Here is a 72,089-nt window from a genome sequence, read left to right as displayed (position 1 = left end):
TCTAAATGCTACTCAGTCAATGTTATAAGACTCTTCCTAATATACCGGTGGTATTCAAGCAAAACAGAAAGACAGGGCAAGACACATAGTAATTCTATGGAGTTTGCTTCAGCTTCCTGAAAGGAGTAGAGAACAAAACTCCAGGTTATGAGTTTAGAGCCAAGGCTATACAAGCTTCTTTAGTTTCCTGGCATTTGGGAAAGTAGAAGAGACTATTTCCACTTTAAGGAAATTCACACAAGGAATTTTAGATCACTCTAGAAAAAAAGGTAGCACTAGTGGTAAAGAACCCACATGCCAATGCAGGAGACTTAAGAAACAGGTTCAATCCCAGGGTTGGGAAGATCCCCTGGAAGAGGGCCTGGCAATCCACTCCAGAATTCTTGCCTGGAGAATCCCATGGACAGAGAAGCATGGCAGTCTACAGTCCATTGGGTTTCAAAGAGATGGGCACAACTGAAGTGACTTCATACACACTAGAAAAAAATTGTAAACTGGTTAAAGTTTGACTTTGATACTTCTGAATTTCTCTTTCTTCTTCATCTTCCCTTGTCTCCTGTCTCCTTTTCTTTACCAGTAGGTATAAGTTGTATCCTGACATTTTTGTATTTCTAATAAAACCCTAGATGATTTCACTGTTACTTGCCATAAACCATATTTTGGGTACAAGATTAGATGTAATATATATATATATATATATATATATATATATATATATATATATATGAAGCAAGATAAGGTCAATACGAGGATATGTGTATTTTCAAGTGCCCAGAAGAGCATCCTCTTAACAAGGACTGAGGAATGACTAATTTTTGAAGAGAGCAGACATAAGATGAAGCTTGGCATTAAAGAACATGAGTTTATATGCAGACTTTGACATTAGCTATCTGAGGAACCTTGGACTAGTCATTAACTTTTCTGTTGCCTTATTTTCCTATCTGTAAAATTATAATAATACCTATTTCTCCTGGTGGTTGTGAAATTCAAAATGCATAATGTTTGCTAAAAGTTCAAGGTGAGAATCAGTTACTACTACAGTTGAATTTAGCAGTCCTTTGCAAGAGATAATTTTAGGCAGAAGGGTTTTCCCTGCCGCTGCTGCTGCTGCTAAGTCACTTCAGTCGTGTCTGACTCTGTGCAACCCCATAGACGGCAGCCCACCAGGCTCCCCCGTCCCTGGGATTCTCCAGGCAAGAACATTGGAGTGGGTTGCCATTTCCTTCTCCAATGCATGAAAGTGAAAAGTGAGAATGAAGTTGCTCAGTTGTGTCTTACTCTTAGAGACCCCATGGACTGTAGCCTACCAGGCTCCTCCGTCCATGGGATTTTCCAGGCAAGAGTACTGGAGTGGGTTGCCATTGCCTTCTCCAAGGGTTTTCCCAGGCCCCATCAAATCATATCAGCAGGTTATGTGCTTATTCTGCTACAATATCAGACCATCCTAATCAAGTATATGAATGCCTAGTCCTTCAATCGTGTCTGACTCTGTTACCCCATGGATTTGGGTACACCAGTCTCCTCTATCCACGGGATTCTCTAGGCAAGAATACTAGAGTTGGTAGCCATTCCTTCTCAAGAGGATCTTCCTGACCCAGGGATCAAACTCGAGTATCCTACATTTCAGGCAGATTCTTTACTGACTGAGCCACCAGGGAGGCCCTGTAGTCCTAATCAAGTATATAAGAATGTATAAAAACAAACATCACAATTAGAACTCATTGGTTTAAGAAGGTGACTTTGTTTTAATCAATCAGCCAGTAGTTATGAAGTAATTTGATACATGTTTTTATCTTGTACATATGCTCCCTGAGTTGTCTCAGGTCCCATAGCTTTAGCAAAACTAAGACAAATAGCTGAGCAAAATTCTCATCTGTTTATTGCTTCACTGTATCTGAGTATGTATTATGATTTTTCTAGAGGCAAGTTAGAGATCAAGGTTTCAAAAGAAAGAGCACTGTGCTTGTGTAACTGAACACAGGTTCAGCCACTTGCAGTTTGACAGCCAATACATCAAGGGGTCAGTTCAGTTCAGTCACTCAGTCGTGTCTGACTCTTTGCAAACCCATGGACTGTAGCACACCAGGCCTTTCTGTCCATTACCAACTCCGGGAGTTTACTCAAACTCATGTCCGTTGAGTTGGTGATGCCATCCAACCATCTCATCCTCTGTCATCCCCATCTCCCCCTGCCTTCAATTTTTCCCAGCATCAGGGTCTTTTCAATTGAGCCAGCATCAGGTTACCAAAGTATTGGAGTTTCAGCTTCAGTATCACTCCTTCCAATGAATATTCAGGACTGATTTCCTTTAAGATGAACTGGTTGGATCTCCTTGCAGTCCAAGGGACTCTCAATAGTCTTCTCCAACAGCACAGTTTGAAAGCATCAGTTCTTTAGCCCTCAGCTTTCTTTAAGGTCCAACTCTCACATCCATACATCACTACTGGGAAAAACCACAGCTTTGATTAGATGGACCTTCATTTGCAAAGTAATGTCTCTGCTTTTTAATAAGCTAGCTCAGTTCAGTTCAGTTCATTTCAGTCGTTCAGTCGTGTCCGACTCTTTCCAACCCTGTGAATCTCAGCACGCCAGGCCTCCCTGTCTATCACCAACTGCCGGACTTTACCCAAACTCACGTCCATTGAGTCAATGATGCCATCCAGCCATCTCATCCTCTGTCACCCCCTTCTCCTCCTGCCCCCAATCCCTCCCAGGATCAAGGTCTTTTCCAATGAGTCAACTCTTCGCATGAGGTGGCCAAAGTATTAGAGTTTCAGCTTCAGTATCAATCCTTCCAATGAACACCCAGGACTGGTCTCCTTTAGGATGGACTAGGTTGGTCATAACTTTTCTTCCAAGGAGCAAGGATCTTTTAATTTCATGGCTGCAGTCACCATCTGCAGTGATTTAAATGCTGGCAAAAAGGAAAGTATCTGTACTTAGAAAAGCTGGCAATCTGGGCAGAAAGTGGACATATGTCTAGAGACCATTTATGAAAATTCTGCTCAGCCCTGACAATTTTCTAAAGGGAAAACTATCTCAAATTAATTATTAAGGCAGGAGGTCAAATTCTTCCTCATTTTTCCATTGCATGCAGACTACTGACTTCTCCTGATTTTCACTGGGACTCTGTCTTCAATGGTCTGTCTGAAATTTAATATGCTCTTGCCCCCATGTCCATCTGTGTCCATGAGGTCCACCTGAAAATTTACTAAGGGAAAACTAGAAGTTGAGAGTCAGTCATTCTTTAACTACTTCATTCTTCATATTTACTTCTTCATTTCCAGGAAAGAAATCAACAGGTTAGGTAGGGCATTATGTACATTTCAGTTTAGTTCAGTCACTCAGTCGTATCCGACTCTTTGCGACCCCATGAATTGCAGCACGCCAGGCCTCCCTGTCCATCACCAACTCCCGGAGTTCACTCAGACTCACGTCCATCGAGTCCATGATGCTATCCAGCCATCTCATCCTCGGTCGTCCCCTCCTCCTGCCCCCAATCCCTCCCAGCATCAGAGTCTTTTCCAATGAGTCAACTCTTCACATGAGGTGGCCAAAGTACTGGAGCTTCAGCTTTAGCATCATTCCTTCCAGAGAATGCCCAGGACTGATATCCTTTAGAATGGTGGATCTCCTTGCAGTCCAAGGGACTCTCAAGAGCCTTCTCCAACACCACAGTTCAAAAGCATCAGTTCTTCGGTGCTCAGCTTTCTTCACAGTCCAAATCTCACATCCATATATGACCACTGGAGAAACCATAGCCTTGACTAGATGGACCTTTGTTGGCAAAGTAATGTCTCTGTTTTTGAATATGCTATCTAGGTTGGTCATAACTTTCCTTCCAAGGAGAAGACGCCTGTTAATTTCATGGCTGCAATCATCATCTGCAGTGATTTTGGAGCCCCCAAAATAAAGTCTGACACTGTTTCCACTGTTTCCCCATCTATTTCCCATGAAGTGATGGGACCAAATGCCATGATCTTCATTTTCTGAATGTTGAGCTTAAAGCCAACTTTTTCACTCTCCTCTTTCACTTCCATCAAGAGGCTTTTTAGTTCCTCTTTACTTTCTGCCATCATGGTAGTGTCATGTGCATATCTGAAGTTATTGATATTTCTCCCGGCAATCTTGATTCCAGCTTGCGCTTCTTCCAGCCCTGCGTTTCACATGATGTACTCTGCATATAAGTTAAATAAGCAGGGTGACAATATATAGCCTTGACGTACCCCTTTTCCTATTTGGAACCAGTCGGTTGTGTCATGTCCAGTTCTAACTGTTGCTTCCTGACCTGCATACAGGTTTCTCAAGAGGCATGTCAGGTGGTCTGGTATTCCCATCTCTTTCAGAATTTTCCACTGTTTATTGTGATCCACACTCAAAGGCTTTGGCATGGTCAATAAAGCAGAAATAGATGTTTTTTTCTGGAACTCTCTTGCTTTTTCCATGATCCAGGGGATGTTTGCAATTTGATCTTTAATTCCTCTGCCTTTTCTAAAACCAGTTTGAACATCAGGTAGTTCACGGTTCATGTATTGCTAAAGCCTGGCTTGGAGAATTTTGAACATTACTTTACTAGTGTGTGAGATGAGTGCAATTGTGTGGTAGTTTGAGCATTCTTTGGCATTGCCTTTCTTGGGGATTGGAATGAAAACTGACCTTTTCCAGTCCTGTGGTCACTGATGAGTTTTCCAAATTTGCTGGCGTATTGAGTGCAGCACTTTCACAGCATCATCATTCAGGATTTGAAATAGCGCAACTGGAATTCCATCACCTCCACTAGCTTTGTTTGTGATGATGCTTCCTAAGGCCCACTTGATTTCACATTCCAGAATGTCTGGCTCTAGGTGAGTGATCACACCATCGTGATTATCTTGGTTGTGAAGATCTTTTTTGTACAGTTCTTCTGTGTATTCTTGCCACCTCTTCATAATATCTTCTGCTTCTGTTAGGTCCATACCATTTCTGTCCTGTATCGAGCCCATCTTTCATGAAATGTTCACTTGGTATCTCTGATTTTCTTGAAGATATCTCTAGTCTTCCCCATTCTGTTGTTTTCCTCTATTTCTTTGCATCGATCATTGAGGAAGGCTTTCTTATCTCTTCTTGCTATTTTTGGAACTCTGCATTCAGGTGTTTATACCTTTCCTTTCCTCCTTTGCTTTTCTCTTCTCTTCTTTTCATAGCTATTTGTAAGGCCTCTGCAGACAGTCATTTTGCTTTTTTGCATTTCTTTTCCATAGCGATGGTCTTAATCCCTGTCTCCTGTACAATGTCACAAACCTCTATCCATAGTTCATCAGGTACTCTATCTATCAGATTTGTTCCTTAAATCTATTTCTCACTTCCACTGATTTAGCAAAGTAGAAATCCGGAGCTAGATTAACTGTTGCCTAGTGATCTCATCTTTATGTCTGAAGAAAACCATGAACAAACAGAAAAGGGAAGAAGTGTGACTTATTCTTGGTATATAAAACACCCAACTCATTTTGATTGTAAGGAACTCATTGTATTCTTTGCATGATTTCCTAATAAAAGGAAAGGGGAAGCAACTTTGTCCCAGAGTAATTAGAACAAAATGGATGCCACACCTGATTCGCAACCTAGAAAAATACAAGAACTATATTAAAATGTCCTGGATGCTTTGCAGAGAGCTTAGCTACTTTGTGTTAAGATCTGCCACTGCATATGACCATTAGTCACCTAAGTTTTTAAGAAACAAGAATATTCCTAGGATGTGATATTCATCACCATGCAAGAACAAATCCAGAAATTCACAGCTGAGGAAAGAGGATTGGTAAGCAGTATGAGTGGTATTCAATCCAGAAATCAAGTTGGATAATAAGTAGCATGAAAAAAAAAAAAAATGTCCAGTACCAGAAGTTCATTAGACAAGAGAAATTGAAATTTTCCAAGTAAAGAACTGACAGAGCCAAATCAAGGATCAGTGCCTAGGAAAGTAGATGAGGTGACAGGAGATGGTAAGATGGAAGCATTTGCTAAGCTATCTGGCAGTTCTGCTTAACTTCTTCCTTTCAGCTCTGGTCTGTTTCCATGACGCTTCACGCTAGCCTACTGCTTTGGGTACTGGACATCTTATAGCACCATGGAACACCTGAATAATAGTCATCACCTTACCAGAGGTCCAAGTACTCAAGGCCCTGTATATTTTGGCCATTTAAATGATAAATTATTGAAAAAACAGAACCTTATTTCTTTTCTATGCTTCAGTTCTATATCCCAAACAAAAGTACAATAAATTAAAATTGGATGAAAATTATGATAAAGCCTCGTCTAATGAATTTGGGATGAGAAGGAATTATACTAATTTGGGTACTTGGTTGTACCCATCATGTTAGGCTTTCCTGAATCTGTGTAAAAACACAGGTCCTTTCTGCAACATAAATAGGGATATTATTGTTACTCATTCCTTTACCACAAAGAGCAAATAATTTGACTGACTATGGCTATATTTCAAGGCTGGACTATTGGGCAGCTGAAGTACTGGGATTTAAACAGAATTCACTCCATGTCAGAAAACAATGCATTCTTTTCTGCAGTAGAAACTCCCAATTTCTTGCTTCAGCTTGATCAGAGAATTTGTCAACTGCAAACTCCTAGCTAAAAATGAGTTCTTTTCTCTTGCCAATCTGGATTATGATAAATATCTCCCCTACCCATGTGTCCTATTAGTCTGCCTACTGACAGGAGGGGACTCAGCAAGTTAGTAATGTGGGATATCCCTTTGTGATATTTGGTGATATTTGGCACAACCTAATTTGATCTCTAGTCATCTTTATTAATCCTTCCCCTCTAGATTTGGGCTCTCTTGGATTTAAATGACATCTTTAAGCTGAGAAACAAAGAATTAGTCATTGTTTCCCAGCAATGTGCAAATTGGCACTTAACTGAGAATTAATGGTGTGCTAACTGCTCACTGCAGCCGTTCCCACTGCAAATTGCACTGGGACTGCTTGCACTTTTGACTTTGACATGCTTTTTATAGGGGTACATGAGTAATTTGATCTGCAAAAGGAAGAGAAGATTCCACCTCCTGAAGGAAAAGTACTAATTAGTAACAAAATCAAACTGCCTTTCTCCAGCAGGGTCTCCTTTTGCTATATTAGACTTAATGCAAACCCCTGCCATGCTGAGTTTCTACATAGGATTGTCCAATACAGTCTGTTTAATTTTAATTTCCTTCAGCAGAGTTGATATTCAATTAGCCACACCAATGAAGGGATGCATTAGTACTCATAATAATCTCTTAATTTTGTATAGTGCTTTAGAGTTTACAAAGAACTTTTACATCTGCTTTTTATAGACATAATTGTATTTAGCAACAATTATTAGCCCCATTTTACAGCCAGAGGAATTTAAGTCCAAGATATTAAAGCTATGTCCAAAGCCGCATAGTAAGAAGTGGAAGAGACAGAGAATCCAGATTCCATCATTTTTTAAAAAAAAAAATTTTATTGGAGTGTAGTTTATTTACAATGTTGTTAGTTTCAGGTGTACAAGCAAAGTGAATCAGTCATACATATACATATGTGATATGCGTGTATGCTCAGTCACTCAGTCATAGCTGACTCTTTGCAACCCCATGGATAGCAGTCTGCCAGGTTCCTCTGTCTATGGGATTATCCTGTCAAGAATACTGCAATGGGTTGCCATTCCCTTCTCCAGAGGATCTTCCCAACCCAGGGACTGAACCCAGGTCTCCCGCATTGTAGACAGATTCTTTACCATCTGAGCCACGAGGGAAGCCCACATCCTTTTTAAAACATGCCCATATTGTTCATTTATTTATTCATTTTTTAAGTACAAAAATTTGCAAGACAATGCTGTGTAAATAATACCTGTTAAATGTCCTTACAGAAAAGAAACAGCAACATTAGGATTCTCAGAATCTTCTTACCATGTATACATTGCATGTAAATATGAATGTTAGACAAAAACCCAGTCTTTGAGGATTAGGAATTGTATCTGATTCATCATTGTATCTTTCCACAGTCCCTAACATAGTACAGGACCTAACACAGAGTAGGCAGGACATAAATACTTGCTGGGAAAAAAGTGAATGTCTCTACCCTATCTCATTAGATTCTCTGTCCTTTCATTTCTTTATTTTTCCTTATAGTACTTACTACTACTGTTAATATATGCTTTCATGTGTGTTTATTCTGTCTCCTCCGCTGGAATGTAATCTCCATGAGGATGGGGATTTTTGTCAGTTTCATCCACTGATATTATTTCAAGCATGGAAAACAGTGCCTGGATTTTACTAAATAGATGGCATAAAACTGAATGATATAATTTGAAAGCAGGTTTGGTTGGCCAGAAAAGTCTAAGATTTAACTTTCCATTTTTTGCTTCCCTGGTTTTGAAAGCCATAAGCTGAGTTTGGAAAGTTCATTCATTTCCCTGTCTAAAGAGAGAAGTGATCTCACTCACTGAAGCAAAATCTTATTTGAGAGTTTCTTCCGAAGTACGTTAGGATAGTTTAGAGAAGAAAATAATGTATATATAGATCTATAGACCTGTCTCTCTTTCCAATGACTTCCAATGACCTCCTGTTTTAGGTGGACCACTGACTGCAGGGGAAATCAGGATAATTGTCTTCATGTCCCAGAAATGACTCCCTGTAGATTTAGAACAGCCTTGGAGAGCAAATGTGCAAACAGTCAAGTGAATCAGAGAACTTTAGTGCCCTCATCACAAAGCCTGGGACCTTGGACCGTTTTCTGATCTGTGACAAATATATCCTCCCCAGGATACTTTGTTAACTGGAATTGAGAGATTGAGAATAAGGGGAAAAGAGTCCTCAGCCTCCTGCTGTGAAGATGTGAGATCTCCAGCTGTACCAGTCCTCATTAGCACCCAGTGGGGGGGGGGAGGGTCGGGAATGGGGGGACCATACAACAAGTATGTGGAATACTTTGGCTCAGAGCCCTGTCTAAGAAGTCCCCTGAGATTGTCTTTAATAAACCTCCTGGGAGGGACTGGAAAAGTTAATTAGGATGCATAAAGGTAGTTTGACTGCTTAAAATCAGAAGGCATTGGAGAGTATTAAATATGTTTCAAATCCATTTGTTTCACCAAGGGGGGTGGATTTCTTGTTCATGGGGCTTTACCATAAAAAGCATAGTTAATATTACAGCAGGTAATTGTTAAGAGAATTTGAGACATCGAGAGCATTGTTTTTTCACATGACAGTGGCATGTAGCTTCTAGATTTGTGCTGTCCCTTTTGACAGCTACTAACCACATATGACTATTGGACACCTGAATGTAGCTAGTGGGACTGAGGAATTCTTAATATTATTCAATGCAATCTAATTTAAATCTAAAATTGGATATTTTATTTAGTTACTGGAAAAGCTTTAGAGTATATTCAGAACAACAGTACTATGTAAATCTACTTCTTCAATTGTAGAGTTTAACTATAAAAGTTAATCAAATGTTACTTCTGATGAAAATTTAATGTCTAAATTCAAATGTGATGTAAGTATAAAATACACACTAGATTTCAGAAAATTTTACAAAAATGCAAAGTGTCTCACTAATAATCATTTACATTGATTAAAATTGAAACACTATTCTGAATATATTATATCAAACACATTTTATTATTCAATGTAAATTCATCTGACTTTGCTTTACTTTTTGAAATGTGACTACTTTTAAAATGTTAAATTATATATGTGGCTCACATATTTTCATTCAGTATTTTTCTAGGAATAGTGATGTTATAGACTGAATTATGTCTTCCCACCCCATCCCCACCCTTCATGTGTTGAAGTTCTAAACCTAATACCTGATAATGTGACTATGTTTGGAGATAAAGTTTTTAAAGAGGTAATTTAGGTGAAATGAAGTCATTGAGGGGGCCTTAATCTGAAGATGTCTTTTCAAAGAAGAAATTAGGCCACAGACACACAGAGAAAAGATCATGTAGAAACTCGTAGAGAAAATGACCTTATAAAAGCCAAGAAGAGAGGACTTCAGAAGAAACCAACTCTACCAACACCTTGAATTGGACTTCTGGCCTTCAGAACTAAAAGGAAATAAATTTCTTTTTAAGTCAGCCACTCCGTAGTAATGTGTAGAGCAGCCCTAGTAAGCTAACACAGGAACTAACATTGAGCTTGCAACAGGAGAAAATACCAGAGCAGTAGATGCAAACTTCATGCTACTTGTTCATTGTCATTCTCTCCCACTACACTATAAGCTCTGGGAAGGAAAAAAACTGCTTCTTTCTTAAGCATTCTGTATTGAAAACACCTGCCACAGTTCCTGTTACAGTGTTGCTGTTCAGTCACTAAGCCGTGTCCGACTCTTTGTGACCCCACGGACTGCAGTGCTCCAGGCTTTACTGCCCTTCACCATCTCCTGGAATTTGCTCAAATTCATGTCCATTGAGTCTGTGATGATATCCAACCATTTCATCCTTTGTCACCACCTTCACAGAATAAATGTTCAGTGAACATTTGTTGATTGAAAAAGTGATTATCTAACTCATTCAGTCAATATAAAGAGCTGATTTGGGTGACTAACCAAAAAATGTCATTTATTTCTCATTAGCATGGGTTTATAATCTGATTTTTTTTTCAGTTAAATTGCTACCATTTGTTTAAACAGGATCAATTCAAATATGTGTCTTAACAATTAGTATTGGCCTTCTTAAATATGAATTCACCAGTTGTTAATACCCAGGAAAGCACTCTCTGAGACTGTAGACCCATAGCTAGGCAATAGTTTCATTTTTTTAAAGGGATGTAAAAGCAGTTGTAACATTCTTTGTTTTCTCACTAATATTTCACAAGATACTCACAATTTGACTAACTTAATTAAGTGAAAGCCTTAGAGCTTGAAGGGCCATTTATAATCCAGTTATCTCTCCAATGGGATAACCTACTTCAAAATCTGTTGGGTACTCAGTTTTGATGGATGTTTTCCTCCGTCTAATTTCCTCACCTTTGTGATTAAGACATCTTATCCAGTTCCCATTACACTTGCTCAAGGACTGCCATTAGAAAGCCCCTCTTTTCTAGAGCCTATCCTTACCTCATGGAATTGGCTCTGCCTGTTCAGGTAGAAGTACTGAACCATGACTTCTCCTTGTCTGCCACTAGCCGTAGTGGGAAGCCAGCCTAGATTCCGAAAAGCCCAGAATCTGCAATAACCATGGCTGTAGCTCTATCAATTAAAGAGTGTCATAGATACCTGTCTGGTATGGATTTATGGGTTTTTCTACCTAAGTCCACTATGATCATGTTTATTTTATTTCATCAGTAGGTAGGCATTGAGCATATAATGTCCCCGGCTCTGAGAACATAAAGTGAAAGGGAAAGTCACTCAGTCATGTCCAACTCTTTGTGACCCCATTGATTATACAGTCCATGGATTTCTCCAGCCCAGAATACTGGAGTAGATAGCCTTTCCCTCCTCCAGGGGATCTTCCCAACTCAGGGATCAAACCCAGGTCTCCCACATTGCAGGTGGATTCTTTACCAGCTGAGCCACAAGGGAATTCCATGAATATTGTAGTGGTAGCCTATCCTTTCTCCAGAGGATCTTCCTGACCCAGGAATCAAACCAGGGTCTTCTGCATTGCTGGCAGATTCTCTACTAACTGAGCTATTTGGAAAACCCATAAGAGAGTCAAACAATTGTTTATACTATATGGATGGATGCTAGGGGTAGGTGTGGAGGCAAGAAGTGGTAAGTTGGATGTGGGCTCAATAGTTCTCTATAAATGTATAATCTGAAACTGGGAAAACATATGAAACATAATTGTGTGTGTGTGTGTGTGTGTGTGTGTGTGTGTGTATGCATAATGGGTTTGAGAGAGAAATGACTATAATGAAAAAGTACATAGGAGTATATAACCAAGGAGCGTTACCTAACCTTGACTGTCAGGCAATTCTGACTTGAGATCTAAAGATTATTCAAGTTAATTGTGGTGAAAGGAAACAGCGGGACCATAGAAAGCATGATGGGCAGAAGTTCAGTGATGGAAAATATATGGGGAATTTGAGCGATATGAAATAAAGATGAAGTGGTTACCAGGGTACAGATTTTTATAGCTGGTTATCAATTGGCGGTTTGGGTCTTTCTCTTAAGACAGCATTTTTATAAGGGCTGTTACAGTTTTATTTGTATTTTAGAGATGAACATTTTGGCTTCTGGATAAAAAAATTAATACAGAGGGGCTGAGAACACATGAAGATACTCAAGTCACAAAGCTATTTTAGTAGTCCAGGTGAGAGGCAACAAGGACTAAGGGACTGAAAGTAAAGACAAAGTTGGGTGGATTTGAGAGTTTTTATTTCTGATACTTTAATGTGCATGTGAATCACCTGGGAATTCTGCCAAAATATAGATCTTGATTTAGTAGGTATACCACGTAGCCTGCCAATAGACCTAGAATTCACTATTCTAGCAAGCTTCACACAAAAGCAACTTCTGGTCCTCAATATACACTTGGAGTAGCCAGGTGTTCGTCTAGAATCCACTGGACTTGGTAATATTGTAAAAGTATAGAGCGTAAGGATTTAGGGAAATGTTGAGTTTAAAGGGCCTTCAGGACTTCTAAGAGGAGACACTAGTTAGGTACTAATTAGGAGACTGAATAAACAGGTCTATACAGAGGGGAATTCTCAGCTGGAGATATAAATTTTTGCATCATCTGAATACAGTGATAACTAAAGATGTGCTTGTGGGTGTCATCATCTAGTAAAAAATTAAAAAGTAAACAGTGAAGAGGGCCTAAAGCCAAGCCTTAAGAAAAACAACACATGGAGGTAAAAAGGAAGGAAAAGCAGATGAAAACCAGAAGAGTCCTGTGTTATGAAGACCAAGAGGGTATTTTAAGGATAGAGAGAATGAGAGTTGATTATTCCTAGCAAATCACATAAGATTAAAATCAAGTTGCTCTTTTTGTTTTCAGCTCGGCTGCTTATTGGGATTATAGATGAGTGTCAACTTTTTTACCCACTTTCCCTCTGCCTTCTTTCCTCAGACTAAAAACTCCATTTACATACACTTTTTTTTCCCCCGCATCCCCCAGCTTCAGGCAGGTTAACTCAGTGACCTTGGAAGCCAGGTGTTGAAAATTGGAAAACTATAAGAAGGAAAGGACATGGAACTCTAAATCACTGCTTGGAGAAGGGCCAGTAAGAAATATCAGTTTTAGATTTTACAAGGAGAAATAAATTTATGTCATGTTTGAGTTATTAATATACATTAGTGTTTGTTTCTTACAACAGCTAACATTATAGTAACAGGTACATGGAACAATGCATGCATTCCTCAGTTACCAGATTATAACTCAAAATATATATTTGTCTATAAAATATATATTTGTTGTAGAAACACAAGACATGGCTTAATCAAGATTTTGTTTTGCATTGTTTTGTTTTTGTAACAGTCTTGTTAAGAACCTAGTTCATGTTTTTAAGCCCCTTTAATATTTTATTAGTTATGCATTCTAAGTTTTAAACAACTAGTTTAGAATGAACTTTTGGAACCACACCCATTTCTAAGATGGGAGTTGCTTACGTAGCAAAGGATTTACTGCTGAATGATCAACTTGATATGCTTGTCATAACTACTAACCTATACAGACATGGGCCATTTATTCCAGACAGCATAATGTCTGAATTGGATTGAAGAAATTGGATCAATAGATCTTAACCATCGACCTGCAAATGGTCACTCTGTACAGTTGTGGAAAATCAACCAGTACAGTTGTCTGAAAAAATAACATTGACAACAAAATTACTTTATCAGTCATCTTTGTCTTTGGTGGAAAATGGTATGGCTTTAATTTTGAAAGGGATATGGTCACTAAGCTTATGATGACATGGCAAAAATTTGAGAGATATGTTATATAATAAAACTGTTTGAATGTGAAAGTTCAACTAAATGCACTTTTTTTAATTTTTTTACTAAAAGGAAAATAATATAGATAAGTTTGTTTAAGCAGTAATAATAATGATGTCTGGAATGATTGTAGCAATGGGAATTGGGAATATTTTGTTTCCACGTTAAATATGATGTGAGACAGTCTTATTTTAAGGTTGAATTAAATTAGTTATAGATGTATATTACAAACCCTGGTAAAACAACTAAATTTTTAAAATATGTATAATTTGTATGCTAGAGAGGAAGTAAAATAGAATGATATCAAGTACTCAAAAGCAGAGAAAGTAGGGACAAAAAAGGGAACAAGAAATAAAAACAGAGAAGGACGTGTGCACATCTGCCAGAGTACCACAATTGCAACTAGCTTTTGAACAACCACCAACAGGAAGACAGTGGAACCCACAAAAAAGATATCTCACATCCAAGGACAAAGGAGAAGCCACAATGAAATGGTAGGTGGGGCACAATTCCTATAAAATCAAATTCTATACCCACCAGGTGGGCAACCCACAAAGTGGAGAACAATAATACCAAAGGAGTTCTCATACTGTTGTGAAAGTTTAAAGCCCCACATCAGACTCGCCAGCCTGGGGACCCAGCCAAGGGACTGGGAATTCCCAGGGAATCAGACTCTGAAGACCAGCAAGATTTGATTACAGAATTTCCATAGGACTAAGAGAAACAAACTCTTGGAGGACACAAACAAAATTTTGTGTGCACCAGGACACAGGGAAAAGGAGAAGCGACCCCACAGGAGACTGAGCAAGACCTATCTGTGAATGTTTGGGGGTCTCCTGCAGAGGCATGGGTTAGCAGTAGCTTGCCGTGGGGATGGGATACTGGTGGCAACACTCCTGGGAGAGACATCTTGGCACAAGTCCTGTTTGAGGTCACCAAATCACTACTATATAAGTTTATAGACTCCAGGACAGGGTCCTCTTAGGTCAAACAACTAATAAGGAGGGAGCACAGCCCCACCCATCAGCAGACAATTGGATTAAAGTTTTAATGAGCCCTGCCCACCAGAGCAACAGAGAAGGCAGTGGTACCCCACTCCAGTATTCTTGCCTGGAAAATCCCATGGATGGAAGAGTCTGGTGGGCTGCAGTCCATGGGGTCGCTAAGAGTAGGACAAGATTGAGCTACTTCACTTTCACTTTCCACTTTCACGCATTGGAGAAGGAAATGACAACCCACTCCAGTATTCTTGCCTGGAGAATCCCAGGGATGGAGGAGCCTGGTGTGCTTCCATCTATGGGGTCACACAGAGTCAGACACGACTGAAACAACTTAGCAGCAGCAGCAGCAGCCCAGCAGAGCAAAACTCAGTTTTCCACACAGCTAGTCCCCTCCTATCAGGCATCTTGCACAAGTCTCTTATCCTCATCCACCAGAGGGCATACAGAAAAAATACGAAGTACAGTCCCATTAGCTTCCAGAACTAATAACACAATCACAGAAAGTTACCCAAAATGAAAAGAAATAAGATTATGTCCTAGATTCAGGAACAAGATCAACCTCAAGAAAAACAACTAAATGAAGTGGGCTAGGCAACATCCAAGAAAAAAATTTTCAGAATGATGATTGTGAAGATGATTCATGGTCTCGGGAAAATACTGGAGGTAAACATTAAGAAGATGAAAGAAATGTTTACCAAGGACTTAGAAGAACTAAAGAACAAACAGAGATAAACAATATACTAGAAGGAATCAATAGCAGAATAACTGAGACAGAAGAACAGATAATTAATCTGGAATACAGAATGGTGGAAATCAAGCTTCAAAGAATTGCAGCATATAGAAAACAGAATATAGAAAAAAGAATGAAAAATAAAATATAGACAGCATAAAGGACATCTGGGACAACATTAAACCCACAAATATTTGCAGAAGCACACCAACTGCGACAGACCATGCAGAAGCTTGGGTAAGAAGAGCTACACCTCACCCAAGGTCAGGAGTGACAAGCGAGAGCACCAGGCTGCAACCGCGCAAGAGCGGCGGAGAGGAACTACCCCACGTCCGAGGTCAGTGGTGGTGGCCAAGGCGAGCTACCCCATATCAAAGGAGCCATAGCTGCATGGATGCAGGAGGGCCAAAAGGAGCTACTCCACATTCAAGGTCAGGAGGGGCGACCTTGTTCAAGGTAAGGAGCAGCACCTGTGCTTTGCTGGAGCAGCTGTGAAGAGATACCTCACGTCCAAGGTAAGAGAAACTCAAAGAAGATGGTAGGTGTTGCGAGAGGGCATCAGAGGGCATACACACTAAAACCAAGATCACAGAAAACTAGCCAGTCTGATCACATGGACCACAGCCTTGTCTAACTCAGTGAAACTAAGCCATGCCATGTGGGGCCACCCAAGATGGACGGGTCATGGTGGAGAGGTCTGACAGAATGTGGTCCACTGGAGAAGGGAATGGCAAACCACTTCAGTATTCTTGCCTTGAGAACCCCATGAACAGTATGAAAAGGCAAAATAATAGGATACTGAAAAAGGAACTCCCCAGGTCGGTAAGTGCCCAAAGCTACTGGAGATCAGTGGAGAAATAACTCCAGAAAGAATGAAGGGATGGAGCCAAAGCAAAAACAATACCCAGTTGTGGATGTGACTGGTAATAGAAGCAAGGTCCAATGCTGTAAAGAGCAATATTTCTAGGGTACCTGGAATGTTAGGTCCATGAGTCAAGATAAATTTGAAGAGGTCAAACAGGAGATGGCAAGAGTGAATGTTGACATTCTAGGAATCAGTGAACTAAGATGGACTGGAATGGATAAATTTAACTCAGATGACCATTATATCTACTACTGTGGGCAGGAATTCCTTACAAGAAATGGAGTAGCCATCATGGTCAACAAAAGAGCCTGAAATGCAGTACTTGGATGCAATCTCAAAAATGACAGAATGATCTCTTTTCGTTTCCAAAGCAAACCATTCAATATCATGGTAATCCAAGCCTTTGCCCCAACCAGTAACGCTGAAGAAGCTGAAGTTGAACGGTTCAATGAAGACCTACAAGATCTTTCACAACTAACACCCAAAAAAGATGTCCTTTTCATTATAGCGGACTAGAATGCAAAAGTAGAAAGTCAAGAAATACCTGGAGTAAGAGGCAAATTTGGCCTTGGAGTACAGAATGAAGCAGGGAAAAGGTTAATAGAGTTTTGCCAAGATAACACACTGATAATAGCAAACACCCTCTTCCAACAACACAAGAGAAGACTCTACACATGGACATCACCAGATGATCAACATCAAAATCAGATTGATTATATTCTTTACAGCCAAAGATGGAAAAGCTCTATACAGTCAGCAAAAACAAGACGGGGAGCTGACTGCAGCTCAGATCATGAACTCCTTATTGACATATTTAGACTTAAATTGAAGAAAGTAGGGAAAACCACTAGACCATTCAGGTATGACGTAAATCAAATCCCTTGTGACTATACAGTGAAAGTGAGAAATAGATATAAGTGACTAGATCTGAGAGACACAGTGCCTGATGAACTGTGGACAGAAGTTCGTGACATTGTACAGGAGACAGGGATCAAGATCATTCCCATAGGAAAAAAATGCAAAAAAGCAAAATAGCTGTCTGAGGAGGCCTTAAAAATAGCTGTGAAAGAAAGATAAGCAAAAAATAAAGGAGAAAAGTAAAGACATAAGCATCTCAATGAAAGCTCCAATGAATAGCAAGGAGAGATAAGAAAGCCTTCCTCAGCGATTAATGCAAAGAAATAGAGGAAAACAACAGAATGGGAAAGACTAGAGATATCTTTAAGAAAATTAGAGATACCAAGGGAATATTTCATACAAAGATGGGCTCGATAAAGGACAGAAATGGTATGGACCTAACAGAAGCTTAAGATATTAAAAAGAGGTGGCAAGAATGAACAGAACTGTACAATCTGAGTTTCACTACCCAGATAATCACGATGGTGTGATCACTCACCTAGAGCTAGACATCCCGGAATGTGGAGTCAAGTGGGCATTAGAAAGCATCACTACAAACAAAGCTAGTGGAGGTGATGGATTTCCAGTGGAGCTATTTCAAATCCTGAAAGATGATGCTGTGAAAGTGCTGCACTCAATGTGTCAGCAAATTTGGAAAACTCAGCAGTGGCCACAGGACTGGAAAAGGTCAGTTTTCATTCCAATCCCAAAGAAAGGCAATGCCAAAGAATGCTCAAACTACCACACAATCACACTCATCTCACATGCTAGTAAAGTAATGTTCAAAATTCTCCAAGCCAGGCTTCAGCAATATGTGAACCGTGAACTTCCAGATTTTCAAGCTAGTTTTAGAAGAGGCAGAGGAACCAGAGATCAAATTGCCAACATTTGCTGGATCATGGAAAAAGCAAGAGAGTTCCAGAAAAAGATTGATTTCTGCTTTCTTGACTATGCCAAAGCCTTTGACTGTGTGGATCACAATACACTGTGGAAAATTCTGAAAGAGATGGGAATACCAGGCCACCTGACCTGCCTCTTGAGAAATCTGTATGCAGGTCAGGAAGCAACAGTTAGAACTGGACACAGAACAACAGACTGGATCCAAATAGGAAAAGGAGTACGTCAAGGCTATATATTGTCACCCTGCTTATTTAACTTCTATGCAAAGTACATCATGAGAAACGCTGGGCTGGAGGAAATACAAGCTGGAATCAAGATTGCTGGGAGAAATATCAATAACCTCAAATATGCAGATGACACCACCCTTATGGCAGAAAGTGAAGAGGAATTAAAGAGCCTCTTGATGAAAGTGAAAGAGGAGAGTGAAAAAGTTGGCTTAAAGCTCAATATTCAGAAAACGAAGATCATGGCATCTGGTCCCATCACTTCATGGCAAATAGATGGGGAAACAGTGTCAGACTTTATTTTGGGGGGCTCCAAAATCACTGCAGATTGTGACTGCAGCCATGAAATTAAAACATGCTTACTCATTGGGAGGAAAGTTATGACCAACCTAGATAGCATATTCAAAAGCAGAGACATTACTTTGCCCACAAAGGTCTGTCTAGTAAAGGCTATGGTTTTGCCAGTGGTCGTGTATGGATGTAAGATGGACTGTGAAGAAAGCTGAGCACTGAAGAATTGATGCTTTTGAACTTTGGTGTTGGAGAAGATTCTTGAGAGTCCTTTGGACTGCAAGGAGATCCAACCAGTCTATTCTAAAGGATATCAGTCTTGGGTGTTCATTGGAAGGACTGGTGCTGAGGCTGAAACTCTGATACTTTGACCACCTCATGCAAAGAGTTGACTCATTGGACAAGACCCTGATGCTGGGAGGGATTGGGGGCAGGAGGAGAAGGGGACAACAGAGAATGAGATGGCTGGATGGCATCATCAACTTGATGGACATGAATCTGAGTGAACTCCGGGATTTGGTGATGGACAGGAAGGCCTGGCATACTGTGATTCATGGGGTCGCAAATACTTGGACACGACTGAGCGACTGAACTGAACTGAAGAGTACTTTATGAGATTTCCCAGGCGGTGGGAGACTTTAAGATATGTAGGTGTGATCCCTGGGTCTGGAGAAGGGCATGGCAACCCACCCTGGTATTCTTGCCTGGAGAATTCCATGGACAGAGGAGCTAGGAGGCTACTCTCCATAGCATCACAAAACATCGGACATAACTGAAGCAACTTAGCATGCCATGGTATGGCACAAGAGTTCTTTGTATAAGTTTCTATTCCTCTTATGGTATACAACTTGTAAATTTTTCTTGCCTTCTAGTGATTATCTTGGCACAACACAAAACATAGCACCAAAATATGTATCTTTGATAAAATCCAACCTATGTATTTTTTATTTTGCTACTTATGCTTTTAGTGTCATATCCAAGAAATGGCTGTCAAATTCAATGTTATATAGCTTTTCCCTTATGTTATCTTCTATGTGTTTCATAGTTTTAACTGTTATATTTAGTTTTGTATTCATTTTGAGTTAATTTTTTTTTTAATGTGGTGCAAGGTAAGGGTCCAACTCCATTCATTTGCATACGGATATCTAGGTTTTCTGAGCACAATTGTTGAAAAGACCGTCCCATTAAATGACACCCTTACCAATAATCATTTGACCATCAGTGTGAGGGTTTATGGGCTCTCTGCTTTATTCCATTTGTCTATATGCCTGTCTTTTTGCTAACATCACACTGTTTTGATAACTGTATATTTGTCCTTAAGTTAATCAGAAAAATACTTCCTCTAACTTTCTCTTTTCTTTTAAGATTGCTTTGACTATTTGGGGGTCCCTTGATGTTCTATATGAATCTTAGGATGAATTTTCCTATTCCCACAAAAAAATGTTGGGATTTTGACAATGATTTCATTGAGTCTATAGATTGCTTAGGCTAGTCTTTACATCTTAACATTATTAAATATCATAAGCATGGTATGTCTTTCCATTTATTTGTGTCAGTTTCTTTCAGCAGTGATTTGGAGTCTTCAGCATGACTTTCACTTTGTTGTAAAGTTTATTCTAAATATTTTATTGTTTTTGATGCTATTGTAAATGAGATTGCTCTAATTTTTTTATTATTCCATTTTATTGTATAGAAATGTAACTGATTTTTGTATATTAAATTTTATCCTGCAATTTGCTGAATTTATCTATTAGTTTTAAATCAACTGACTTCTGAAAAAAGTACAAAGGTAACTCAATACATGAAGGATAGTCTCTTCAACAATATTGCTGGAAAAACTGGATGCCCAGTATCTCCAGAGATTTGAGCAATGGAAAGTTAAATACATGAAGCATAGAGGATATTCTAGGGCTGTGAAACCATTTGTTTGATAGTTTAATGGTAGACATGGGACTCTGCATTTGTTACAACTCACAGAATTTTCCACATGAAAGGTAAACTTTGATTGTGCAATAATTTGGGGGGAAGTTAGGAAAGGAATGCTGAATGTGTTTCTTTAATTTTTTAATAAACGATGAAACAACCTCATGGAATGGAATAGGTGAAAAATGTGTTGATCTAACTAATTTTGAACATAAGTGCAGTCTGTTACAATCAAGACAAAAGTAACTGCATAGACGCTCTATACTCTAGTAAGGATTAAGGATTTTGCATGGGAAATGGTCATAACCAAGAGGAATCCAATGACTACTAAATGTAATATGGCATCCTGGATGAGACAGTATATCAAAAAAGGACATGAGATAAAAACCAAAGATATTTAAATAAAGTATGATCTTTAATTAAGAATAATGTACCAAGATTGGCTTATTAGATGTAACAAATGTATCGTACTATATAAGAAATAATAGGTGAAATTGGATATTGAGTATATGGAAACTTTCTGGACTATCTTAGCAAATTTTTCTGTAAATATAAAACTATTTGAAAATAAAAAGTTAGAGAGAGAGACAGATTGCTGTGGTATCTGAGTTCAAGGATAAGTGTGATAAATCTCCCCTTGTGTCTTTTTTTTATTCCTCCTGGTCCTGTTTCCATTCATTGCTATCCTGTTCTGTGACAATAGCAAGGAATCAAGGTGGAAGGCAGGAGATTAGAGAATGAGACTGCAGAATTTAATTGTTTGCCTATTTTCCTGCAGGGCTGTGTTCAGTAGACAAAACTTCCATATAACTCTCTCTCTAACAGAGTTCTCTCATGCCCTTCGTGTCTTTCTCTATTGACTCTTCACTTTTAAGTGGTAATAACTCCCTCTTGTCACTGACCCCAGGGTACTGCACCATCCCTTGTTGGTTTTCCTAAGCCTTGACCACCTCTTTGTAAAGAATCCCTTTAATATATTTCCTCCAGTGACCTAGCTTGTGTGTGCCATCTAATACCTGCTGAAACCTGGCAAATAAACCTTTGATTTCCTGACTCAAGCAACAGTGTCATGAAAAGATAGTCCATGAACAACACGTTTAACTTCTATAAGTCTATTTTTATCCTCTAAAAACCTGGAGTAATTTCTATCTCAAAAATTCTGATGTATTTCCAATGAAATAATATAAAAGGTCATAAGATAAATTGCCATACATTTTCATATCACTTTTTATCATGGCTTTCCTATACTGCAGGGGGTTACTAGTATTGTGCAATCTTTTTAGAAGGACACACAATATTAGCGATCTTCACAGAGCATTTCCAGGGAGTGTGGGTGGACTATGGGTGGACTGAAGCTAAAGTAGTGGAGGAATGGAAGCTTTGTCCAACATTGCTCCATACAATGGGGTAAGAGCACCAACATCTGTCAGAGAATTTCACTTCCACTAAAGAAGAAATTGGTTACTAAGTTCAAGCAGAGAATAGACCAAGGTCAGAATTTGGCTGCCAGTTTTGTTTTTGAAGTCAGAAGACCACATTAGAATAGAAGATTGATTTATATCTGTATAACATATTGTAATTTATAAATACCTTATCTTTTTCTCACTTGTTTTACTCAAAAACAATGTGAAGTTCATAGTTTGAAACCAAGCAGGATGCTGTGGGACTCCTGGGCACAAAAGCCATTCTGTGTTTCTCATTTCTTGATTATAGGAGATAGGCTTTGTTCAACCTCCATGACCTCTGAGTTCCAAGGAACAGGTTCAACAGTTGTTAATTAGGGAAGGGAGGGGATTCAGGGACCATGGAGGAACAGTCAAGAAAAAATACTGCAGCCTTGAAACAGGGTCCTGGTTCTCCCTCAAGGGATATATTACATAACAATGTCATTGAGCAGACACTGAAAGCCCCATCAGGTGGAAGAAGTTAATTGCATGCTGCCCATAGCACGCATGTAGACCCTACACCATTGGAACTAGAAGATTGATGATGCTGACTCCTACTTACATTACCAATCAGAAGAATATCCAAAAGCTGATCACATTCTCCTCTTTGAACCATAACTACAAAACTCCTCACTACCCCCACCATGTTGGGACACACCATTTTGAGGACATTTGCCTTCTGTGGTCCCCTTTGCCTTGTAAAGCAATAAAGCTATTCTTTTCTATTCATCTGAAACTCTGTCTCTGATATTTAATTCTATTTGGGGATACAAAGACCAGATTTGGCTTCATTTTCTTTTTTTATCTTATTTTACTATTATTATTATTGCTTCATTTTCAAACTTATTTATAAATGAGAAAGAGTTTAGAGAGATCCTGTGACCTGGCTAAGGGCACCCTCTTATGAGTGAGCAAGCCAGCACTTTACAGTGAAGCTGTCACAACTGTGTTTTAAAAAAGCCATGTGAGGTGTGCAAGGGAAATGGGAGGGCAGGAACAAGTGCTGGGTAGCCCAGAATGGTCGTGCCAGAGAGTGGATGGGATCAGGTATCTCTGAGCACAATCAGATTGAATACTGAATGGAGCAAAGAAGGTACAATGAAATTTTGATTCTCTTATGCTGGCCCCTCTGCTTTGTAAAGAGCTTAGGGCTAAAGCAGATCTAGGACTCTTAGGGGTTCTGACAAATGAAGAAATTAGGATTTTGATCTTCATACTTCAGTTTGGAAATACCATTTCTAATAGAAGGCTTAATGCAACCTGGGACCATAAATACCCAATAGGAACATTTCAGCAGCCTCTCCTGTCCAAAGTGTCAAGTGTTCTTTAACATCCAGGTGCCCTCATTTGCCTTCTCAGCAAATAAAGTTTCTCACTATTGGACTTCTGAAATACCAAGCTCTTCGGTATATCATTTTTCCATTTGCAGTAACTTGAGACAGACAACTTTTTGTCACACCCAGAGGGTTTCTTTTTACTTCAATTATATAATAGGTTTCCTGGTGTTTTTGTCCCCAAATGTAGGTTAAAAGTGCTTGCTAAAATTAACTTCTGCTATTCTGTACTCATGGGGCTTTCTGGGGAAGGGCTGTCCACTTAAAATAGCTTCTAAGGGAACTATTCAGGACACTTGTAACTTTAGGTTTTATTAAATGACACAAGCTGCTGATGGTGGTTTTCCTTGACATGTAACTGAATCTCATTTGATCAGGAAAAACAAAGTTCCCTGTGTTTCTGGTGAAATAATGGGATTCTGTGGCCATCCTATATTGCCATTTTAGCAGTCTAGTTTGGGGAGGGTACAGTACAGTGTGGGGAGACTGAAAATGAATGAGTATGACAGCTCAGTGGAGGTAGTTCAACTCAGGCTAAAGGGCACTCAGGGGCTTTGACCTCTCTCCTGCTGGTCAGCTGAATATCTTGGAAAAGGCTGAAAGAAAGCACAAATCATAGAACTGCCTTGCCCTATGATAAGAATCAGACATGTACATTGTGCAAGTTTACAGTGATACAGTGTTATACACACAGAGATGAAAGGTTACTTTCACATAGTCACAGGACTAGTCTCTACAGTCTACAAACAAATTGTTTTCTCATGGGATATTCACATATACGTGAATATACATACTATGTGAATACGCATGTTTTAAAAAAGATAATTCATGCATGTATCCTATATATATCTATATATGTAATACACAGCCACCACTTATCTCCTTGGAGGTAGCTATTGTTGGGTGGCAACCTAATCGCAATGGTAATTGCCTTCGAGGTGCCATGCTGTTTTATTTTCCTGACTCTTCAGCCCTGAGTGTCTGACACTCCTCCTTGGTGGAACCTGGGATGGTTACTCTCCGTTAGTAATTTAATGCTGTTTCTGCTGCCCGCCAGATGTGCCCAGCACCACAGGCAGGGCCCATTTGTGAATTTCTCTGGTCATTAACTCTATTTTCCCCTCATTATCTGCTTCTTCAGCTCCTTCATTTCCCAGACCCACAGTGTTAATATTGGGTCATGCATTTTGATCCATAATGAGTAAGGCCATCAGAATATTCTGAGGTCGAGGACAGCTGTGCTGACATCAGTGGTTCTCAGCACAACATGGAGCCCCTCCAGTCTTAGGTTATGGAGCAAAGGAATGGAGTGAAGATGAGGTCTCAAAGTTCCATTAGCTCTTGGCAAGATTCTACCTTTCCTTCCTATCCCACTTCAGACTAGCATCTTAGTCTCATGACAACCGTTTCTCTCAGGGGTTGTCAGGCTTAACAATTTATTACTGTTTCCCTTATGTCACTTATCAATCCCCATCACCAATACTCTTATCCCAATATCCACACTCTGGATATCCTTTACAGGACTCCATAGCCAAGGTATAGCATGATAGCTTTCTTTTGTGTCCTCTGGAACTTTTGATCCCTAATCATTAGATTTTTCTTCTGGAGTTCCCAACCTGTTTTCAAAATATACCACTCTTCTTGATCTAACTAAAACTAACCTAAGTCTCCCCTGAGGGCATCACTTCCCTTGTTCAGTTCAGTTCAGTTGCTCTGTCATGTCTGACTCTTTGCGACCCCATAAATCGCAGCACGCCAGGCCTCCTTGTTCGTTACCAACTCCCGGGGTTCACTCAGATTCATGTCCATCGAGTCAGTGATGCCATCCAGCCATCTCATCCTCTGTCGTCCCCTTCTCCTCCTGCCCCCAATCCCTGCCAGCATCAGAGTCTTTTCCAATGAGTCAACTCTTCGCATGAGGTGGCCAAAGTACTGGAGCTACAGCTTTAGCATCATTCCTTCCAAAGAAATCCTAGGGTTGATCTCCTTCAGAATGGACTGGTTGGATCTCCTTGCAGTCCAAGGGACTCTCAAGAGTCTTCTCCAACACCACAGTACAAAAGCATCAATTCTTCGGCACTCAGCCTTCTTCACAGTCCAACACTCACATCCGTACATGACCACTGGGAAAACTATAGCCTTGACTAGACGGACCTTAGTCGGCAAAGTAATGTCTCTGTTTCTGAATATGCTATCTAGGTTGGTCATAACTTTTCTTCCAAGGAGTAATGGCTGCAGTCACCATCTGCAGTGATTTTGGAGTCCAAAAAAATAAAGTCTGACACTGTTTCCACTGTTTCCTCATCTATTTGCCATAATGGGATCGGATGCCATGATCTTTGTTTTCTGAATGTTGAGCTTTAAGCCAACTTTTTCACTCTCCCCTTTCACTTTCATCAAGAGGCTTTTTAGTTCCTCTTCACTTTCTGCCATAAGGGTGGTGTCATCTGCATATCTGAGATTATTGATATTTCTCCCGGCAATCTTGATTCCAGCTTGTGTTTCTTCCAGTCCAGCATTTCTTATGATATACTCTGCATATAAGTTAAATAAGCAAGGTGACAATACACATCCTTGACATACTCCTTTTCCTATTTGGAACCAGTCTGTTGTTTCATGTCCAGTTCTAACTGCTGCTTCCTGACCTGCATACAGATTTCTCAAGAGGCAGGTCAGGTGGTCTGGTATTCCCATCTCTTTCAGAATTTTCTAGTTTATTGTGATCCACACAGTCAAAGGCTTTGGCATAGTCAATAAAGCAGAAATAGATGTTTTTCTGGAATTCCCTTGCTTTTTCCATGATCCAGCAAATGTTGGCAATTTGCTATCTGGTTCTTCTGCCTTTTCTAAAACTAGCTTGAACATCAGGAAGTTCATGCTTCACGTATTGCTGAAGCCTGGCTTGGAGAATTTTGAGCATCACTTTACTAGCATGTGAAATGAGTGCAATTGTGTGGTAGTTTGAGCATTCTTTGGCATTGCCTTTCTTTGGGATTGTAATGAAAACTGACCTTTTCCAGTCCTGTGGCCACTGCTGAGTTTTCCAAATGTGCTGGCATATTGAGTGCAGCACTTTCACAGCATCATCTTTCAGGATTTGAAATAACTCAAATGAAATTCCATCACCTCTACTAGCTTTGTTTGTAGTGATGCTTTCTAAGGCCCACTTGACTTCACATTCCAGGATGTCTGGGTCTAGATGAGTGATCACACCATCATGATTATCCAGGTTGTGAAGGTCTTTTCTGTATGGTTCTTCTGTGTATTCTTGCCACCTCTTCATAATATCTTCTGCTTCTGTTAAGTCCATACCATTTCTGTCCTTTATCAAGCCCATCTTTGCATGAAATGTTCCCTTGGTATCTCTAATTTTCTTGAAGAGATTTCTAGTCTTTCCCATTCTGTTGTTTTCCTCTATTTCTTTGCATTGATGGCTGAAGAAGGCTTTCTTATCTCTTCTTGCTATTCTTGGGAACTCTGTATTCAGATGCTTATATCTTTCCTTTTCTCCTTTGCTTTTTGCCTCTCTTCTTTTCACAGCTATTTGTAAGGCCTCCCCAGACAGCCATTTTGCTTTTTTGCATTTCTTTTCCATGGGGATGGTCTTGATCCCTGTCTCCTGTACAATGTCATGAACCTCATTCCATAGTTCATCTGGCACTCTATCTATCAGATCTAGGCCCTTAAATCTATTTCTCACTTCCACTGTATAATCATAAGGGATTTGATTTAGGTCGTACCTGAATGGTCTAGCTATTTTCTCTACTTTCTTCAATTTAAGTCTGAATCTGGTGACAAGGAGTTCATGATTTGAGCCACAGTCAGCTCTTGGTCTTGTTTTTGTTGACTCTATAGAGCTTCTCCATCTTTGGCTGCAAAGAATATAATCAATCTGATTTTGGTGTTGACCATCTGTTGATGTCCATGTGTAGAGTCTTCTCTTGTGTTGTTGGAAGAGGGTGTTTGCTATGACCAGTGCATTTTTTTTGGCAAAACTCTATTAGTCTTACACTTCCCTTGTAATCCCCTCCTATTGTGGAGGTTTCTCTTCCCTTCCCACTCCTTCCCCTATTTCGACCAGGTGGGATAGATGCTCTTCTCACTTCTCTTGCTGCTATCACTTCTGTGATATTGTAACATCCTTCCTCCCTTTACACTATCCAGAGAGTACATTTATGCCATTACCATGTACCATCAGCAATGCCTCCTCATTACAGTCATCTTCAGACACCTTGGTTATTATCTAACTACCACTCTTTATTTTTCCATTTCACTTCTCCTTGCATCAAATTCTAACAATCAGTTATTTCACTAGCACATAAAATCCTGAGGTCATATCACCTTTTAATTGTTCTTTCCCCCCTTCATGATCTTGCATCTTCCCTATCGATACTTAGCTTAAATTCTATCACCTTTTATTTTTTAAAATCATATCATTGCATTTACCCTCATCCCCATTGTCCCTTCATCACATAATTACACTTACTTTGCAAAAATCCCAAACCTAACTGTATTCAGCTCTCTACCTACCCTGTACCTACACTTACCCAAGAAAATACCAACAACCATCCTCTTTGTTGTCACTTTAAAATTCATGGGGACTTCTCTGGTGGTCCAATGGTTAAGAATCTGCTTTTCAATGCAGGGGACACATGTTTGATCCCTGGCTGGGGAACTAAGATTCTGCATGCTTTAGGCAACTAAGCCCATGTACTGTAACTAATAAGCCCAGCTCTAGAGGCTGAGGGTCATAACTAGAGAGCCCACACACCACAAAGAAGAGCCCTCAAGCTGCAACTAAAACCCAGCAAAGAAAAATTTTTAAATAAATATTTAAAAATAAATAAATAAAATTCACAACTACTGGCTTCAAGTAGACTGTTAACATCACTCAGCAATCCAACTCTATTTCCCAAGTCTATTTCCTTTTCCTCTCTCCTCATGAGTATTTCCTGCCTTCTCCTTTGTCCTCAAGCCTCCAGCTCCTTCTGCATTCTCCTTCTTAGCTGATAATCTTATTTCCTATTTAACTATACATAAACAAAAAAAGTAAAAGCAATTAGAAGAGAGTGCCCATACTCTTCCAGTATCACATTTACAAAATTGCCCTTATCCATGCCCACATACTGTTTTCTTTCTGCTACTATGAATGACCTTCCCGTGGTTGCATCTAAACCCCACCTCATGGCTCGTGCAGCAGATCTCTTCCTCCCTTGCCTGTGCATGCCTACTCAGTCGCTTCAGTCATGTCCAATTTTTTGTGACCCCTTGGACCATAGCCTTCCAGGTTCCTCTGTCTGTGGGATTTTCTCAACAAGAATACTAGAATGGGTTGCCATGCCCACCTCCAAGGTATCTTCTTGACCCAGAGATCAAACCCACATGTTCTGCATCTCTTGCATTGCAGGTGGATTCTTTACCTCTGAGTCACTGGGAAAGCCCCCTCTCTTGCCTACTTAAGGAAAATACTCTAGCAATGCCCTTTCTCTACCTTGCACTATAAATGTTTCCTTTATTCTGGATCATTCTTAACAGCATATAAATACACTACAATATCCCTCAACATTAAAAAATACCTTTTTTCTGGATCCCACATCCCTCTCTAGGCATTACTCCATTTATTTGCTCTTTTTCAAAAGGCAACGTTTCTCTAAAGAGATTTATATTCTTGCTATCTCCAGTTCTTCTAGTCTCACTTTAATACATGCCAATCAGTCTTTTAACCCAGGACTTCACTGAAATAGCTCCTGACAAGGTCACCAATGATGTGGCAAACCAATACACATTTCTCAGTTTTCATCTTACTCATCCCATCACCAGCATTTGACACAATTGATCATTTCCTCCCACTTGAAACGCTTTCTTATTTCTTTTCTTAGTCTTTTTCCTCTCTGTCTGGCTGTTCATTCTCAGTCTTCTCTGCTTCTTTTCTCCTATTTCTCCAACCTATAGAGGCTTAGTTTTGAGAGCTCCCATCTTGTCTATCACCCTAGGTGACATAATCGCGGTTCATGGTTTCCCATACAAATAATATGCCAATAATGTTAAAATATATATTTTCCTTCTGGAAGGTCCTCTGAAATCCAGACCTTTGTATCCAGACCTTTGTATTGCCTACTTGAGAGCTCCATTTAATATGTCCACAAAGAAATCCTTGATTTTTCCCACTAAACTCCCATCATCAGTAAATAGCAATTTCAGTCTTCTAGTTTGTTTCCAAAAGTTTAGAGTCATTTAATCTGTTAATAAATGGTGTTGTATTTATGCCACCATAAAACTCTTAGAAGAGAACATAGACGAACCATTTTCTGACAATGATGTTTTCTTAGGTCAGTCTCCCAAAGCAATAGAAATAAAAGCAGCAGCACTATTTGCAATAGCCAACACATAAAAGCAGACCAAAGGTCCAGTGACAGATGAACGCATAAAGAAGATGTGGTACATATATACAATGGAATACTGTTTAGCCATAAAAAAGAAGAAGATAATGCTTTTTGCAGCAACATGGATGGATCTAGAGCTTACGGTACTAGAGTTAAATAAGTCAGCTATAGAAAGTCAAATACCATATTATGTCACTTATATGTGAAATCTAAAATACAAATGAAAACTTTTAAATAAAACAAACAACAGACTCACAGACATAGAAAACAAACATGATTTTCAAAGGGGAAAAGGGTAGGAGAGGGATATATTAGGACCCTGAGATTAGCAGATACAAACTACTATATATAGAGTAGGTAAACAACAAATGAGTCATATGAGTCACTTTGCTACACAACAGAAATTAACACATCATTGTAAATCATTCATACTTCTTTTAAAAAATTAATGTCAGCTAATGCTATTGGTTCTATTTCTAGAGGATATCTAGAATCTGACCTCTTGTTATTCACCTGTAGTATAGGCACTAAGCTCCAAACACTATCAGTTCTTTCCTCTATTATCTGTTACTGCTTCCTCTTCAGAATCACTACAGTGACCCACTCCATAGAGGTTAGAGGAGTGATTTCAAAACTTGCACATATCTCTCTATGGTTAAAATCCTCTAGTGGCTTTCCATATCATCCAAAATAAAGTCAAATCTCTTATATACCCAATAAACCCATAAATAATCTGCCCTCTTCACACATTTTTTATTTTATCTCCTACCTCTTTCACTCTGTTCCAGCTAAACAGCTCTCTTTACTGGTCCTCACCTCATCTCCTTTGGATATCAGTTTCAACATCACTATTCATAAGATCACTTTAAAATACCATTCCCCACCCCTGGCTTTCCCTTTCTCACTTCTCTGTTGTATTTTTTCCTGTTGAATCCATCATCATCTGCCTTAATTCTTCTGCTTTTGTATTTATTTTCTGTTCTCTCAACTAGGATATAAATTTCATGAATATGGAGACTTTGCTGGTTTTATTTACTGTTTTATTTCCAGTGTCTAGAATAGTGCTTGGTATGTAGTAGACACCCAATAAATATATATTTAGAGAATCAATGGTAAAATTATGACACCAAAATTAAATATTCCAATAAAAAGAGAAACTAAACAAGGAGGGCATTTTGAAAGTTTCAAACATATGTGATCCTCCAGCTTCAAGTCTAATTTGTTGTTCAAAGTACTCTCTTGATGTAGCATAAAAGAACTCAATGCGGTGGTGGACCCAAGAGATAGGACATTGACAGTGAGCTGGAACCACTTTATTTTGACCTTCCAGGTAAAACAGAGAAGGAGATATGAGAGAAGAGACCCAAAGGAAGAAAGATCATGGATGGACTCAGATACAGTACAGAAACTATAAGCAGTCATTTGAATACTGAGGGATAATAGGGAAGAGTCATAGGCATGGAACGAATGAAGGGAGGAAAAGTAAAAAAGGAGGCGGCTTGTAAGGCAGAAACTCATCTCTGATAACCCGCCTTACATTAATTTAAGATAATACTCTATTAATCTTCATAGCGGAATCTTTAATTGCAAAGTCTTTCATCAGCCTTGTTATTTGCTGCACCTGTCATTGGAGACACTCAGTAGTTTTTTTGTGTGTTGTTGTCATTTCTCACGCTAATTAGAGAGCTGTTTTTGTTGTGTTTTCCTTCAATGTGGCTGGGTTTAAACAGTAGTGCTATCAATTATGCTCCTGCTCCTAGAGCAGATTTCACATAGCATTTTGGGCAGATTTCAAAGGATAGATTCCTTAAAACATTAATTAAACACCCTCACAATATTAACAACTTTCTTAGTGTCCTTTAATAATCCCATAATCCATCCTGCATCTGCCGCATAGTCGTTAAACCTCAAATATATGTGTTTAACATTCAATTGGGTGCTTAATGATCTTACCTTAACTGGGCCTATTAAATTTAAAGACATGTGCATAATTGGGTTATTGCACATTAATTATAAATACCTATTGGCTATTAAAATCACATTCCAAGGGTTAACACCTATCACTAGATTTGGCTAAACCTTGTCCAATCTCTGTTCTTCTCAGCAAAAGACACTTGTCATAAAGAAATGAGGAAGCCTATCTCTTATCAGAGTGACCAAGTCAAAGCAAAACTGCAAATCCCAATTCTAACCAGATAGAGGGGATGCCTCTTAAAGAGTTACATAGAGAAAATCAGTAATAATTCCTCACAATTTTATAGCACTTAGTATATTTTAAAAGACTTTCGCCAAATGTCATCGCTTCTAAATTTCCAGATACAGTGGCAATATATATAAGATATGTAATTCTCTTTATGACAGACGGGAACACATCAGGCATGAAGAGTTCAAATGACTTTCTTGTTCCATTCAGAACTGACTTAGGCACTAGAAAGGCAAATAGAGACCATGTAAATATTTTGCTTTGCAAAATAAAAGGTAAGAGCAATAAGGAAGTAGCAGGTGCCCTTCTGCCTTCCAATGCAGGATATGTAGGTTCTATCCCTGGGTCAAGACGATCCCCTGGAGAAGGAAAAAGGGATTTTCCAGTATTCTTGCCTGAAAAATCCCATGGGCAGAGGAACCTTGCTGGCTACAGTCCATGGGGTTCCAGAGAGTTGGACATGACTGAGCACATATGCACACAGCTGCCCTTAACCAACTTATATTGTCATTCTTTCTTCTATAATCCTCCACTCTCTTTGGCTGCTACTTCTCCCAGCACTGCTCCACAGCTTTAAAGATACTATTGGCTCTGTATCTTCCTGTCTAATTTAATGAACACCTTAAGTTTCAGGTTGGTCAAAAACTTCATTTGGTTTTTCTGTAACATCTTATGGAAAAACCTGGATGAACTTTTTGGCCAACTTAATATATTTCTCTACATGTTCATAATACCCATCTGTACCACTTGTCATGATTTGGTTTTCCATAGATAGAAGCATGCATGACTTTACACTTACCAAGGCCACCAAGAGGTCTGATTATTCTGAGTTCTCTCTAACTGATGCATTAACAGTTAATGATGAATGCTTAAAAAACATAAGCAGATTAATTCCCTTTATTGATACTCATTCCACCTTTCAGATGATGCCCATTTAAAGTACTTTGGAAATCTTCTTTTGTACTGAATCTTTAATTTATCCTTGAAGACAGTGTCTATGAGTTTGGATGTTATGGGACTAAAATAGAATTGTGCGTAAGTCCCTCCCTGTGTTTTTGCCTGTGCCTGAGCTCTGAAGTTCCTCTGGGCGTTTCTCCTCTCAATAATAAAACATGACTGATAACAAGAAACGGCAGCCTTCCAAGTGGCTCCCTTTGTAGAAAATCCCCAAACACATTCAATTCAAATTTAAACAGCCACATTTGAAACAAAGAGAGAGATGTAACAAATGGCCCCCCACTCTGTTTTCTAATTGTCTCCAGAGACAGATCATGTCTATTTGAATCTTTTTCAGCCCTGTCACATCAGTGCACTGACGGATCCTGTCCTTTTCCATCAGGCTTGCAGCTTTCTTTCTTGGGCCCGGTATAAGGTAGAGCAGCATGATCCGGGAACTCAGATATGACTTTTGTGGTTTGTGGACCTCTCCCATGGTACAGCTTTGAAACTTGGGCAAAGTTTTTATATACAACAAAAACAAAACTTGTCAAAATGTGAATTTTACCATGCAACTAACATCTTTCAGCCCACCCTCTACTATTGTTCCTTCTCATTGGTTCTCCTCTGCTCTTTTAAGGAATCAAGGGGTTTTAGTTTCAAGGCTGTCACTAAGAGAAAGTCAATAAATCTCTCTATACATTTCCTCCCATGATCAAATGAAAACAAGACTGCTCAAATTACCTTGTCAAACTTTTCTGAAATCCAGTGGAGAAATGTATATAAAAGTTTTGAAAGAGGCAAAACATTAAATGCAGTTGGAAGGACTGTATTATTTGTCTCAAATAAACAACTGAATGAAGGCCATATGTGTTCTACACAGGCCTAGAATGATGATATTTAAACAGGTATTACAGGAAAAGTAGTAAATTTAAAGGAAGACACAGATGTTCAAGAGGGTCTCCAAGAAGCTTCTTCCATGTAGCATGTGGGATCTTGGTTCCCTGACCAGGGATCAAGCCTGCATCTTCTCCTTTGGAAGCATAGAGTCATAATCACTGAACCACCAAGGATATCCCAAGAAGGAAAAGGGACTTCAATAAGGAAAAGGAGGAATCACATCTTGGATGCTTACGGAGCTTTTACTTTTACAAAAACATTGTAGAGTGGAAATGAGGTATTGGCAAACTAGATTTTAGTTCCACTTCTGTCACTAGCTTTGTGACTTCAAGCAAATTACTGAACTTCTCTGGAGCCTTCATTTCCTAAGCTACAAAATGAGAAAGTTGGCCTGAATGGGCTCTGAGGTCCCTGCTGGTTTAAAATTCTGCGTAGTTCTGTATTTACATTCTGCTACTCCACCATGCAGGACGCTGACTCTGACATGGTTTGGTTGAGCATGTGATGGGAAAGAGGCTCTCTGATTACGAGCTTTATTACCCAAAGTTCAGACAAGAGACTGGGCTCATGTCACCTGTGCCTGGAACTCTTCTCACTATGTGAACTTCATCAACCGCTCACGATGCAGATGAGCAGATAGCCTAGAGGCAGATTCCAGAGCCCTAATAGGATAAGTTCAGGTAGACAGGGCTGGGGAGTTGATGTTGAGAGGCTGAAAAACACACTTCACAATATTGATTGTTTGTCATATCTTACTCTTTGTGACCCTATGGACTGTAGCCAGCCAAGCTCCTCTGTCCATGTGGTTCTCCAGGCAAGAATACTAGATTGGGTTGCCATGCCCTTCTCCAGGAGATCTTCTCAACCCAAGAACTGAACCTAGGTCTCCTGCACTGCAGGCAGATTTTTTTCCTCCTGAACCACCAGGGAAGCCCCATTGACTGAGTAACACAATGATAATTATCTGCTGTCAGCTCTGCTTTGTGCACTGACATGGCAATGGACATGATAAATCCCCACTCCATTTGGGCCAGTATCCTCATTGTTATCTACATTGTTAGGAAATATATTCCCACTGAGTCTTAGCTCATGGTACTCATCACTCTTGGAACCTCCCCATCCTCTCCATTGAACTCTCATTTAGTCTCACAGCCCACATTCCATCCCATCTCTCTGAAAGTTTGATTTTATATTGCATGCTGTTCACCCTGAATTTTAAATTTAATATAAAATAAAATAGGACATACAATTTCAGAACTGGGAATAAAGACATTAGCTAAAAGACCTTCCCAAAGATTTATAGTAAATTAGTCTTAACTATCAGTAGCAGTTGTTTAAAGGAAATGCCTTTTTTATTAACTATTGTCAAGATACTATTTTAAGAGGAACCATTTAAAAGTCTAGAAAATAGAAAGAGTTTCACATAAAGTTAAATTGGTGAGATTCTTCCTTTCCCAAAGATGATTTCCATGCTGTAATCTCTTACTGACATGTCACGATGTTTTGAATATGAACTACATATTTCATTTTCCACCCAACTTTCTGCAGATAGAGATATGTCAAAGAGAGATCAGATGACAGCTTCTAGCAGGGCCTCACAGGTGAAAACTTGATGGGAGATTTTCATAGGTCCAGAGCCCACCTTCAAGTTTGAAGTCTTGAAAACTCAATTTTCCCAGATCTCCTATAGGTCATCAAGCTTTTGGACTCAATCAAGAAATCTGCATCTACCAAACTCACACATCAGAATATGAATTCACTGGGAGTGGGAGACATGTATGGAAACAATCTAAATTGCAAATTCAACCATATTACTCCCCTGCTTAACATTTTTAATATCTCCTTTCTGTCTATAAATTGCTAGTAAGGCAACTCTCAGTATAACCACTTTCTGTCTCATCTCCTTCTAGACCTCCCCTTACATGCAACCTATTAAATAATATTCCAATTTTCATAAACCCACAATGTCCTCCAGTATTCTTTAAGTTCCCCACATTTTTTTCATTTTAGTTTATTTATATTAATTGGAGGCTAATTACTTTACAATATTCTAGTGGTTTTGCCATACATTGACATGAATCAGCCATGGGTGTACATGTGTTCCCCATCCCTTTTAAACATAATGCCAACCCTGACTTACCATCCTAATCATCCATTTTCACTTCTAGTCTTCACACGTAAGAGTAAATTCAGGGACTTTGCTAGTAGCCCAGTGGCTAAGACTCCAAGCTCCCAATGCAGGGAACTGGGTTTGATCCCTGGTAAGGGAACTAGATCCTGCATACCACAACTAAAGATCAAAGATCCCACATGCTGGAACTAAGACCGGGCACACCCAAATAAATAAATATTTTAAAAAACAAATAAATAAACAAGTAAGTTCAGATCTTCCCCCCACCCCCGTCTGATGCGGCCCACCACAGACTGAGTAATGTGCTCATTCTCCATACTTTTAATCCATATATGGTTTTCTCTTTTATAGATCCTCTCTCTTCACATTATGATTTTACATTGAATTCTCTATTTGTCCTAGTGGACTATGAATAAACTGAAAATGTTAATGATCCATTTTATCCCTGTAACCTTAGTGGTGGTATACTTAAGACATGGGACTACTTAATAATGTTAAGTCAGTGAATGAAAAAATATTCTCAGGACTCTCACTTCCAATTGGTCAGAACACTCAGACTCCAAGTTACAGACCAGAACCTTGTTTGGTAAGATGCCTTTAGGACAAGAGTTGCTAGATGCTTGTAATATCTATCTTTATCTAGTCAAGGTCACCAGGTTAAAGGGCCCTTCTCTTCTCTATTGATACTTTTGTTAGCATCTGAGTGCCCTTTCCCCAGATGTTGTTTTTGTTGTTCAGTCTCTCAGTCATGTCTGATTCTCTGTGACCCCATGGACTGCTGCACTCCAGGCTTTCCTGTCCTTCTCTATTTTCCAAAGTGTGCTCAAACTCATATCCATTGAGTTGATGATGCCATTCAACCATCTCATCCTCTGTTGTCCCCTTCTCTCCCTGCCCTCAGTCTTTCCCAGGATCAGTGTCTTTTCCAATTAGTTAACTCTTTGCATCAGGTGTCCAAATTATTCAGCTTCAGCATCAGTCCTTCCAATGAATATTCTAGGCTGATTTCCTTTAGGATTGACAGGTTTGATCTCTTTACTGTCCACAGGCCTCTCAGATAATGACTTAAATTCCCTTCCCTTCTTGCTCAGCAACTCACTTTATTCTAATTTCTACACATAATTATCTCAGTCATTGTTTATTATTTTATGAGCTTTTGTTTCTCAACACCAGTTGCATTTTAGTACTGAGGGAGCACATTGGTTGTCTTGATCAGCATGAGAAATACTGTGGTCTTCTGTCTGGCTAGTTTTCTCAATTCCCCCAAATAGAAACTGGGGAGCATCTTAGTTTTATCTTTACATCATTATCATCTCTTCAGAATCAGTTACTTCTGCCAATAGGTAATTTTACCTATTATACATTGATGCTTGTTAGCTTACATTTCAGAGGTTGATTTCTGCCACTCTGCACTCTATTTCTGAAATGAAACTACAGTTCCTGTGCCTGTCATTATTAGGCATGCCTTCTAGAAATAGCTGCCAACCCCGTCTAAATTTGCATAGTCTGGGCCCTGGCAGTAGAAGGAGGATAGCTCTACAAAGCCACCTTCTTAGGTTTCTACATGCCAGAGGAAAGATGGTCCCTGGGGAATGGCCCTATAATAGATTCTTGAGAAGGATACAGCTTCAGCTGCTGGCACCATGAGTAATATCCCAGTTTGCTTTGCAGAGTCTGCCCAATCTTGGCTCACCACGCTATTCAGATAGCCTTCCTAGGAAAGCTGGCTGTGCTTCTTATGTTCGTTTATTTTAAACACAGTGTCTTCTCCTCATCCCTTGATGCTTATTGTGTGGTTTAATTACTACCCTCTGCCTAGTGGTTGCCAGCATGATATGCTGTGAGACTAACACACACAATGCGATGTGTGCTTGGAGGGACTGACAAGCCCAGCTTCTAAACCAGATTCTCAAAGGGAAAGACCAACAAAACCCGTTGTCAAGAAAGTGATCATTTCTGTGCCATGCAATTATATCCTTTAAAAAGTATACCTCTGGTGCACTACCCTGCCAACAGTTTACTGACGACGAGGAAACAAAACCAGCAGTTGATGTGAGAATGGCTATGGAAACCCTGTAATCATCTTAAAAATAGATTTATACAGGGAACCTGATTGTTAGGAATGGAGTTTTACACTCTGTCTGAAAAGAAAAAAATTCTTTTCACACTTTGGCCATTTTAATTTCTATGACAACACTGTGGATATTTGGGGTTGGAGGAGAGGTGGGAGGAGATAAGGGAGAGAGAAGGGACCAAATCTCAAAAATGCTGAGATTTTTTTTTTAATGTCATATGCTTACCCTCAACTTACCCACCCACAGACACCCCCATACACACGACACCCCTATCATTATGGGAACATCTCCCTATTGATCACACCTACCAAGAAGCCATAAAAACAAATGTTGTTATCACAAATAGCCACTTCTCTAAGTTCTACTTTACCCCATCCACATCCTCCACATACAATACTCTTCAGCACTTCCTTTCCCACCGTGAAGGCATAAAATGCACACGTAGATCACAGTCTTGCTCTTCAGGATCCACTCACAGTGGAAATTGCTAGGGAAGTACCAGTGGAGACTCCCACTCCCCTTTGCCTGCGACTTGCAAGTTAAAGTGATGAGTCTAATAAAGTCAGGGAAGGTGTAATACCAGATCAGAGAAGTTACAAAATATCAATTGACCCTAGTCTTGGGAGATTAGGAAGCTTGGCCTGAGAATTTAAATGCCATTTGCTAAGGTTGTCTGTCCATTAAATGAGTGGTCTCTAACTGATTTTATTAGAGGAGTATATACAGTCTTGAGGGAGTAAACTTTGCAAATAGATGACTTGAGTTTGAATCCAGATTCCTTCATTTATTTACTCATAATCTTGGATAAATTAAATCTCTCTATGCCTCTCATCTATAAAGTAGGAGTTTAAATAGTACATACCTCATAAAAGTTGTCATGAAGATTCAATTAGTTAATAAATGCAAAACACTCAGAAGAAAGTGCTATTTACTCATATTTGTTATTGTAGATCACAGTCTTCCTCTTCAGGATCCACTCACAGTGTCATTGCTGTTGTTTGTATATCAAAATTCAGAGGATTAAAACAACTGATAGAGAAAGTTTTGTCCTATTGAGATAACTCCATGAATACTCAGTTTGGAGAACTTGATGGAATTCTTTGGAAAATACAAACAAATGACTCAGCAACTGTCTTGTTTAGCCAGGAAAATGGCATTGTGTGATTGATAATGACAGAACCAATTTCTTCCATATAGAAGTGACCTGAATTATAAGATAGGTGATGGAGTAGGAAACAAGCGGGGGTTAAATTTAAAGTTAAAAGGAGAGGAAGAAAAAACATGAAATGGATAGCAGAGAAATATAAAGCTTAAAACATGATTAAAAAAATAATCCAGGAAAACAAAAATACCTCTAACTAGTACTTAGGTCCATATAACCTGTAAGACTATTTTGTCAAAGTTGAGTTATTTAAAAAAAAAACACAAAAACTTAATTTACCATGTTTTCATTAAAAGTGACCTGCACTTTGAATATTGTGTAGGTGTTAGAGACGTTAGACTATTTTATGTTTTGAAGAATTTGAAATTCATCATAGCACTTCGACTTCAAATTCAAAATAGTTGTATCGCTAGATGGTAAACTAGGATTGCTGGCAGAAATCCTGCCTATCTGGTTCATAGTTGTCTTATTTTGCATACTGCCCAGGATGTAGTAGGTACTCGATAAATATTGAGGAAATGAGAGAATGAATCATAGAGTAAATGAGTGAACTCTCTCAGCATGCTTGTGATGTAATGGAGTGTTAATAATTTGGGATTCAACAGTAATTCCATGGAAACTCATCATATGTAGAAGCACAAGTGGGATCTTGTCCCAGCTCTGGAAAATACTGGCTCTATTTCATTTGTAAGTTACCTGAGATGATTTACAGCAGTAAATATAATAATTGGTCTCTCATAGGGATCACGTGAGGATTAATGGAGAAAAGTGGGCAAAATGTTTTGTGTACTATAAATCCATGCACAGAGCCATTACCTTTTTAAATGGGTAAACTATGGTCTCAAAAAGAAATTGGCTCACCATTTTTTCTTGTTGTTTAGTCACTGAGTCATGTCCAACTCTTGCGACCCCATGGACTGTAGCCCCCCAGGCTCCTCTGTCCTTGGGATTTTCTAGGCAAGAATACTGGAGTAGGTTGCCATCTCCTTCTCCAGGGGATCTCCCTGACCCAGGGATCAAACTCGCATCTCCTACATTGACGGGCAGATTCTTTACCATTGAGCCACTAAGAGAGCCCACCAGTGCTTAGAGAACTTTAATTCAGGTGGTACATTCATTTTGAATTCATCTTTACATAAATCATGGAAAGAAGAGAAACTTGAGAAGTGGAGAGAGAGAGAAGGTAAGAAGGAAATGAGGAAGAATTAGAAGAAGAGGGAGAGAAAGTACTTTCATCTTTGACAGGAGTTGTTCAGCAATGGTGAGAATAAACAACATTCTGGAAATCATTCTTGAAAAATGAACAGCCTGCCCTTGATTCTTTTCCCAGATCTCCTCGAAGGGTTGAGGCTGGTATTTGGAGTGACTTTTCAATTAGCCAGTCCTCCAGAAGTCTGCATTCACGCTGGGAGATGCTTGCCAGGGTAGTGGCTTTTATCTTATTCAGTCATAAGGAACATGGAAATCAATTTTTCCCAATCTCAGTTATAGCTGGAAATCCATCCTTTTTAAGTCAGCAGGAAGATTAATCTATTGAATGGTTTTTGTGATTTTGCTGACATATAAACATTTTAAGAATACATTACATTTTTTTTTCTCCTTCCCCAGCACTATTTTTAAAATGAAGGCAACATGCCGTGCCAGCCAGGGGAAGAAAGATGGACACACATTTCCTCCCCACAAGAGTGCAACCCATTTTTCTCAAAGCCTGAAGCACGAACTTCAGTTCACATTGGTCAGTTCCTTTCTCTCAAAAAACTGTCAAATCATAGGAAAGTCTACATTTTATGCAGATATTTATGATTCTAAATAATTCAATTTAGGGGGTCCCATGCACTAGATAGTGGTGCTTTTCATATTAATGACTGCAATGATTTGGTTGGTTGTTGCGCCTAAAACTGAGGGTGTCTGGAGAATCCAAACCAGTGGTATTTTTAGGTAGTATAGGGCTTAACAGGGGAGTGTCCGGAATGTGTGTTGCAGAATTCCTGAAGTCTAGAAAGTCACTTCAAAGGGTTCAGAGATATACCTAAGCATCATCTGTAAAATAAATAAAAATCAAGATCTCCACACATATATTTCTACATTTCAAATGCCTTTAGATACTATTATAATATAGCATGAAATAATACATTAATATAACATTATATAGTAAATATAACATTAAATACCAAATCTATAAATAAGTATATTAAATGTTATGTACTAAAATAATAATATAATAAATAGAACATTGAAATTGAACATACCAATAAAAATATATACTATTAATTATACTAAATATACAAAACTTGAAGACTACTGAACACAAAGTAACATTTATGTATTTAGCCAGGCAATAACTAAAATCAGGCTTATTAGTATAAGTGAGAGTAAGAACATCTGTTAGGTCTCCAGGTGGGTCCTCATCCTCAAAAAGTTTTAGGAGCACTGATGGAGAGAGGAAAAATAGGCTTGAGTAATGTGGAGCTATTCACATGAGAAAAGCCCCAAATAACAATAATGCCACATGCTAGTGCAGAACAAATAATGCGGAGTGGGGTGGGAGGCAGTGGATATGCCCGTCATAATGATAGTCATAGATCCACTCCAATCTGTGAATGGCAGGGAGCTGTATGGACAGATTCTTGCCATCTATGAAGTTGTGCAAAATATGAATACAAAGGCAGACATACCAAGATACTGAAGCTTAAGCTTCGGGGCCCTTCCCTTGCATTGCCCCTTCTAAGACTCCGTGAAAGACTCTAGGAAAATGGATATTCACCTGAGGCTAAGATTCTATAAAATTTGCAAAAGCAAAACATTTTAACATCAATTAGTTAAGTCCATTCTTCCTTCCAATATAATTTCCTTTTGTCAGGTGTCATTAGAGAGATTATGGTCATTTGGAGGATTTGGGAAATTAGTTGAGGATGTATTTAAGTGAGATTTAATGTGAGTGGATTTATGTAGTTTGCCATTACTTCCACTTAGATAAGTTAAGGTATTGCTAACCAGCACAATGTTGGAATGGCGTCCAAGACTGTTCATACTGCCCTCTGAGCTGACCTACTCATTAATGAAATGAAGCTGCAGGCTGGAAGTTTTAGGATGAAATAAATATATAATTCTATACCAGAGTGAAGTGGGAAACAAAAGAAAAACATGATTTGAAAGGTGTAGCACCTGAAGTTAGTGTATGTAAAAATTTCTGAGTAATCAGACATCTAAAATTGTAAGCAGAAGATTCAATCCTTATCAACACTCGATTGAGATAGAAATGCACTCTTGGAAGAAATATATTTGATTTTCGGGCAGAGTATACCACTATAATATCCCATAGGATTGGTGTTTTTGTGGGACACAAGCCTACAGCAGTATGACAAACAGTGTATATATGTGTCCATGGTGATGTTGTGTTAATGAAAATCAAATTATGATCAATCATGCTGAAGGAAATAATGGATTGTCTTTTTATTCTCTAGTTAGAAAATATTACAAAAATTGCCTTCATAAGAAAAGACAATCAAAGTGTTATAACAAATATCTCTTATTTGGAAAAACTAGTATAAAGATATATAAAGATTAACTCAATAAAATATTGTTTTATGCATTTTATTATATTTGTGGAACTTTGTAATGATGTATTTTCTTATTTAAATAACTGGTCACTTTTATATCTAAGTTTGCATTCATAATTTTGCATCATTTTTCTTCAGTAGGTTTCCCAAAACTCCAATACTTTGGCCACCTGATGTGAAGAATTGACTCATTTGAAAAGACCCTCATACTGGGAAAGACTGAAGGGAGATAGAAGGGGATGACAGAGGATGAGATGGTTGGATGGTATCACCGACTCAATGAACATGATTTTGAGTAAACTCCGGAAGTTGGTGATGGACATGCCTGCTGCATGGGTAGCAAAGAATCAGACATGACTGAGCGACTGAATTGAACTAAACAGAAATTTTATATGCCAGAAAACTTGTATCCATACCTGGGGAAAAGAAAATTTCCTCACTTGTATCTTTTGATATAAATTGCTTATTACTCTCAACAAGTTATCATATATTCTTAGGGTCAATAAAATCATTAACTGACTAAGAACTTATGCTCTGAAGTTGAATAGACTTGAGGTCAAATCCAGATGCTACAGCTTACCATCTGTGTCCCAAAGGATTTGCCCAAATGCTTACAGTCTTGTTCCATCATCTGTAAAACTAGGCCATTTATGTTGAGGATTAAATTACAGTATATGTAAAGCATTTGCTACTCTGCCTAGTATATGGGATGTATGCAATAAATATGATAATAGAGAAAGTAACACATGTATCCAATATACAGACATATTTTTCTTAGTGAGATTAGCACTAACAAATACACAGAAAGTATTTACCATATGAAGCTATGCAACAAAAAGTCTAAAACATAGCCTTGCCCACAAAAAGCGTTCTACCTAGTTGATAGTATTTTTTTTTGTTTTTATTTATTTATTTATTTATTATTATTATTATTTAGGTTCGATGCAGGGTGCAGGATGCTTGGGGCTGGTGTACTAGTTGATAGTACTAAAGTTAGTAACGTACTTCCTGGACCTAAACAATTCTTTTCCTTTTTTTATGCTGCTGCTGCTGCTGCTGCTAAGTCTCTTCAGTCGTGTCCGACTCTGTGCAACCCCATAGACAGCAGCCCACCAAAACCCCCGTCCCTGGGATTCTCCAGGCAAGAACACTGGAGTGGGTTGCCATTTCCCTCTCCAATGCATGAAAGTGAAAAGTGTAAGTGAAGTCGCTCAGTCGTGTCCGACTCTTAGTGACCCCATGGACTGCAGCCCACCAGGCTCCTCCATCCATGGGATTTTCCAGGCAAGAGTGCTGGAGTGGGGTGCCATTGCCTTCTCCTAAACAAGTAGTAATTCATTCCAGGTCTAGTTTATTTTCCTCCATGTGTACTTACAAGGGTCAGGGTAGGTTGTGCAAGTTGATAAATTGTGTTTATTTATTGGCAGGGCTGCACCAAATAACATGCAAATGATATGCAAAATGACATATACATTCACATCAACGACTCTGCCACTTATGGTAATAGCACTCTAACCCTGCTCTGCCTCTGATTGTGGCACTGCTGTTGTTTCATAAGTATCGATTACTCTTGACTTCTGCTGATGCAGTCAGACAGTTTGTCAGGAGATAGGCCAAAGAGACCCATCCCTTCAGCTTAATCTGTCCTTCATTCACCTCCTACATTTATGCTAGGACTTGCACGTTTGGGTTTTGGGTCCATCTACATCATTGATTGAACTATGTGTGATACAGATAATTGTTGCTCGCCAATGTAGATTGCATGCTTCTTAGGTTGCCTTTGTTAAATGACATCTCTGTTTGGGCCCCCAAAACCTAACAATGTAGACTATAGGTTATAGCCAGATCATTCCTTATTACCCTCAGGAGACCCAATAGTGAAATCGTATTCTTGCTGGCATTTGGTAGTCAACACCAAGTTTTCCCTCTGAGCACTTGTCATGTGAGGTGGCAGTATTCTCCCGGCAAGTAGATGGGCTATGATCAGCCTCTTTCTCCATGATAAACATGTCTGGATGTGACAATCATTTCTTTCCCTGGGAATGCAATGATGATGTGATTTCCAGGGCCCTGCTCTGGATGTATGAGTAACAAACCAATGATCCATCATCCACAATAAACTGTCTTCGTGTATGTATTTAATTTAGTCTTATGTAATATATAGAAGCAATTTGTTGGCAAGCAAGCAGAAAGCATGTGTTCAAGCAGGCCAAAGACATTTGGGCCTCTCCTGCACATCTCTCTAACTTGATCGTATATACCATGTATATTGATGCTGTTTCATATTGGAGGCTATTTTCTGAAATGCTTTTTCATGGTCTTCATTACCACACAATGCAGTTGTAGGAAGAAATGGAGGATGGCTAGGTCTAAACACACTGGGGTTTTCAGGCATCTTCATTCACTAACCAATCATGTGAATAAAGAATAACACAAAAGGAGAGATTTATTTTTTTTTCTTTAATGGTTTTGGAATAGATGCTAATTTTCATGGGCTATTTATTAATTTGAATTTGGGCTCTTAAAGACATGTTCAAACTTTACAAAAACCAAAGAATTTAATTTGTGCTTTAAGGAAGCAAGTTGGAAATATAGCATCAAGCTTGTTTTTTAATTCATATTATCTTCTATTTAGCTCAAGCCAACAAAATATAATAGAGTCATGTATATAATTTTAAATTTTCTAGTAAGTTCATTAAAAAAATTTTAAAAATAATAAATTTAATAATATTTTATTGAACTAAATACACTAAAACTCTTATTTCAAAATATTGTTGTTTTTGTTTAGTTGCTAAGTCGTGTCTGACTCCTTTGTGACCACAAGAGCTATAGCCTAGCAGGCTTCTCTGTCCTTGGAATTTACCAGGCAAAAATTCTGGAGTGGGTTGCCATTTTCTTTTCCAGGGGACCTTCCCAACCCGGGAATCAAACCCACATCACCCGGATTAGCAAGCAAATTCTTTATCACTGAGTCAAGAGGAGAGCATTTCACTATATAGCTTATATTAAAATGTATTCCTATTGTATTTTGCATTAGGATGGAAATATCTTTCCTTATCTCCTTTGCCTTTCATTTCTCTTCTCAGCTATTTTTAAGGCCTCCTCAGACAACCATTTTGCCTTTTTGCATTTCTGTTTTCTTGGGAATGGTTTTGATAACCCCCTCCTATATAATGTCACAAATCTCCATCTGTAGTTTTTCAGGCACTCTCTCTATCAGATCTAATCCCTTGAATCTATTTGTCACTTCCACTGTATAATCATAAGGGATTTGATTTAGGTCATACCTGAATGGTCTAATGGTTTCCCCTATGTTCTTCAAATTACATTTGAATTTTGCAAAAAAAAGAGTTCATGATCTGAGTCAGTCTCCTCCAGTTCTTGTTTTTGCAGATTGCATAGAGCTTTTCCATCTTTGGTTACAAAGAATGTAATTAATTAGATTTCAGTATTGACCATCTGGTGATGTCCATGTGTAGAGTCATCCTTTGTGTTGTTGGAAGGTTTTTGCCATGACCAGTGCATTATTTTGGCAAAACTCTGTTAGCTACTGTCCCACTTCATTTTGTGCTCCAAGGCCAAACTTGCCTGTTACTGCAGTCATCTCTTGACTTCCTACTTTTGCATTCTATTTCCCTGTGATGAAAAGGACATCTTTTTTGGTATTAGTTCTAGAATGTCCTGTAGATCTTCATAGAACTGTTCAACTTCAGCTTCTTCAGCATTAGTGGTGAGGGCAGAGACTTGAATTACTGTGATGTTGAATGGAAATGAACAGAGATCATTCTGTTGTTTTTGAGATTGCACCCAAGTACTGCATTGCTGCGATTCATGGGGTCTCAAAGAGTTGGACATGACTGAGTGACTGAATTGAACTGAACTGAACTGCATTTCAGACTCTTGTTGACTATGAGGGCTACTTAATTTCTTCTGAGAGTTTCTTGCACACAGCTGTAGACAGAATTAAATTCACCTATTCCTGTCCATTTTAGTTCACTGATTCCTAAAATGTCAATGTTCACTCTTGCCATCTCCTGTTTGACCATTTCCAATTTACTTTAATTCATGGACCTAACATTTCAGGTTCCTATGCAATATTGTTCTTTACAACATTGGACTTCACTTTCATCACCAGACACATCCACAACTGGGCATTGTTTCCACTTTGGTTCAGCCTCTTCATTCCTTCTGGAGTTATTTCTCTGCTCTTCTCCAGTAGCATATTGGACATCTACTGATCTGCGGTGGGTGAGAGGGGGGAGGAGTTAATCTTTCAGGGTCATATTTTTTGCCTTTTCATATTGTTCATGGGGTTCTGAAGGCAAGAATGATGAACTGGTTTGCCATCCCCTTCTCCAGTGGACCATGTTTGTCAGAACTCACCACCAAGACCTATCCATTTTGGCTGACCCTGAATTGAATTAGGCAAGGTTGCAGTGCATGTGATAGGATGGTTAGTTTTCTGTGATTGTGGTTTCCATTCTGTCTGTCCTCTGATGGATGGGGATGACGATAAGAAGCTTGTGCAAGCTTCCTGATGGGAGGAACAGGCCATGGGGAAAACTGGGTCTTGTTCTGGTAGCCAAGGCCATGCTCAGTTCAGTCGTTCAGTCCTGTCTGACTATTTGTGACACCATGGACTGCAGCATGCCAGGCTTCCCTGTTCATCACCAACTTCCACAGCTTGCTCAAACTCATGTCCATTGAGTCAATGATGGATCCAACCATCTCACCCTCTGTTGTCCCGTCTCCTCCTGCCCTTCAATATTTCCCAGCAGCAGGATATTTTCCAATAGGTTTGCTCTTTACATCAGGTGGCCAAAGTATTGGAGCTTCACCTTCAGCATTAGTCCTTCCAATGTATATTCAAGATTGATTTCCTAACTAACTGACTGGTTTGATCTCCTTGCAATTCAAGGGACTCTTCAGAGTCTTCTCCAACACCACAGTTCAAAAGCATCAGTTCTTCAGTGCTCAGCTTTCATTATGGTTCAACTCTCACATCCATACTTGACTACTTGAAAAACCATAGCATTGACTATACAGACCTTTTTTTTGGCAAAGTAATATGCTGTCTAGGTGGTCATAGTTTTTTTTCCAAGAACCAAGTGCCTTTCATGGCTGATTTCATGATTTCATGGCTGCAATCACCATCTGCAGTGACTTTGAAGGCCAAGAAAATAAATTCTGTTCACTATTTTCCCCATCCACTTACCAGGAAATGATGGGTCCAGATGCCATGATCTTCATTTTATGAATGTTGAGTTTTAAGCCAGCTTTCTCACTCTCCTTTTTCACTTGCATCAAGAAGTTCTTCAGTTTCTCTTCATTTTCTGCCATAAGTGTGGTGTCATCTGCATATCTCAGTTTATTGATATTTCTCCTTGCAATCTTGATAGCTTATGCTTCATCTAGCCTGGCGTTTTGCAGGATATACTCTACATGAAAGTTAAATAAGCAAGGTGACAATATAAATCTTTGACATACTCCTTTCCCAAATTGGAACAAGTCCATTTTCATGCTCTGTTCTAACTGTTGCTTCTTGACCTGTATACAGACTTCTCAGGAAGCAAGTAGGGTGGCCTGGTATTCCCATCTCATGAAGAGTTTTCCACAATTTATTGTGATCCACACAGTCAAAGGCTTTAGCATAATTAATGAAGCAGAAGTAGATATTTCTCTGGAATTCTCTAGCTTTTTGTATGACCCAGTGGATATTGGCAACTTGATCTCTGGTTTCTCTGCCTTTCTAAATCCAGCTTATACATCTGGAAGTTCTTGGTTCACATACTGTTGAAGACTAGCTTGAAGTAATTTGAGCATTACTTTGCTAACATGTGAAATGAGTATAATTGTGCAGTAGTTTGAACATTCTTTGGCATTGCTTTTCTTTGGGATTGAATGAAGACTGACTTTTTCCAGTCCTTTGGCCACTGCTGAGCTTTCCAAGTTTGCTAGCATATTCACAGCACTTTCACATAAGCACTTTCACAGCATCATGTTGTAGGATTGAAATAGTCAGTTGGAATTCCATCACCTCCACTAGCTTTGTTCATAGTGATGTTTCCTAAGTCCCACTTGACCTTCCACTCCAGGATGTCTGGCTGTAGGTGAGTGATCACACCATCATGGTATTCTGGGTCATTAAGATCTTTTTGAACAGTCCTTCTGTGTATTATTGCCACCTCTTCTTAATTTCTTCTGTTTCTGTTAGGTCCATACTATTTGTGTTCTTTATTTTGCCCATCTTTGCATGAAATGATTCTTTGGTATCTCTAACTTTCTTGAAGAGATCTCTAGTCTTTCCCAGGCTCAGTAAGTCTTTAATTCAATTTTCTGCTAATGGGTGGGGCTGTGTTCCTTCCCTGTAGTTTGGCTTGAGGAAAACTCCTTCACAAGAAGTTAGGCCAGCAAGCTGGGCCTTCCAGGACTGTTGTAGTCAGTGCCTCTGACTCCATAGCAAGCCACTGTCAACCCACACCTCTGCCAGAGACTCAAAAAAGGTCTTAATGACCCAGATAACCACAATGGAGTGATCACTTACCTAGAGCCAGACATCCTTGAAAAATAAAGTGGGCCTTAGGAAGCATCACTATGAACAAAGCTAGTGGGGGTGAAGGAATTCCAGCTGAGCTAATACAAATCTTAAAAGATGATGCTGTTCACTATTGCACTCAATTTGCCAGCAAACCTGGAAAGCTCAGCAGTCACCACAGGACTAGAAAGGTCAGTTTTCATTCTAATCCCAAAGAAGGGCAATGATAAGAATGTTCAACTACTGCACAATTATACTCATTTTACATGCTAGCAAAGTAATGCTCAAAATCCTTCAAGCTAGTCTTCAACAGTATGTGAACCGAGAACTTCCAGATATATAAGCTGGATTTAAAAAAGGCAGAGGAACCAGAGATTGAGTTGCTAACATCCATGAGGCCATACAAAAAGCTAGACAATTCCAGAAAGCATCTACTTCTGCTTCATTGACCATGCTAAAGCCTTTGTGTGGATCACAACAAATTGTGAATAAACATGGCTTATGTAAAAGTAGAAGGCAATGGCACCCCACTGCAGTATTCTTGCCCATGGACGGAGGAGCCTGGTAGGCTGCAGTCCATGGAGTAGCTAAGTCGGACATGACTGAGCAACTTTATTTTCACTTTTCGCTTTCATGCATTGGAGAAGGAAATGGCAACCCACTCGAGTGTTTTTGCCTGAAGAATCCCAGGGACAGGGGAGCCTGGTGGGCTGCCGTCTATGGGGTCGCACAGAGTCAGACATGACTGAAGTGACTTAGCAGCAGCATGTAAAAGGAGAGAAGGTTGAACATATCAAGAAAGCCAGATTTAAAGCAGGAGAAGGAGAATTTCTCTGGTGGTAAAGTGGTTTAAAACATGCCTGCCAATGCAGGGAATATAGTTCAATCCTGATCTCAGAAGATTCCATATGCCACAGAGCAACTAAGCCCATGGCCACAACTAATGAATCTGCACACCGCGACTACTGAAGCTCATGCACCCTAGAATCTTTGCTCTGCAAGAAGAGAAGCCACCACAATGAGAAGCTTGTGCACCACGATGAAGAGTGGCCACTGCTCACCACAACTAGAGAAAGCCCAGGCCTGGCAACAAGGACCCATTACTGTCAAAAATATAATAAATAATTTTTAACAAAAAGCAAGAGAAGGAAAGAGTGCTCACTGACAGAGTTGGAAAGACTTTCTTACTGGTGTTTCAGAACCCAGAGGTAAGGAGTTAAGAGCATCAATCCTTCCTTGCTTCTCCTCTGATTCTTCACAGGTGACTATTGGAAGATATTTTAAATGGACCTTGTATATGCTAGCATTTTTCAACTTGTAGGTTGAGACCCATCAATAGGTCATGAAATTGTATCAGTGTCTCACAATGAATATTTTTAAAAGCAAAATAGAATACAGTATCAACTTACAGAATTTATCTCATGTAATAACAGTAAATATTGTTCTATGACATTCTGTCTTCAGTTATGTGTGCATAAGAGTGTGTGTGTTGCCACAGAAATTGTATTTTTTTTTTTTTTACTCTGAGTGACAGTAAAAATAGAAAGCAACTAGAAAAACACAGCTGTATGCCACCAGAACAATCACAGCCATACATTATGCTGCACCAGCAGTGTACCAGCTCTGCCGTGGCTGTTGCTTCCAGTAAACCTTCTGACTATACTGGATCAATCAGGCTGACTGCCTCAGCCAATTTCACAAAGCATAGAATTGTCTCAATTGGTCCAAGAAGATGTCAGTCAGGATGATATACACTCAATTATATAAGTCCACACCTTAAGTTCACATTTCAGTATATGGCTTCTTCCACTCCTTCAGATTACTTCATCATCATTATTTTTTACCTCTGAAACTTAAAAAATATTCAGCTCTTTCAGCAACAGTTTTATGCATTGGCCATAGTAGTGGATGAATAATGGGAAGGATTTTAGATGGTGAAAGATGATCGTGCATTTATTCACCTGTTACTTACTAAGTAAAGTAACTTTTATGGGGAAAAGTTAATTCATTATGCTCTGTAAGGATAAGAAGTAATCAACTGTGATAGTGTAAGTAGAGCTCTCACAAATACACAGAACTCAACTCAAGAGGGAGATGACTTAGTTTCTCTGAAAAGAGATCTTTAACTAAAGAACAGAGATAGCCTTACTAAAAGCCACGTTACTCAAGAGATGTGAAGAAGCTTCACTGGACTGGGTTTATGAAGGGGGCAAAAGGAGAAAAGATTGTCAGCAACTCTGGAGAAGCTTGGATTTGAAGAGAAGGAAAGAGACTAGGCAATAGTTAGACACAGAAGTTTAGTTAAAAGAGATAGTTTTTTTTTTCTTTTTTTAAGGAGATATTGCATTTTTAGATGAAAAAAGACAACCTTTTTTAAAGGCCACTAGAAAAGTTCTAGGAGAAAGGATGCATGAGTGTGTGCTAAGTTGTCTCAGTTGTGTCCAGTCAGCTCTTTGAGACTCTATGGACAGTTACCCACCAGACTCCCTGTCCATGGGGATTCTCCAGGCAAGAATACTGGATGGGTTGTCATTTCTTCCTCCAAGGATCTTCCTGACCCAGGGGTCAAACCCGGGGCTTTAGTGTCTCCTGCTTTGGCACTTTACCTCTACTGCCACCTGGGAAGCTCAGGAGAGGGGATATGACTCCTCATTTTCACTTCTCTGCATTTTACTTATTCTTTCCATGTCTAAGATGCATATCATTTACTGTATGAAATCACTGGCCTCCTCATCCCTCTCCCACCCATCCCCTTCCCCAACTGATAATTAATTTGGCACTCCCCCCCACCCCGAGAGTTCCCGTATTTGTAGTATTAGAACATTTATTCACTATAGTGGTGATGACTTTCTTATATGTGTTTTCCTCAGCTTATTTTCTGTCTTAATTGGGCTTTGAGTTTCTTAAGAGAAGCAACTGCACCTAGGTCAGCTGTGCCACTCACTGTGAAATACAGTATGCACTCAGTAACTCTTTGTTGATTGACTGTGCAGGAGGGCTTCTGAAAGCTAAGGAAACTGCAGAGCTAGAAGCAGAGAAGGTATAAGTATCCTTCTCCCCCTTACAGTCACAGACATCACTGTCTCCATTCCTTCAATAACCTAAAATCACTGTCCCAATTATTTTAAGAATTCTAATGATTAAAATCAACAACAAGAACAACAAAAACCCAGAAGCTGTCTAGTGGCCCAGGGACAATAACTCCTCAAAATTATTCCATTTGACCTGCATAATGATTTTTAAGCTTGGAATTAGTTGTCAACCTTTAAATACAGACGATTTCACCTAAGACTTAGGTATCTAACTTCTTTTGGAAAAAAAAAAAAAACAACAACAACAAAAAAACAAAAAAACAGAACACTCAGCAGTACTGGGACCAGTTTCCTAGCTGGCAAGAACTTTCATAAGTTGATAGGTGCTGTTCATTTTAGAAAGGCCTTGATGTCTAAACTGGCTACAGCCCTCATCATGCTTACTTTATTCCTGTTAAATGTTGGCCTGGCCCCTGAGGATTTTTCAGTTTGTAACACTTGAATCCCAACCAACCAATCTACTACATCTCATGTTTATCATGGGGGGAGTAAGTATCCTATAGACATTTTTTATAAAGTAATTTGTATTATATACGACTGTCCATTCACTGCAGGATCTTCCACTCTCATTTGAAAGACCAAACTCTATCTATCAGGATGATTTTCCAAGATATGATTGAATCCTAACTAGGAAAGAACAAGGAATGCTCCTTTGATGTCTGCAACATCACATCCTGGCCAGTTCTCTCTCCCAAACCTCAACATACCTGCTGCTGAGTCCCTAACATGCCCAACAGCTAAATCTAGTCCCAAACCAATGACAGACACTTCTGTAATTTTAGCTTTCAACACACCATACAAAGGGAACATATCAGTGCTGGCCAGAGGCAGGGACTAGAAAAGAGTAGAGGAAAATGCAGGAGAAAGCAAAAAGAGCTACTGAACCTCACAACTCTTGTGTAAGCTGAGCAGGATGCCAAGTTTTGTGGAGACACTAAAAGATGAAATCACAGGGGTAGAAGGAGCTCCTATTCAGATGTGAGCTTTCTCTCAGCAGGGATTGTATCGCACCAAATGTTGATAACCACACCAAGTTATTGTACAGGCTATGAGAGCTCAGCTTCAGTGAGAGACATCTTAACTGGTAGTTGATGCTGTCTTTAGACAGTTCTAAAGACTGTTTCTTCACATAGAGCTGAAAAGCTCTTTATTAACTGGAATCATACTCTTATGTTCAAAAGAATTATATATAATAATAATAATTATTATCACATAATAATACTAGAATGTTGATATTCCAACTATGCCTCACTGAATACTTATTAAACACCTGAAAACAGCTAACACTTTACAGGCATGATCACAAAAGATTAAGAGTAGTCCTTTTTCTGTAGCTGTGATAAGCAGAATAATGACCTCCAAACATGTACGCATTATAATGCCTAGAATGTGTGAATGTTCTATTATATGGCAAGAGGGGATTAAGGTGATTGGACAGCTACTTTAAAATAAACATATTACCCTGGATTATCTGGTGGGCTCAATGTAATCACTGTTGTTGCTGTTGCTCAGTTGCTAAAGTCATTTCAACTCTTTGTGACCCCATGAATTGAAGTATACCAAGCTCCTCTGTTCTCCACTATCTCCTTGAGTTTGTTCAAATTCATGACCATTGAGTCCCTGATGGTATCTAACCATATCATCCTCTGCTGCCTCCTTCTCCTTTTGCTTTCAATCTTTCCCAGCATCAGGGTCTTTTCTAGTGAGTTGAATTTTTGCCTCAAGGGGCCAGACTATTAGAGATTTAGCTTCAGTGCAATCCTTCAGGGTTGATTTCCCTTAGGATTAACTGATTTGATCTCTTTGCAGTCCAGGGGATTCTCAAGAGTCTTCTCTAGCACCAAAATTTGAAACTATCAGTGCTCAGCCTTCTTTATGGTCCAACTCTCACATCCATACATGACTACTGGAAAAACCATAGCTTTGACTAGACAGATCTTTGTCAGCAAAATGAGATCTCTACTTTTTAACATGCTGTCTAGGTTTGTCAAAGCTTTTCTTCCAAGTAGCAAGCATCTTTTTTTGGTGTTAGTTTTAGAAGCTATTATAAGTCTTCATAGAAATGGTCAGCTTCAGCTTCTTCTGTCTTAGTGGTTGAGGCATAGATTTGGATTACTGTGATGATGAATGGTTTGCCTTGGAAATGAACCAAGATTATTCTGTCATTTTAGAGACTGCACTCAAGTACTGCATTTCAGACGCTCATTGACTGTAAGGCTATTCCATTTCTTCTAAGACATTCTTGCCCAAAGTAGTAGATACAATTTTCATCTGAATTAAATTTGCCCTTTCCCATCCATTTTAGTTCACTAATTCCTAAAATGATGATGTTCACTCTTGCCATCTCCTGTTTGACCATTTTCAATTTACCTGGATTCATGGACCTAACATTCCATGTTCACATTCACCACCAGCCACATCCACAACTTAGTGTCATTTTCACTTTGGCCCAGCCACTTCATTCTTACTGAAGCTGTAACTAATTGCCTCCCATTCTTCCCAGTAGTACATTGGACACCCTCCAACCTGGGGCACTCATCTTCCAGGGTCATATAATTTTGCCTTTTTATACTGTCCATGGGGAGCTTCCCCTGTGGCTCAGCAGGTGGTAAAGAATCCACCTGCAATGTGGGAGACCTGGGTTCAATCCCTGGGTTGGGAAGATCCCCTGGAGAAGGGAAAGGCTACCCACTCCAGTATTCCGGTCTGGAGAATTCCATGGACTCTATAGTCCATGGGATTGCAAAGAGTCAGACACGACTGAGTGACTTCCACTTCAACTTTCAACTTTCATGGGAGGCTCCAGGAAAGAACACTGGAGTAAGTTGTCATTTCCTTCTGCAGTGGACCAACCACATTTTGTACAGAAATCTTCACTATTATCCATTTGTCTTAGATGGCCCTGTGCAGTATGGCTCATAGCTTCATTGAGTTAAACAAGCCCCTTTGCCACAACATGACTTTGATCCATAAAGGGAAATGTAATCGCTGCGGTCCTTAAAAGTGAGAAGGAGAAAAACCAACATCAGAGTGATACACTGTAAGATTCACTTGGCCATTCCTGGCTTTGTCTTTGAAGCTGGAAGGAGGCCATAAAGGAATGCAGGCAGTCTCTAGAGGTTGGAAAAGGTAAAGAATCATATTCTCCCCTACATTTTCAAAAGGACTACAGCCCAGTTAACACCTTGTTTTCAGCACAACATAAGACTTCTAACCTAAAGAGCAATAAGATAATATATTGTGTTGTTTTTAACTAGGGCTTCCCTTGTGTCTCATCCGTTAATGAATCTGTCTGCAATGGGGGAGACCTGGGTTCAATCCCTGGGTTGGGAAGATCCTAATATAACATCAAAATTCCTTGCAAAGGTGAATTACACCTAATTTTTTACTTTGTGCGCAAGCTAATCATCCCCAGCTTTTACTAGCTAAGCCTGGCTTACGCATAAAGTAATGATGTTGTTTGGCTTGATTTAACTTGATTGGTATTAAGCATCACATTCGAAATAACCAGGTTAACTGTTTTGCAAAACAGCCACTTTAGGAATTATGATATATTCCTTCTCAATGCTGTCATTGTGTTCAATATTTTGAAACTTGTCTTTAGAATACTGCAAAAAATGCTGTTATTTTACAGCCAGGCATTTTTGCAGCTTTATGAAACCTCATTCTGAGACAGAGAAGTATTACTTAACCTTAACCACTTACTTTTTTACCTTAGTATGTAAAGAATTGTAGTTATTTGTAAAAATTAAGTACAACCCTCAACAGACTGACCATGAAGACTGCACCCAACAATGTGTTCTAAATGTTTTATGAGCAATGTTCCCAAAAGTGATCTCAAAACTTTTTTGAGCAAAGGACAGTATCTTTAAATGAGGGTGGCACAGGATCTGCTAGCCAAGGGAGAACTTAATGTACATAGTTTCTGTATGTTTCTTAAAAACAAAACACATTAATTTGAAACCAAACACATATTCTTCTATACTAGTCTTGGGAACATTTGTTTCTTTTTTAATACTTAAAAGGGAAGGGAGATAGAAGCCACTTGCCCTCTCATATCTCTTCTTCATTCTATCATGAAGCTAAAGATAAAATCTCTTCCTCATTCCCCCATCTCCACCCATGCAAGAAAAAAGAAATGGGTCAGTATATTACTTAAACAATCCTGCTGTAATTATATACAGTCTTGGTGTGAATTACTTGGGGCACTAAGAGTCTGGGGAGACTGCTAGATGACTCTCATTGCCTATATTGCAATTTTGTTTGTGTGGTTTTTAAAATGTTGATCCCCAAACAGTAACCAGCCTAATAACTCTTGACATTCCATCACTAATAAACTTGGTAATGGATTTCTTCTCCCTCTCAGCATTTCATAGGTTTTGCCCAGGCTGCCAATGAAAGTGAAATGTGCTCTGCATTTCTCTCTCTCTCTCTCTCTTTTTTTTTTTTTTTTTTTTACCTTGTTCCATTTTAAGTTATTGTCACTGGAGATACTTGATAAGTTTCGCTCTTATCTCACTAAGACATCTGAGACTGATCCATAGTAACTGAATAATCAATTAATTCTCCTGCAGAGTTCCATTTACATAATGAAAATGCAACACGCCGATATTTTATACAAGTCGTTTTTGGTGGTCTAGACTGATAATATATTGTGTATTGATTGAGAAGGAAAGTCTAATGGATCTTCTGTTGTTGAAGCTGCAAAATTACAATTAAAATAAAATGACAGAAGCAAGCATCCATTGGGTTTATATCTATATATCTCCCTTTAATATAGGATTCTAAATGTCTAGGCCTGATTAAGGTTTTGCTCTCATTTGAGCAAAAAGGGCACATAATGTGTGGCTATTCATGTTCTCATTGCAAGGGCCAAAATCAATATTGTACTGTTTACAAACATCACCAATGTATAAAGCCGAGTCCTGTGTCCTCTGTGTGACCAGAGCACCTGTGATTAAAATCACCCCTGCACTGTTGATTCGATGGTTTCTTATCCTGGAAAAGGAAGGAATATTGGTCTGAGTATAGTTCAGACCAAAAATATGCAAATTAAGTCTCCTGTGGTCTGTATAGTCATGTAAGGAAATTAAGTTGTGAGCCTCAGTTCTTTTGCCTTAATGTGCTTACAGAATCAGATCATCATTAATGATTTTTATGGCATCTTTAGCACAGAAGCTAGTGAACTGTAATGGCTGGGCTCATGAGCTCTGAAGCCAGCTTCTCTGAGTCACAATCCTACCTCCATCGCTTAATAACTGTGAGATGCAGTATTAGTTACTTGATTTCTTTGAGCCTCAGTTTTCTCTCCTAGAAACATACATAATATTAAAACTCACCCTCAGTGATGCTGTAAAAGGAGCTGATACTCCTCAGATGCCCAGAATAAGACCTGTCATACAGCAAATTCTCAATAAAGTTAGCTATAATTACTAACAAATCTAAGAAGGAAAGCATCATGGTCTTTGACCTCTAGGTCAGATGCTTTTCATTGGGGAGAAAGAATGCAAACCTAAAAAAGGAATTCAAAAGAATAAATTTGAAGTATGGGGAATTAGTAAGTATTTATTTAAACATCAGTCATAGGATTATATTTGCTGTTTTTCTTCTTTTAATTTTCTCTGTATGTTCTAATATTGTCAAAATGGGCACATTACTTTTAATTGCTTAAAAAATAAAATCATTTCTACTTTGAAAGGGAGAGGGAAACCATGAGCCCAGAAAGAAGCAGTAATATCTGAAGCTCATTTTGAATGGACTGGGTTCAGAATTGGGAAAGGAGTTGGGAAAGATTGAAGGCAGGAGGAGAAGGTGACAACAGAGGGTGAGATGGTTGGATGGCATCACTGACTCAATGAATATGAGTCTGGGTAAACTCCAGGAGTTGGTGATGGACAGGGAGGTCTGGCATGCTGCGATTCATGGGGCTGCAAAGAGTTGGACATGACTGAGCGACTGAACTGGACTGGACTGGACATCCAGGCTGTATATTGTCACCTTATTTAACTTATATGCAGAGTACATCAAGTGAAATGCCAGGCTGGATGACTCACAAGCTGGAATCAAGACTGCTGGGAGAAACATCAATAACCTCAAATGTGCAGATGATACCACCCTCATGGCAGAAAGCGGAGAAAAACTAAAGAACCTCTGATGAAGGTGAAAGAGGAGAGTGAAAAAGCTGGCTTAAAACTCAGCCCTCAAAAAACTAAGATCAAGGCATCTGGTCCCACCACTTCATGACAAATAGATGGGGAAACAATGGAAATAGTGAGAGACTTTATTTTCTTAGGCTCAAAATCATTGCAGTTGGTGACTGCAGCCATGAAATTAAAATATACTTGCTTCTTGGAAGAAAAGCTATAACAAACCTAGACAACATGTTAAAAAGCAGAGACATCACTTTGCTGACAAAGGTCCATATAATCAGCACTATGGTTTTCCAGTAGTCATGTATACATATGAGAGTTGGACTATAAAGAAGGCTGAATGCTAAAAATTGATGTTTTTGAATTGTGGTGTTGGAAAAGATTCTTGAGAAACCCTTACACTGCAAGGAGACCAAACCAGTCAATCCTAAAAGAAATCAGTCCTGAATATTCATTGGAGGCACTGAGGCTAAAGCTCTAATACTTCGGCCCCCTGATATGAAGAGCCAGCTCATTGGAAAAGACCCTGATTCTGGGAAAGATTGAAGGCAGGAGGAGAAGGGGGCAACAGAGGATGAGATGGTTGGATGGCATCACCGACTCAACAGACTTGAGTTTGAGCAAACTCAGGGAGATAGTGAAGGACAGGAAAGCCTACTGAAGATTATGGGGCTGCAAGAAGTTAGACATGACTGAGTGACTGAACAACACAGTCTGAAGCTCATATGCTATAGTTCTGTATTTTGTTCCCACTGCTTCTTAAAATAGTTCTTTCTGAAACCATGTTTACTCTCTGATCTCTGTGAAGAGCAACTCCCAACGTATTTTGAGATACCTTCAGAGCCGGTACCCTGTGACAAATCAGGGTTAAATCCAGATACTGCACCTTTATTTGTATTCATATATTTTCCATTTGCTCATATATCCTTTCCTTTCTCATCATAAACAAAACCTCACAGGCAGAAAACAAGTGACAGTTGCTTTAATTTACTTTTCTCAAGCATCAGAGCCATCCCTAAAATGGAAGGACACTCTGAAGCCCCCAGGTGCTAATAAAGATGCTTAAGAATTAATCAACCCCTCTTTATCCAGTAATGGGACAAGGCATCCTTGGAGCTTATTCCAGGGAGCCCTGGAAACAGGGAATCCCTTTGAAGAGCAGATGTGGAGCAGCAGTGACTAGGAAAGGAAAACTGGGGTCAGTTTATAAAACCCAGGAAGTTTAGCACAGCAACCAACAGGAAAGATGGAAACACCCACCTTCTATAAATCCAATTTAGCAACCTATACTCTGCTCTGGGCTCTGCCTTCAAGAGAAAATAGTTTGACATGTGAAAAGGAAGAGGAAGCTACACAACAGTAGTCTCTTGATGGTTCTTTAATTACCCTTTCCAACAATGGAGTATGAACTCAAGTTATTCAGAATTGGTTAAAATTAGCATTGATGGCAGGCATAATTGTACTCTCATCCCAAGGAGAGGACTTCTCCCATGAAGCCTAAACTAAAACATACAACTTGGTAAAAATGTATGCATATTTTTAGAATATCCAGGGTAAAAGTATATGTACTATTTATTTTTTAGCTTTGTGCCAAAATTAATCACATCTGACTCTTTGTGACCTTGTGGACTGTAGCCCACCAGCTCCTCTGTCCACGGGATTGTCTAAACAAGAATGCTGAAATGGGTTGCCATTTCCTCTTCCAGGGGAAATTCCCAACCCAAGGATCAAACCCGTGTCTCCTGTCTTTTGCATTGGCAGACAGAGTCTTTACAACTGAGCCACCTGGCATAATAGTTCCTATGCATACCTGGTCTTCCATCTACAGATGGCCTTAATTCGCAAATGTTTTAAACGTTATAAACTATCCAGCCTATACTACTGGAGAAGGCGAAGGCACCCCACTCCAGTACTCTTGCCTGGAAAAACCCATGGACGGAGGAGCCTGGTAGGCTGCGGTCCATGGGATCATGAAGAGTCAGACACAATTGAAGCAACTTGGCACCAGCAGCAGCCTATAATCCTGATTTGATAAAACAAATAAACAAAATAGACAAATAACTTTTCTTTATCTTAGGTCTAACAATGCATTCCAATAAAATCCCTGTGAAGGAAGGATATAACTGTACAATGGGAAACTGAGATACAAAGAAAACCAATGGTAGATTTAGAATTCCAGACCACCTGAGTAATCTTTAGAGATCAGGATCTGACTCAGAGGCTCTGAGGATGAAAGGGCCATGCTGGAGGGTCCAGGCTATCTAAAATACATCTTGCATCTTCCCCAGGGTAATGTCCCAGGTATATGGTTCGAAGAGTAGAAATGATGCTTGAGTGGATTTAGGTATAGCTCTTCCCAACTCAATGAAGACACATTTTTCCAGAGACCTAGGGGAAAAAAAAAAAAAAACTTCCCTAAGTTTATGGAGATTAAACATAAAAGAACATTAAATGAGATACTTCCTTTTTTTCTGGAATTAAAGAATAGGCTTCAAGCTAGGTAATAAAGAAATGCTAAATATGTGGTTTATAAAGAAACCTGACAATGACTGAGATAAACACCACTCTCAGAGCTTCTTAAGAATTAGCAATCAGCTCAGCATCTAAAGTTGTCAGCCTGATGAGAAGATATATATGGCTCTTTCCCTGCCTTTTCCTTGAGAAGGGTGAAGGGGTACTGTCCCCTACCAAAAACTGAGTGAAGCAAGCTTCAAATCTTAGACATATCTACAGAGGACGTCTGGATGTGTGCTCAGGCACTGGGTCTGTTAGCTGTGACCTGCACATACTTGAGCAGCCGGAAAGGGAACTGAGAGAAAGCACCAGGGAGTAATGCTCCCTAACTTCCCCATGACCAACGCAAGCCCAGGGAAAGAACTTGCTTTTTTTGCCAGGTGGCTCAGTTGCATATGTTGCTTATCAGCCTACTCAGCAGGCTGACCACCAGCAGGGGGCAGCCCAGATCTGTGAAGTGTACCACTGTGTGCAGTTGTTGAGGGGTTGGAAGAAGTCAGACCAAATACAGCTATGCCAAGGAAAAGGAAGGAGGGTTCCCGGAACCGGACAACACTCCAAACTGAAGGAGAAGATGAAGAAGTTACAGAACAGATTCCATCCTCTGAATTCCTGCAACCTATGTCTCAAAGTGGCTGGTTCTAGGAGTACAGGAAAGAAGAAGTCAAGATTTAAATTACCATGCAATATACTTGACTAAATAGAACTTCAGAAAATCCTAAAAGAAATGAAGAAAAGAAGAAAAAAAGAAAAGAAAAGAAAACCAGGCCTTCCCTGGCGGTACAGTGGATAAAAATCCACCTGCCAATGTAGGGGACACAGGTTTGATCCCTGGCCCAGAGCATTCCACATGCCATGGGGCAGCTAAGCCCGTGTACCACAAATACTAGAGCCTGCAGCTATTGAGCCTATATTCTTCAACTGTTGAAGCCAACGGGCCTGTTGCTCTGCAACAAGACATTCCACCACAGTGAGAAGCCTGCACATCACAAAAAAGAGTAGCCCCTGCTCACTGCAACTAGAGAGTTTTCATGCAGCAGTGAAGACACAGTGCACCCAAAATGAATAAATAAATAAATAAAAAAGAACATCCCAGTAGGATCTCCCTGAGATAATAATAGCTTAATGCTATAAAAACTATAAAAATGTTTCAATAGTTGTACCAGCCATGGATTAAACTGCGCAACAAATTGGTTACATAGGTGATTAGTACTTAACACCTTCTACTAGAACTGGGACTTAAACAGAGACAATTTGACTTCAAACTCTAATAAACCGCTTCCTCCCCTCAATACCAAATAATTCAACCCATTTTTTGCAAAGAAATAAATGAAAAGAGTGGGGAAAATTAGTAAACTTTGAAATAATTCTATTTTCAAAATCCTTTTAAAATCATCACCTCTTCCAACTGGTTTCTTAAATAATTAGATTTTAAACCATGTACTTAGAGAGACTCGATAAGATTACAAACAAATGGAGGTGGGGGTGGAGGCCCTGTACCATTGTGCCCATCAACTTAATAAATGCAGTTAGCCTCATCAGTCAGATTCAGAGGCCAGTGAGTCCCTGCAGTTTGCTGAGTCAGACCCAGCACATTTAATAAAAGGGATTGAAAAATAATGCTTGATACTGCTCTAGTTCATATGAGTAAATTGTGAGGACACTCCATACATTAAGTGGAACTATTCATTTCCATAATGTGATAGGAATCATCTTCATTGATCCCACTGAGCTCTAAGAACAGAAACTTGCCTTGGGTCCTCATGAAAGGCTTATCAGGGGCTCAAAGGAACTGACAGGGGCCAATATGCTAAACTCCTTACACAAACCCCAACAAGATTTTCTCTTTATGTCTCTGAATTTTCTGATTTTTTGTTTACACCCATTAGTTCAATAAAGAATGCCAAGATTCTACTTTCTTTGTGCAGAAGATCTGATAGATAGAGTGCCTGATGAACTATGGAATGAGGTTCGTGACAGGAGACAGGGATCAAGACCATCCCCATAGAAAAGAAATGCAAAAAAGCAAAATGGCTGTCTAGGGAGGCCTTACAAATAGCTGTGAAAAGAAGAGAGGTGAAAAGCAAAGGAGAAAAGGAAAGATATAAGCATCTGAATGCAGAGTTCCCAAGAATAGCAAGAAGAGATAAGAAAGCCTTCTTCAGTGATCAATGCAAAGAAATAGAGGAAAACAACAGAATGGGAAAGACTAGAGATCTCTTCAAGAAAATTAGAGATACCAAGGGAATATTTCATACAAAGATGGGCTCGATAAAGGACAGAAATGGTATGGACCTAACAGAAGCTTAAGATATTAAAAAGAGGTGGCAAGAATACATGGAAGAACTGTACATAAAAGATCTTCACGACCCAGATAATCAAGATGATGTGATCACTCATCTAGAGCCAGACATCCTGGAATGTGATGTCAAGTGGGCCTTAGAAAGCACTATGAACAAAGCTAGTGGAGGTGATGGATTTCCAGTTGCGCTGTTTCAAATCCTGAGAGATGATGCTGTGAAAGTGCTGCACTCAATATGCCAGCAAATTTGGAAAACTCAGCAGTGGCCACAGGACTGGAAAAGTCAGTTTTCATTCCAATCCCAAAGAAAGGCAATGCAAAAGAATGGTCAAACTACCTCACAATTGCACTCATCTCACATGCTAGTAAAGTCATGCTCAAAATTCTCCAAGCCAGGCTTCAACAATACGTGAATAGTAAAGGCAGGGGAACCAGAGATCAAATTGCCAACATCTGCTGGATCATGGAAAAAGCAAGAGAGTTCCAGAAAAACATCTATTTCTGCTTTATTGACCATGCCAAACCCTTTGACTGTGTGGATCACAATAAACTGCGGAAAATCCTGATATAGATGGGAATACCAGACCACCTAACCTGCCTCTTGAGAAATCTGTATGCAGGTCAGGAAGCAACAGTTAGAACTGGACATGGAAAAACAGACTGGTTCCAAATAGGAAAAGGAGTACGTCAAGGCTGTATATCGTCACCGTGCTTATTTAACTTCTATGTAGAGTACATCATGAGAAACGCTGGACTGGAAGAAACACAAGCTGGAATCAAGATTGCCGGGAGAAATATCAATAACAGTTGACAACAAATATCAATATCAGATGACAACACCTTTATGGCAGAAAGTGAAGAGGAGCTAAAAAGCCTCTTGATGAAAGTGAAAGAGGAGAGTGAAAAAGTTGGCTTAAAGCTCAACATTCAGAAAACGAAGATCATGGCATCTGACCTTACAAGCACAACAGCTTCTTTTTAATTAGGATATCACTTTACCAAGGATTTGGTTGATTAAGCACTGAAAAATATAATTCAATGAAAGCAATTTTCTTCATGATCAAGTAAAAGCCTATTATGTAGGTATTCTTGTCATTCTCCTAACGTATGTCCTGTTATAAAATCTTGTTGGACAAAGTGTCTTTATATGACTCCCTACTTCAAACATTTAGAGGATTGCTACAATATGGCTTTTAATGAGTGCTTCACAATTTATAAAAACCAGGGCTTGCAGGAGGCAAACTCATAGGCAGAGCCTCCACACATAATACCACATCTCAGGTGAAACAGCTCACACACTAGACATCACAGATTTGCATATTTATCATGGCAACTCTCTGGAGGGTGCTGGCGATGCTTCCTGTTCCACCATAATCAGTATCCTAGAACAGGATATACAGTGTCTGTTTCTAATGTACTTAAAGACTATATGGACTAGTGGGCCCTGCTCATGGGTCACATTGAATCACAGTGAGACCAAGGTCCCCAAGTCCTTTCAGCTGAGAACAATGGAGCTTAACCATCATGGGTGGTGGTTTTCATTATTCTTATTGGTAATTGACAAAATGTACTTTGTTCATGAGAAAGCTCATTAGCCCACTGACTGGGTAGCATCTAAATTATGTGTTTAATAATGGCAGTTAACATTTATTAAACACTTAATATGTGACAGACATCATTCAAAACACCTTACAATTATTATCTCATTTTATACTCACAGTAACTCCATGAGATCAAGTTATATTATCATCTTCATTTTTGAGTAATGAACTCCTTGAAGATTAAAACTCAACAGTGACTTATCAAGGACATGTGACTGGAGAACATATACAAATATAACATGGGTTGTGATCACCAATAATGTCAATGGGACTGCCACATAGTTGATTCAATCTCATGTTTATTGAGATTTGAACTAAAAGACCATCAGTTACCAGGTTATGATACGGGATTCCCTGGTGGCTCAGCTGGTAAAGAATCCACCTGTAATGCAGGAGACCTGAGTTCAGTCCATGGCTTGGGAAGATCCCCTGGAGAAGGGAAAGGCTACCCACTCCAGTATTCTGGCCTGGACTATATAGTCCATGGGGTCACAAAGAGTCGGACACGACTGTGTGACTTTAATGTCTATATGCTATAGCAGAATTAATGGGAAGCTTGAGTTTTGAAGTCTAACTGCCTAGGATTGAATCCTGTGTGGTCCATGTACTCTCATTATCAGGACTATATTAATTAAACTACTCTTATCTTTTAATCATCTGCTTACTTTGTTAACTATGTTAATAAAAATGATGATCAGTGTCAAAAAACAATGTCTTTGAATAGACTGATAATACTGTTTTGAGAACTTCTTTGAATATATTTTTATTCTGTAAAATTATTTCCTACAGTGAGAAAGATTGTCAGCATCATAAAATATTCACAATATAAAACACATCATGTAACTTTTGTAACTATAATCTTATGGAGTAGTGCAGTATGGTGAAAAAAAAATTAAATAGCATTTACTATCTGGAAGTTCATTGAGAAGACAGGGTAAGTCTAATACTAAAAATTTCTGTCTTAGTACCCAAGAGTTTGCCATACTAATGGATTCCATCATAATCTCAGGCCTAACGCTTTCCTGAAGCCTGCAGAAGTTTTTAGATGCCTGTTGAGCAGATAGAATAAGGTCCACTGTTCGAATTTTAAGCCAATAAGAAGGGATTACAGATAGACAGTTGCATAAATACATACAAAATACATACAAATTCATTTTACCTTCTATTCAAGTGTGCTTTTCAAAATAATATTTCTGAGCTATTTTTTTCTACATTAGAATCATTCATTTTATACTATTTACAGCCTGGCAGGCTATCGTCCATGAGGTTGTGAAGAGTGAGACACAACTGAATGAGAATATACACACACACAAGCTACATGCAAGGCAAGAATAAGATGTCGTGTCTGCCCCCAAGATATTAATCCAGGGGATATTTCAGAGCTAGTGCATCAGCAAAGAATGCTTATCAGCAGTACCTTTGCAGGACAAAGTTCTGATCCATGCTTTGTCATTCTCTTATTATTTGACAAGAAGTAAACCAGTCCACCCACACTTCTCAGATTTTTAGTTTTCTTATTTAAATTGAAGGTATTGATCAAAATCTGTTTTTGGTTTTATTTTCAACAATGTGTCTTGGGGGGAAAAATCATACAATGTATAAAAGCATAGCCAAGGAAATAAAAATGTACCTGAAATCCCATCACTATTGATAATTTTGGTGACTCACTATTAATACATCACTCTCTGTGTGTAAACATGACTGACATGCAGTTTTACATAAATTATGGTATGTGTTTATAGTTCAGAGTGTTTTTTAAATAACATTTTTCTTTTATCTTCTTCTCCTTGTTCAACTGGACACAATAATCAACACTAGCAACATGAAAAATTCTCTGACTTTTATCATTGTAATAAAGCAATATATATATATATATAATAAAATCTATTGCTTTATGAGCATGAATACAATAAAATACATCTATATGGAAGACTTGCATGATATTATAAAAGTTGGTGTTAAAATCTACCTGTTCTAACATAAAACACATCCTGATGATCTCTCTAAGCTAACTGGTATTGGGCTGCCTTCATCATTTTAATGATTGCTTAACTTGTCATCATATGAGCAGGCTACAATTTTATTTTCCTATCAATGAGCATTTATTTGTTTTCAATTTTTAGCAACAGAAAACACTGTGCAATAAACATCTTTGTAATGTTCTAGTGTTTTTATTTCTGTGGGATAAATCTCTAGGAATAAGATTGTTGTGTCAAAGAATATTTTTTTAATTTGTGTTGTTAGAACTTTCCAGAAATACTGTAATAATTTATTTCCACCAACAATATTCAAGAACACTCTAGTAGTTGCCTGGTAGTCTAGCCAACTCATTTACACATTTGCCAATGTAGAGCTTATAAAGCTGTTTTAATTAGTATTCCATAGTGAATGCTAATAGACTTGAGCATTTTTCCCACTGTTTATTAATTATTTCAATGTAGTCTTAATAATTATTTTTCCAGTGGAAACACACAGTCCCTCAAGTTCCTGGTGGCCACCATAGGAAGAAAGAGAGTGCCTACAACACAATATCAGGGCTTCAGATCCCTCTGTTCTTTTCAACTCTAACAGTTTATTTATTGGATTCCTTATGGAATTTGTTATATAAAAATTATTTGAGAAGTATTAGGAACAACATTTTTTTATATTCTTTCCCTAAGATTTTAAAATAATTTTATTTGTTAATTTTATTTTTGTTATTGTCATCATTATCTTATTTAGATTTTAAGTTAACTATACCCAGAATTGGAGAAGGCAATGGCACCCCACTCCAGTACTCTTGCCTGGAAACTCCCATGGGCGGAGGAGCCTGGTAGGCTGCAGTCCATGGGGTCGCAAAGAGTCAGACACAACTGAGCGACTTCCCTTTCACTTTCATGCACTGGAGAAGGAAATGGCAACCCACTCCAGTGTTCTTGCCTGGAGAATCCCAGGGACAGGGGAGCCTAGTAGACAACCATCTATGGGGTCACACAGAGTCAGACACAACTGAAGCGACTTAGCAGCAGCAGCAGCAGCATACCCAGAATCTCCTTCTCACACTCCTTTTGTATCATTGAATCTTACTAAGACTGTAACTCTTACACTTTATTATGAATAAGAATCACCTGGTGAACTTGCTAAAAATGTGGATACTTAGATGCCAGTGCCAGAGACTGATTCAGAAGGTGCTGGAGCAGCATTCAAGAATTTGTGTTTTAACAAACACTTTAGGAAATTGTTACACAGATGGCCCAACAAGCATACTTGAAGTGTTGGCCAGGATGTAAAGAAAAGGTAACACTTGTGCCCTGTTGGTGGGATTGCAAACTGGTTCAGCCACTATAGAGAATAGTATGGAGGTTCCTCAAAAGATCAAAAATATAATTACCATGTGATCTAGCAATCCAATTTCTGGGTGTATTTCCAAAGGAAATAAAAACAGGATATTAAAAAGATATCTTCACTCCCATGTTTACTGCATTATTATTTACAATAGCCAAGATATAGAGACACCTTAAATGTCTATCAATGGATTAATGGATAAAGATGGTGCTATAAATATACATGCATATATATTTAGCATCCATTGTGTGTGTGTGTGTGTGTATATATATATATATATATAGACACAATGCAAAACTAGTCAGCCATGAGGTAAAAGGAAATTCTGCCATTTACAACAACATAGCTGGATGTTGAGGATGTTATGTTAAGTGAGGTACGTCAGAGAAAGACAAATGCTATACATTATATCTTACACATGGAATACAAAAAAAAAAAAAGAGAGAGAGAGCTCATAAAAGTCGAGAGTTAAGTGGTAGCTACCAGGGGCTGGAGGAAAGGTGAGGAAATTGGAGAGTTGTTTAAGGATACCAACTTGCAACTAGTAGGTAAATAAGATCCTGGAGATAAATAATAGATAGATAAATTAGATCCTGGAGATCTAATACACTGTTCAGTGATTATAGACAAATCTGTATTATAAACATGAAGCTTGCTAAGAGACTAGATCTTAATTGCTCCCAATACTAGAAGAAATGATGATTAAATGGTGAGATAGAGTTGTTAGCTAACACTACTATAGCAATGAATTGCAATATATAAGTGCATCAAATCAATATGCTGTACACCTTTAACTTACACAATGTTGTATGTCAATTAAAAAGAAGATACTCTGTCATTTGGTACTTAGTGAGTGTTCAACATGTTTGGTGGTTAATGGATACCCTTTAGCTGTCTCCTTAGGTCTGTGTACTTTGGTGAAGTTACATAAGTATGGCACGAAAAGTTCATGTGAAAGTTTTAGACTCCAGTACAATACAGTTCTGGAATCCATCTAATGTCTTCAGAAATAGAACATCTTCACTTTTTATGGGCAACTGGGAGGTCAAGGAGAATAGATGTAGGTTCTGCTGGTCTATCAGGAATTATCCCAGGGTGCCTATAATGTGATCCTAAAGAATTCCTCTTTCTGACCCTATTCTATACCTGGTTATTACTAAACCAGAGGGTGGGCTTATACAAAAATATTTCAAGTTCCAGGTCTAGAAAGCTAAAATTCATTTCAATTAAGTCATCTCACAGAAAAAAAATACCAAGAAAAGGAGTCATATAAGGTATTGTTTCTATAGAGAATTGTATTAAAGAAACGCACATTCTCTCTGATAAGAAGGGCCCTGTTCCATCTTGCCTCTAATCCTATCTGCATCCCAATCACCCTGATTTACTCTGTCACTGGGTGATGGTACAAAGGGAAAGATTGCAGATCTAATTAGCATAATATGGATAAGCAAATGAGGCCTAATCAATTATGGTTCACACTTGCTTTCATCACTCGTGCCAACAGTCGGCAAATTCACTGACAGTTCAAATGCGACATTTTTAGAAGCCATCAGTAAATCAATACCAAGTGACAGTAATTTAGATGCACACTTCGTTCTGCCTCCATTTCAGTCCAGGAGAGGCAACATCACAGCCCAGAGACACCTGAGCTCAGCAGTCACCGCCTTTCACAGCTTAAATCACACACTGGGGCCAGGTCTGCATCTCGACTCTTGGCACCTGTCTTGCTGATCCTTTTCATGACACCAACTGTCTTGCTATAGCTCACTTTATGCACTATTCCCTGAACTCAGGGTATGCAAGGCATGAGCTAAGAGGCTGGAAGGAGGCTCGAGGAGCCATAGGAACTGCAGATGCTTTTGTTGGCTCCTGGCTGACCCAGCAGCCCTAGCAAACCTAATACAACACAACTTCTCTCCTGGCTGATACAGTAGCCATGACAGTGTTCTCTCCTGGCCAGTGCTGCACCTGTAACAGTGGACATGCTCCATGCTCTGCTCGCATGGCTTACCCAAATAAACAGCCGTGATACGGCAATAATGCCACTGCTTTTTAGGTGGAACTCATATAATAAAAGTAACCCATGTCCAAAAGAGTACCTCGTGACGTGCATGCTCAGTGCTATTAATGATCTCAGCCATTATGGAGTCATTATTTACAAAGTGCGGGGCAAGAGAGCCTCAACACTCCATCTTGGTTAATTTGGTCTCTCTCCACACTTCATCCCTTCAGGGCTGCTTGCCTCACATTCTATGTGCAGTCCATTTTCTGTGATATTCCCTTGGCAGGTAACACTGACCCTTGGATTTAGCAACAACAGTAGCTACAACAACAAATAGTTACATCCCCAATACATAGCAAAACGCTGTGCAAGGTATCACCTGGAACTCATGTTGTAGCCCTTGCCTTCGTAGGAGAGCCACCCACCACATGCAGAGTGCCTTTATCTCCCCTGGCCAAGTCCAGTCCACTGTCTGTCCTTGTGAAACTCCAGAAAAGACTCCACAGGGGCAACTCCACTCCTGCGGAATCTTTATTAAGGACCCGCAAAACTCCCCGCAGGTCCCAGGCCCACCACTTCAAAGAGGGGATTTTTGTGACATTCACAGCCCACCCAGAAGATTACACTTTTCTAAATCTGAGGACACAGAATTTAGAGTACACTGTTCTAAATCTACATCATAAGACACAGCCTTTACAGTCCCCGTTGGTACAAATCAGCCCACTTTTGCATCTTACCCTGATGGAACCCCTGCCGGCTTGTGCCTCCTGTGGGGTCTTCACACTTTCAAAATGGCATCTCGAATGCCATCCCTCTACTTCTCTCAATAAGGACCCGCAACCCGCACTCCCCCACAGTGGTTGTGGGCCCACCCTTGTGTCCCACAGTAGCAAAACCCAAGCTGCCAAGTTTCCCCTTGCTTTTGCTGAAACTGCTTACCCAAGTCGACCAACTCCACCTGAGTATGTAGTTAATATGTCGTGTACTCAGTCGCATTGGGGGCACCTTAAGGATATCCCTCCCTGGGAAATAGACTGCTCATGCTTTATTTTCTGCCATACAATGAGCCTCACTGCCAAGCAGGGACCCTCAGTCTCATAGCGTTCATCATCACTGTCACTTACCACTTCACTGTCAGACAGACTGTGTTCTTCAGGGCCACGAGGTGCTTGCTCTAAAGCCAATGCTTGCTGCTCTAGTTCTTCCAAGCATCTTTGCACATTGCACACTGGCATGGCATCATGTAGGGCGTGATTCATATTTGCCTTCAGGGCAGCCAGGAAAATTCACTGCATGGTGCCAGCTGCAGTCCATGCCACCTTGCTTGGGAAATGGGAACTCACTGTCTCTAACGCTTTTTCAGTATTATCCTGTTACTTGTCCCCTGCTTCCCAGTCTTCCACCAGAGCCCACACTAAGAGAATCGCTGCCACATGGTACTGCATGCTATATGGTGGCCACTGACTTCTGAGTATCCTGCTGGTTACACCAACTGTCTTGCTGTATCTCACTGTGCACACTGTTCCCTGAATCAGGGAAGGCGAGGCATGAGCTTAGAGTCTGGAAGAAGACTCGAGGAGCCATAGGAATGGCAGACGCATTTATTCTCTCCCGGCTGTTGCAGCAGCACTAGCTTAACCAACACAGCACAGCCTCTCTCCTGGCCGGCACAGCGGCCGTAATGGTATTCTTTCCTGGCTGATGCAGCAATTGTAACAGCAGACACA

Source organism: Ovis canadensis, chromosome 1, assembly GCF_042477335.2.
Source record: "Ovis canadensis isolate MfBH-ARS-UI-01 breed Bighorn chromosome 1, ARS-UI_OviCan_v2, whole genome shotgun sequence".
In the NCBI taxonomy this organism is placed as follows: Eukaryota; Metazoa; Chordata; class Mammalia; order Artiodactyla; family Bovidae; genus Ovis; species Ovis canadensis.
Note: the sequence above shows the minus strand (reverse complement) of the source record.